The sequence below is a fragment of the Oncorhynchus nerka genome, linkage group LG20 (assembly GCF_034236695.1).
Source record: "Oncorhynchus nerka isolate Pitt River linkage group LG20, Oner_Uvic_2.0, whole genome shotgun sequence".
NCBI lineage: Eukaryota > Metazoa > Chordata > Actinopteri > Salmoniformes > Salmonidae > Oncorhynchus > Oncorhynchus nerka.
This window is the reverse complement of record NC_088415.1, coordinates 67,859,883-67,931,971: the sequence shown is the minus strand read 5'-3', so window position 1 is coordinate 67,931,971 and position 72,089 is coordinate 67,859,883. Positions and strand designations below refer to the sequence as shown.

At 42.4% G+C, this 72,089-nt stretch overlaps 2 protein-coding genes across 11 annotated transcripts; one reads left to right on the top strand and one right to left on the bottom strand.

The window, feature by feature from the left end:
• Window positions 1-29,917: 29,917 nt before the first annotated feature.
• LOC115103003 (protein SSXT) lies at window positions 29,918-54,824 on the bottom strand. 10 transcript variants are annotated; one of them, XM_029623533.2, is made up of 13 exons: window positions 54,614-54,824; window positions 53,873-53,949; window positions 53,635-53,719; window positions 51,349-51,387; window positions 49,863-50,022; window positions 40,301-40,537; window positions 39,955-40,125; window positions 39,527-39,604; window positions 37,847-37,894; window positions 37,442-37,561; window positions 36,005-36,141; window positions 35,459-35,521; window positions 29,918-34,663 (listed from the first exon to the last, which is right to left on the bottom strand). In XM_029623533.2, the coding sequence occupies exons 1-12, from the start codon at window positions 54,680-54,682 to the stop codon at window positions 35,504-35,506; spliced, it is 1,239 nt and encodes a 412-aa protein (XP_029479393.2). In that variant the 5' UTR covers window positions 54,683-54,824; the 3' UTR covers window positions 29,918-34,663; window positions 35,459-35,503. The 10 variants fall into 10 exon arrangements, with proteins under 10 accessions (XP_029479393.2, XP_029479390.2, XP_029479391.2 ...); XM_029623530.2 differs by lacking the exon at window positions 35,459-35,521; XM_029623531.2 differs by lacking the exon at window positions 35,459-35,521 and having other exon boundaries at window positions 51,349-51,384.
• A 481-nt stretch (window positions 54,825-55,305) lies between these two features.
• Window positions 55,306-66,869, top strand: LOC115103004 (proteasome subunit alpha type-7). Its single transcript, XM_029623541.2, has 7 exons — window positions 55,306-55,535; window positions 55,781-55,907; window positions 57,709-57,833; window positions 65,621-65,743; window positions 65,984-66,103; window positions 66,279-66,341; window positions 66,448-66,869. Exons 1-7 carry the CDS (start codon window positions 55,434-55,436, stop codon window positions 66,541-66,543), a joined length of 756 nt encoding a protein of 251 aa, XP_029479401.1. The 5' UTR covers window positions 55,306-55,433; the 3' UTR covers window positions 66,544-66,869.
• Window positions 66,870-72,089: the final 5,220 nt, after the last annotated feature.

The following is a 72,089-nucleotide window of genomic DNA, read 5'->3' as shown; positions in this document are numbered from 1 at the left end:
ACCTGATCTCGCAGGTATGGCTACTGGAGGGCTTCGAGAATGATGACAGCAACACTTGTTACATTTGGCATAGTCCTATAGGATATAGCCTACCTTTTAAGGAGGACGATTTGCAGGCAGAGACAAATAAATGGGCAATCCATACTTATTGAAAATGAAAAGGCGCAACGCTCGCTCGCCATAGTAGCCTAACCTACGTAGCCTAACTTATGTGCATGTTGTGCCTTTTCCTTTTCAATCACAATGACATTTTTTTTATTCCACCTCGACTCACGCTGGTTGAGCGCTCTCCACTTCTTTTCATTATCACTATTTATTTACAGACACTGTAGTAAACTACAGTCTATTCTATTACTCTATTTCAATGAGACCACACATACTAGCATCACATGAACTCTCATGGCCAACTAGGAGAGTTAGGCTACTGAAGGTGAAGTTGGAATTCTGAGTATGTTAATAATGCCAAAAATAGGTGCTTTTAATACAATGGGTAGGCTAACGCATACCAAGCAGATAGGGGACCGTTTCAAAATAATCTGTGGGACAACATAAATATTTTCATCCCAAAGTTGTCTGTCTGTCTGTCCGCCCGCCCGCTTCCGCTTGCAGCATAAAAAATGCAGACCGTAACAGCAATGATCATGCAGACCGTGCAGCAATGACCTCGCAGGCATCCAGCGAGAATGCAGCCCTCTAGTGCTCATCATGTCTTAGCAGGATCAGATGGTGACAGGGGTCCCAGCAGGGTCAGACAGCCAGAGAAGACCAGTCTACGGAGCTGAATTTTGCAGTATATTCAGTGATTGATGCAAAGTTCCGTATTGAATTAATGAGTAGACCTACAGTAGCTACAGTACAGCAGCTTATGTTTAAAGCTACAGTCTGGGATCTGGGAATCATGGTCATTTCAATTATTGAACCATTGATTCTATTCTTGGATAATATAATATAAAACGTACACCAAGGTCATTTTTTTTTTGTCATGCCTCATCTTAGGAGGATCAGGTGGTGACAGGGGTCTCTGCAGGGTCTGGCAGCCAGGGAAGACCAGTCTGTGATGGAGGTGAGTGGATTTCTTTGCAGATACAACACTTTATTCTCTCTGTCCAGCAAACACTGGACAAGCCAGATGCCATTTTAAGGCAGTCTGACAAACCTACAAAACTGATCTCAAAACTGTATCAAGGGTTGATAGAGCCTGTTCCCGATGACACAAAACATGTCAAAACAAAAATGTGTGGAAGACCTGGGAGACGCAATTGATGATGATGAATGGATGCATATATGTTAGAATGCCCAGTCATGTTCACATATTCTCAGACATAAATTACTGCAGTTTAAGACCATCCACAGAATGTACTATATGCCAGTGAAACTGAATATCATGCTATATCATGTTTTGTGGGTACTATTTAATGAAGCTGCCAGTTGAGGACTTTTGAGGCGTCTGCTGTCAAACTAGACACTCTAATGCACTTGTCCTCTTGCTCAGTTGTGCATCGGGGCCTCCCACTCCTCTTTCTATTCTGGTTAGAGCCAGTTTGCGCTGGGAGTAGTACACAGCATTGTACGAGATCTTCAGTTTCTTGGCAATTCCTCGCATGGAATAGCCTTCATTTCTCAGAATAAGAATAGACTGACGGGTTTCAGAAGAAAGTCTTTGTTTCTGTCCATTTTGAGCCTGTAATCGAACCCACGAATGCTGATGCCCCTCAACTAGTCTAAAGAAGGACCGTTTTATTGCTTCTTTAATCAGAACAACAGTTTTCAGCTGTGCTAACATAATTGCAAAAGGGTTTTCTAATGATCAATTAGCCTTTTAAAATGATCAACTTGGATTAGCTAACACAATGTGCCATTGGAACATAGGAGTGAATGTTGCTGATAATGGGCCCCTGTACGCCTATGTACAGTGCCTTGCGAAGGTATTCGGCTCCCTTGAACTTTGCGACCTTTTGCCACATTTCAGGCTTCAAACATAAAGATATAAAACTGTATTTTTTTGTGAAGAATCAACAACAAGTGGGACACAATCATGAAGTGGAACGACATTTATTGGATATTTCAAACTTTTTTAACAAATCAAAAACTGAAAAATTGGGCGTGCAAAATTATGTGGCAAAAGGTCGCAGAGTTCAAGGGGGCCGAATACTTTCGCAAGGCACTGTATATATTCCATAAGAAATCTGCCGTTTCCAGCTACAATATTAATTTACAACATTAACAATGTCTACACTGTTTTTTAAAATCAATTTGATGTTATTTTAATGGACAAAAAAATGTGGACAACAAGGACATTTCTAAGTGACCCCAAACTTTTGAGCGGTAGTTTATGTAGTAGGTATTAGCTGGAAGAAGAAGCCTAAGTTTGCCTAATGTTGTCCATTAGTTTACTCCAATTAGGAGATGGGATGGTAGGTTTAGGGGAAAATAATAAAGGAAAATATATTTTCGAAAATATATATTCACAAAAAAAGATATTGCAAATATTTTTGTTTGGTGTAGAGTAATTTATTTTTCTATATTGTGAAATTGGATATGTGCATGGGCTTTTAGTCAAATATTAGTGGTTTTACAGATACCAAGCATAACCTTAAATGGCCCTCAATGACTACAGGCCGAATTTCAAATACATGAATATCAATGACTACTAGACAATTACATTGATAGAAACCACAATCTATCTGCAATGTTAAAGCTGATCTTCCCCCAACCCCCCAAAAATAAAAATAATAATGTTATGTCCCCACCTCTAAAACCAAAGTTGCGCCCCTGGATTTGACCAAGTCTCCTCACTTGATGTGTTGTGTCCTTGTGTTATTCTGCAGGTCTGTTTAGTTTGCTGGTGCCTCTGGGCACATGGAGGGATGAGGCAGGGAGGGAGAGCAGCCTGGAGCCCCTGCATGCCAGGAGCTCCCCTGCCTGGCTCAGGGGAAGGTTGGGCTGGATTAGACGGCTGACAGCTGGGCCAGATCTCTGGAGGCGCCGGGTGGAAAGGCCCCCTGTCTGACTGCCGCTGCACCAAGTGTCAATTTGAGCATGAAGGAAGGTGCAGGGAGCAGGTGAAGAGAGGGATGGAGCGAGAGAACAGGGGCCACTGGTAGTCCTCTGTGGATTGACATCATTGGTGCATGGGCCGTGCACACCGTTAGGCATCGAGAAACACACTGTTTATTTAGGAGGAGCTTCCGACTTGGGAGCACAAACGTGCACACATGGATGGCAGACGCGCGTGCGTAGACACACATGGATAGACAGACAGAGACAAACGCCCACTTGCAAGCGTTGAGCTCTGCCCTCTTCTATATGTAAGTCTTGTTGTCGGTAGAAGTGAGTAGAGGAGAAAGTCTAACTTGCATAGTGACAGCATGTACTTACATTACCTTGTTGTTTAAGTAACACACCCACATATTTTAGATATCGGCAGGTAGCCTAGCCACTGGTTTGAATACCTGAGTCAACAAGTTGAAAAATCTTTCGATGTGCCCTTGAACAAGATAAATAACCATAATTTGGTCCAGGGGAACTGTACTACTATGGCTGACCCTGTAAAATAAAACATATCTTTATATTTAGGAAACAACAGCTTAAATAATGCCTGGAACTCTTCTTGGGAACCCACAGCTTTTCTATAATGGAAATATAACCCACCTCAGGCAGCATCCTATACAATTAAGTGCAATCAAGATTACAGACTACTTGAAATTAAACCGTTTCTTGTTTTTAATCAAGAAAATAATTCACTGAGGGGAAATCTAATCAATTTAACTTGCCAGCCATGGTGGATGCAACGTTATGTTACCTGATTTGACTTTTAACTTTTTTGCATTGTTAAGTTTCTTTGGGGATATTTGACTAGATACGACATATACTTACGCATATGAATAAAGACATGCACCAGTGACACAATTAAAGGGTCTTAAAATGTTAAAGAATAACGATGTACACAATAACATTTCCCCTAACGAGTCCATATTACTCCAATGAGGCTAACATGTATTTCCTGCTCTGAGACATTGACGTCCCTGTGATATGGGCTAGAGAAGTTTTTACCCAATGATGGTCTAATGCAATATTTTTTTTTATAAATGAGGGTGGGGTGTGGGTGTTGGGGTCAGGGGGCAGTATGCAAATGTGTCCCCTCATTAAACTGAACCACCAGACAACATTATCTGCAGCTGCTGTTAGGAGGATTGTTTGTGTGCATTAACGAGGTGAGACCATGTCCGCTAACTAATGGCATCCTAATGATCAGGAACTCGCAGGCCTTCTCTTTATGCTTAAGTTGTCAGACGGGTGTGACACGGCATGACAGACGGGCATGACTATATTGTCAGGAGCTGTAATAGAAATCAATTGTGGGCAACTCAAAATGTTTGACAATCATTTGTCACTCCTGTGAACATTTCTTAATTACGCCAAACTAAGTCATTAACAAATGATTCAGTCATTTGAACAAGGGATGAAAGTAACGGCCATTAGAATAATGTAAATACATATAAAAGACACCCATTATCACCCCTAAGAGCCCAAAGAGAGTACGATGAAGATGTACCCAGTGATGTACTGACTGACAGAGATGTATTGAGGGATGGAGTATTTGTCTTTCTGCAGCAAAACAATGGAAAACAAAAGTTAGCTTGTTACAATGACACGACATTGCAAACAAATGACAGTGTTGCATAGGTTATATAACAAGTTGCCAAAAAAAGTATGAAATATAGCCTACCCTTGAGTTAAATGACTATTACTCCTACTGATTAATGATGTTTAGCAGAAGTTCTCAGGAGACTTTATGAGACCATTTGTGTTTGAGATGCTTAATCTTTATGGTTTTTAGAGGAGTGAGGAGATTAACCCCATAACTAGCAGACATCTCAGCGTTGAGCTCAGCATCATTAGTCCACATTAATAACCCATGCAGAAGGAAATGGCTTTTTTATCATCATAATGACATGACATCTCAGCTCTCTATCGCAACGCAATGCTCCTCTGAGATGACTGGGTCTCTGACTCTTGACGACCTCTAGGAGTCTCTCCCTGTTTGTGTCTGTGTGCGCACATGATCACTGGCACCAAACGTGAGTGCTGCAGCTCTGTGCCAAAACATGGTTATTTACTAACATAACTGAAGCACACCTATTGTAACTGCCACCGGTAATGCAGTAAAGGTCAGATGATGTTTTGGACTCTTTTGGTACAGATGTGTCTTGTTCCAATGCTAAAATTGGCATTCAAACCAACCCTACTCAGTGGCTGAGTCTACCAGCAGCAATGGAGCATTCACAACCCATCCCCAGTTCAGCTGGTGGGTGAGGATAACCCGGGTGGATTTTTCCATGAACATCGACTGTCTCAACATGATTGGAAACAATTCCAGACTCATGAGAGAGCCTTCAGATGGTGGATTCAAATACAGTATTTAAAATGTGTGTGTCATACACACACACACACTAACAAACACACACGGGCTACCGCTACCCACACTGAAACTAAAAAAAGATGTCATTGCCCATTAGGGAGATAGATTGACAGCAACACAGAATAAATCTTTGTGGCAGACAGAACAGAAATAGAAATAGAGCGGTACTTCAGATAGATAGGTCTCTAGTGTTGATGAAGTTTACCTCCGGGGGAGAGAGTTACCTTTTTAGTAATGAGGACAAACAGGAAACACTTTGGTCTACTAATGAGGAATGATTGGTCTGTGTGTGATACACAAAATCACCATCGAAGAACAACAAAGTAAAACATTTAGGATACAGAGCCCCAACAGCACAACCACAGTAATATTCCCCCCGCAAAACCACCACTGTGTAGATCTTTTTATTGAAAGTATGAGCCCCATCTGGTGGCTTTAGCCTTAAAATACTGTATAGCCTATGTGCGGTTTGGTGCTGAGCCGTGGAACATTGCATGACATCTGTATTAATGCAGGACATACAGTAGCACCGTAACTGATGTGGCCAGAGCTGTAGCACTAACATGTCATTCTATCTGTAATTAACACTGGATCATATTACTGCCACATGAATCTTCATGTGGCCATCTTTGTTTTGGTATTTTAATCCCCCGTTAAACCTCCATTAAAAACTAAATTATGTTTAATTAGATCAATAAACGTTATGTAGAGTCAGGTAGGTAGGGAGGGAGGCAGGGAAAGAAACCAATTGTCTAGTTTCCATAACACAGTTTATCATCAAAGATTAGCTTGCGCTAATTATGCTAGCAGTGCTTAGTCAGACCAGTCCACCAGAGACTGATAACACAAGACTGCAGGGTTCCTTCTTCAACATCTCATTAGATACATGATGAAATGCAATCCTAGATGCATAGCTGGAATGTTGCTGCAGGATATGGCGGTTGTGTGTTGTGATTTTGAACCTGGTACAGCATTAGAGTGGTATTGCTAATCAATGCAATGTATTATTGGTTGTATTAATCATTCTCTGGCACCTGGTCTATAGGTCATTAACATAAAAGTCACCAAGGAGAGATGAGTGGCCAGACTGACACAGTCATATACTCTAGCAATATAATGTCTGCACCATATAGATTACATGGTAGAAATACAACACAGAAATTATTGTTATATGGAATGGGAAAGAAATGCCTGAAGTCGACTCTAGAGATAGATTCGTTTTTGATGATGTAGAACTTGAGATCAACAAATGTTGAGCTGCCACTCTTCTGCAATTCCTAATCAGTATTTGACTCAAAGACTACAATATCATTTCGTTTTCTAATGACATAATGTCATTAGAAAACTAAATGATATTGTGGTCTTGAGTGGCTCAAATGACAAACCAAAACACAAACATCGTCAGACCACCGGAGATGCTGCTAAAATATTTTGATGCAAAGAGAGAAGTTACTGTTCAGATTTTTAATTGAGCAGGCATTTATTCTGCCTGAAAAGGGGTCTTTCTGGGAAAGTGCACACGCAAGCATTTCTAACCTGAGCCCTGTTACAGAAGGGGGACCATCTGAAGACTCACAGGCCCTTTGATGTCTTTTGAAAAACAGCATAATGCATGTGTAATTAATAAACCATTTGCATATGATGAACTGGGGCACTTAGTCAATGTTCTCGGGATACAAATACCTGAGGAACACAATAACAACGGAAAACATTTTTAAAAAGGGAGTCTCCGCAAAAAAATACATATCTATGGCTCGCTTTGGAATTACAAATACATTAGCAGCTAATTATGTCTTAATTGCCAATATTTTAGCAGGTGTTTGTACTTAACCAGCGCTAATGCCCTGGTGTAACGAGCTCATCAGGGTTACTCTCAGGTGAATCTGCTCTGTGGTCTTCCGTCGATCAGATGGGATACAATGGAACAGTCATTTACATGCATTAAGAGACTACCGGTATTCACATTTGAGAATTGATGATGGAATGAGAGCATATGATAATGAAACAGTCATTAGTAATTTTACTACTACGACTACTGTGAACAGTGATTTCGATATTATTCTATCATTTTGTACTTACCTCTGACTCTCTGGTGTCTCTGTTGGAGTGGCCCGGGATCCTAGAATCTTTAAAGGGGAAGAAATAGGTTTAGTAACTATGACAGTTCCATATGACCTTTGCCACCATTCCTAAAATGTTGCTAGTTGTTTGGGAGAAAATTTTGATTAATTCTACTTAGATTCTCCCTCAATATCAAGAAGAGTAATGAAGAAGCTTTTGTAAAGAAAACTCACAGCAATTTAAAACTCTCTCTCTTTAAGAGGAAGCCAAGCCCGATCCCTTCACCTAATCAAACAGAAAAAGCAATCCAACCCAGAGCTTGATTAAATATTGAGCTTAGGAGTTTAAGATAACTTTTTTCTATTGGCCCCGCTGGCATTTGGCAGAAAGGGGTGCGTCAAACTCCCATAATTCCCCTGTGACGGTCCTCTCTGGAAGAAAGAGCTGAGCAAGCAGCTGCCTGAGCTGAACATTTCATGGAGGAGGAGAAAATGGACCACAAGCCAGACATCATTAGAGTATTTTTTTCTACTTTCTCTACTGCTAAGCTGAGTTCATTGGAGTGAATGGGGTCTTCAGACAGAGAGTTTGAAATGCAAGGCAGACAACACCTGGGGTTGGTTGAATTTGTTGCTTGCCAGACGCAGGGCAGGCAGACCATGATGCTGTTTTGTCTGCTACTCGTGTCAGCAGTGTGTCAGTACTAATATTACAGGATATCTATATCTATTGTTATGATTATCACTGGGACTGTTATCATGTCCACCATCTGTAATTACAGTGTAATAGTGATAGACAGGTGCCACTTGTCAGTATTTTCAGTGGCGCTGATATTTATCAGTTTCTCTAGAGACTCTTTGACATTTTACTTTCTGGTTTTAGGACAGAGTCTTAAAGTCTCTTCCTCCCAGTTGCTAAAACTGTCCCCAATGTTACATCAAATATCAGTTCAACTTTTCTCCACGTCCTTTTTTTTTTTTTGGTCTATCATTCCCCACACTCACCATTGTATTGTTCGACCTTGAATGAGATGCTGTCAGGCAGCTTTTTAGAACATAAGCGCTGCCGTTTCCCATAATCCTCTGGGAGTGTTGAGGTGAGAGCTGTGGCCCAGTAGCACTCCGAGTGGCTGGCAGCGGATCAAAAGCAAACGAGGTTCCCGAGCTCATTCCAATTATAACAGCACACACTATCAACTACAAATACAAACAGCACGTAAGTGATAGTGCTTGTGGCCTAGAGGAATGCTGCCAGAAAGCAGGCAGCATGCTAATCAGACTACCTCTTGCCATGGGCTATTTAGGGAATAGCCTCTCTCATCCCACCAATTCCCCATGCCAAAGCCAGGGAAAAAAAGAAAGAACAGGATAAAAGAGGGAAGTTAATTTCCTGTGGTACCTACACAATCCAAGGACAATATATTAGAAAATGAATCTTTATCTTTTGCTCTTGGCCAATATCCATATTAATTACTACAAATACACAAATCAATGTCTCCCCGGAAACCGATGTTTGGGTAGCACTTTGTAATAACTCCGGGTAATAAAGCATTTATAATGGATTAGAAAACAGTTTATTCATCATTTATTAATCATCACTCCCAAATGTGTAAATGTTAGTAAGCTAGTTATTCACACCTTTAAAAACAACTTTTAAGTGTTTAATAATGATTAATAAGCTCATTCATAAGATGTTTAATATAGGTACTTATAAACCATTGACTAGTTAAACCTCTACGGGATCAGTGTCCCCCATGCGGGACGGTTGAGCTAATGTAGGCTAATGTGATTAGCATGAGGTTGTAAGTAACAGACGCTTCGCAAGTCCTCAACAGGCAGCTTCATGAAATAGTAAACACCAGTCTCAACGTCAACATTGAAGAGGCGACTCCAGGATGCTGGCCTTCTAGGCAGAGTTGCAAAGAAAAAGCCATATCTCAGACTGGCCAATAAAAAGAAAAGATTAAGATGGGCAAAAGAACATAGACACTTGACAGTGGAACTCCAGCATCCCGGAGTCTCCCCTTCACTGTTGACGTTGAGACTGGTGTTTTGCGAGTACTATTTAATGAAGCTGCCAGTTGAGGACTTGTGAGGCGTCTGTTTCTCAAACTAGACACTCCAACGTACTTGTCCTCTTGCTCAGTAAAAAACACTTACAGACCTATATTAAACATCTTATGAATGGAGTAATAATGAGTAAATTATGAATAAACCATTTACTAATTAATTATCAATGCTTTATTACCTGCGGTTATTATAAAGCGCTTGATCTTATGTTATTCATTTGATGACTGTCTAAAGGTGATCCATGACAGAGGAAAATATACATGGGCTAGATGAAATATTCATTTGACAAATGACTTGCAGAACACAGGCCTTCATTCGATCCTGTGGCAAAATACAACATTTGGGAAAAGGGAGCTACTTATTCATTTACAGACCAGTAAACACTGTTTATTACTATATAGTTACTTATTAAAATAATTAGCTCGTAAGCATCATATTCCTTGTGTACAGTGCTGTGATTTATAGTTTGTTGTTTTGAAAAGGGAGAACGGGAGATAGAGATATAGGAGGATGTGTGGAGGAGAGGAGCTGTCTCTCGCGGACAACCCATCGGAGCTTGGCGTCTCTCCAGAGCCACGCAGGGGCGGCGGAGTACAGCGTGAGTCTGGGCGCGAAGCACACATTGTGCACCGCGGGACCCCACCAGCCCCGGCCCGAAGGCACAACTCTCAAGGACATGGAGAACTGGGGCAGAGAACCTCCTAGCTTCACACTGCTACAGTAGGGCAGGATGCGTTATGGAGAGAGAGCGAGCGAGAGAGTGAGAAAGAGAGAAAGAAAGAGAGAGAGAAAGAGAGCTAGAGTGAGAGAGAATTTCCAAACTGTTTTTCCTTTATTGATGATAGGAGATATGCATGGTTTCTGGATCTATTAACCAGTAACTCCTATCTGAGACATTGTCTCTTAGGGATCCGATCCCGTTACCGGGATCAAATTCGACAACATCCGGTGAAGTTGGAGTGCGCCAAATTCAAATAACAAAATCGTAATATTAAACATTCATGAACATACAACTGTCTTACATACTTTAAAAGCATGACCTCTTGTTAATCCAACCTCGTTGTCAGATTTCAAAAAGGCTTTACAGTGAAAGCATACCATGCTATTATCTGAGGACAGCGCCCCACATCAAAATACTTTTTCAAACCAGCACAGGCATCACAAAAATCACAAATAGAGATCAAATAAATAAACCTCTGAAGATCGTCCTCGGTTTGCAATCCCAAGGGTCCCAGCTACACAATGAATGGTCGTTTTGTTCGATAAAGTCCTTTATATCCAAAAAAGTCTGCTTAGTAGGTGCCATTGATTTCCGTAATCCACTCGTTCAACATGCATACAAACAAATCCAAAAAGTTACCGGTAAAGTTCGTCCAAATAAATTAAACAATGTTTCTAATTAATCCTCAGTTACTCTAATATCTAAATAAACGATTAAATTTAAGTTGGAGAATAATATGTTCAATAGGGAAGATAAATAACAAAGAGCACCTCATTCACACACGCATCAAAACTACTTTTCTAATGAGGGACACCTTGGATAACTTGTTATGGCTGCAATCCCATTAACGGGATTGATATGACAAGTACCAGTGAAAATAGAGGGCGCCAAAATCAAACCACAGAAATCTCATAATTACAATTCTTAAAACATACATGTGTCTTATATCATTTTAAATGTAATCTTCTTGTTAATCACACCAAAGTGTCCGATTTCAAATATGCTTTTCCGCAAAAGAACTACAAACGATTATGTTAGGTCTCCACCAAACCACAATAAGCACAGCCATTTTCCAGCGAAATATAGCATTCACAAAAAGCAGAAATAGAGATAAAATGAATCACTAACCTTGAATTATCTTCATCAGATGACACTCATAGGACTTCATGTTACACAATACATGCATGTTTTGTTTGATAAAGTTCATATTTATATAAAAAAATCTGAGTTTCCATTGGCGTATTAGATTCACTAGTTCCAAAAACATCAAGTGATTTTGCATAGCCACATCGTTTCTAGAGAAATACTCATCATAAATGTAGATGACAATACAAGTTATACACATGGAATTATAGATATACCTCTCCTTAATGCAACCGCTGTGTCAGATTTCAAAAAAAGTTTACGGAAAAAGCAACCCATGCAATAATCTGAGACGGAGCTCAGAACAGTAACGAAATTAGCCACCGTGTTGGAGTCAACAGAAACCAGAAAATACATGAACATTTTTCCTTAGCTTTAATGAACTTCATCAGAATGCACAATAAATGCTTGATTTGTTCGCAAATGTCCATTATTTATGTCCAATTAGCTACTTTGGTTAGCGCGTTTGGTAAACAATTCCAAAGTCACAAAGCGCGTCCACTATAACGTGACGAAATGTCCAAAAGGTCCGTAACAGTCAGTAGAAACATGTCAAACGATGTACTGAATCAATCTTTAGAATGTTTGTTTACATATATCTTGAATAACGTTCCAACCGGAGAATTAGAATGACTTCAGATGACCGGTGGAACGCAGGTCCTTCCCCTGTGAACGCGCATAGTGAATGCATGGTCAACTCGTGGCAGTGGTGACTATTTCCTGTGTCATTCAACCCCCCTTCACATTAGTCATCAGATAAAGTTCTATTGACTGTTGACATCTAGTGGAAGGCGTAGGAAGTGAAAACTCATCCATATCTCGCTGTAATTTCAATGAGAGCTTGGTTGAAAATCTGCCACCCCCAGAAAAAATCCAAACTTGAAGTGGAATTTATCAGGTTTTTGCCTGCAATATGAGTTCTGTTATACTCACAGACATAATTCAAACTGTTTTAGAAACTTCAGAGTATTTTCTATCCAATACTAATAATAGCAACTGAGACTAAGGAGCTGGCCATTTACAATGGGCACCTTTTCATCCAAGCTACTCAATACTGCCCCTGCAGCCATAAAAAGATAAACTACAACTACTTGTCCGTTTTTCAAGAAACAAGCCTAAAGACTGTTGACAACTGTCAACTGACATCATTTTAACAGTTTTAGAAACTTCAACGTGTTTTAAATCCAATGCTACAGATTATATGTATATCCTAGCTTCTGGGCCTGAGTAACAGACAGTTTACTTTGGGCACGTCAGTTATCCGAACTTCCAAACACTGCTTCCTAGCCCTAAGAGGTTTAATGACACTTGATGAAATAAATGTCTTGAATCTAATTTTGCCTTATAGACCATACAATAGTCCCCTAATTTCTTATTATTATGTAGTCTAGACACAAAGCTGTGTGTGTGTGTGTGTGCTTGCTTACCTGTGTGTATTTAACTAGGCTCTGAACTCAGTCATATCTAATAACGCATTTGTTGTATAATATCCCAATGAGTGGTTTAGTTTGGGATCAATTTCTCATCTTGTTTATGTAACGGCGTTCTTCGTTTGTTGAAAGAGGGTCGGACCGAAATGCAGCGTGGTGGTTACTCATGACTTTAATGGAAAAGTGACACATGAAATAACTAACAAATGCAAAACAACAAAACGGAACGTGAAACCTAATTACAGCCTATTTTTTTTTTTTTATAAAAATAGTTTATTATCTTCAATACCATTCATTCTTTACAACTCATAATTTACATACATACACAAATAATGGTATTTTAAATAAACTAATTAAACTAAAACATAAACCACAAACAAAACCTCAGGGGAGCATCTTCCCTCCCCGTTACCCTACAAAATACCTCTCCCTATCTCCCCGTCCCTAATCTATCCTCTTACAAATCTAAATGACACCCAGCAGAAACCTGTCCCTATCCGTCCCTCTCGCTCTCCCTACACCCCTCTCTAACCTGGCCCACGTCAATACAAAATCCCCCTTTACCAAACCTAACAACACCCGTGCCCTAGCCCATACTACTCCGGCAAAGGCACAGTCCCAAAAGACATGGCGCACAGTCTCCTCCCTGCCACAAGAGGATCTTAGACAGGTGGGGGATTGCACCAAATTATACCGGTACAAGATGGAACGTACCGGCAAACACTTATGAAGGCTCAACCAATTCAGGTCCTTGAGCCTGTTATCCAGACCCCGCGCCTGCACTCCCTCCCAGACCACTTCCGAGATGCCCACTACAGGCGCCGGACTCCCTGCCTTTCTGACCTCCTCGTACAGGTGCCTGTGATCTAAACCTACTCCCAAAGTGCCACGGCAGCTGTTCCGCCCGAGGACCCGTGTTAGACCACACCATTATGCTTCCCAAATCCTAATCGACCTAACACTCTGAATAAAAGGATCTATTCACGCGATCGAAGGCTTTCGCCTGATCTAGCGCTGCTACCATTAAAGGCAGACCTCTATCTTCAACCCAAGCGATGGAGTCCCTGATTAACTGTAGGTTCCATCTAATAGAGCGGCCCTCTACCCCGCACGTCTGATCCTCATGAACGACGTAGGGAAGGGCTGTGCGCAACCGGTCTGCTAAAACCTTTGCAATTAGCTTGTAATCTACACACAGCATGGTCAACGGCCGCCAGTTGCCAAGGTCTGTTACTTCCCCCTTCTTATATAAAAGTGACAGCACACCAACAGCCATTGATCCCCCCCGGGACCCCCGTCTCAAGGATGGCCTTCAAGACTTCGAGGACCACTGGTCCAAGTATACCCCAAAACTTGAGATAAAACTCAGCCGGCAGCCCATCTATCCCAGGCACCTTCCCTTTTCCCATCCTCCTAAGAGCGCTCTCAACCTCTTCTAGTGAGATCTGGGCCTCCATCACTTCTCTAATGTCCTCCGGCAACCGCCTGGACAAGTGTTCTAAAAACACATTTCCCTGCTCTACATCGATTTCCCTTTCCTTAAATAAACCTTGGAAATGATCAGTTGTCACCCTGACCATATCCTCTGGTTCTCTAACTATACTACCATTTTCTTCCCTAACACCATGCATTACCTTCCTACTCTGTCTTGCCCTAACCAACTTAAAGAACATAGCAGAACAAGTCTCATTATGTTCTAGAAAGCCACTATGCGCTCGCTCAAGGAAAGCTCGAGCCTTCCGCTCCTGCAACTCCCTGAGCTGCGCCTTTAGGGTTGCGGATCTCTCCCAGTCAAACGACCCGCCGAGGTTGCCTGCCTCGTATTCGAGTTCAATTAACCTCTGGATACGATCCACCTCCCTCCTCTCCTCCCTTTTTTTCCTCTTGCAATACCCTATTATAAAAGCCCTAATCCTCACCTTAACTAATTCCCACCACTCTAACACCCCCTCGCACATGGACCGGAGGCCCTCAAGCCTCCAAAAGAAACCATAAAACCCGTCAACAAAAGCCTGCTCCTCCAGCACATCCCGATCTAGCTTCCAGTACCCTCTACCAAAGAGGCAGACTGGCGACCCCACCTGCAGGAGCACCCCGTCGTGATCCGAAAAGAAAACAGGCAACAGCCGCCCAGACAACTTACCCAAAGACCTAGTAGTGTGCAGACCACCATCTACCAGACCATGGCAAGCCATTAGCCTGGCAATGGCGCCCGCACTGCTATCCCCCCCTCTTCCTAAATCTGTATTAAAATCCCCCCCTATCACTAATTTCCTATTTGTGACACACAGGGGCGTCAGACAGTCCACCATCTCCCTTCTGTCTGCCACCACCTGTGGCCCATACACCACCACTAATCTAAATTTACAATCCCTTATCGTGACATCCACCCCTATAATCCTCCCCTGCATTACCACAAAGGAATCCTCCACTTTTACCTCCCTGTGCCCACACAAAATCCCTACCCCCGATGAGTGCACCCCCCCAACACCCCAAACCGACTCCCCCTTGTCCCACTCCCTCTTAAACCTAATAACATCCCCTCCATCCCTCAGGTGAACCTCCTGTAAAAAACAAAAATCAAACCCCACACCCTCCAAATAACTAAAAACCGCCCTCCTCTTAACAAAATCCCTTAAACCCCTTACATTTAAACTAACAAAAGTAAAATTAGACTCCATGAAAAATAAATACATGTAATACACTCAAATTCTAAACCCAGACAGAAAAAAACATAAAACAGGAGACTCACCCGATGCTCCCCTGCTCCATATCTACCGGTGAGAACACCATCCGTAATCCCGACATCCCCCCCTCTTCCTCCATCACACCCTCCCAGGATGCAGGAATAGTGTTTGGCTCCGGAGTGCCCTGCACCCTGGGTCTACCACCACAATCCTCCCCCTCCCCAGTGTTGCAGCTGGTTTGGAAAAAAATTGGGGAGGCTGAGTCCCCAAACAAAAAACTCCCCACCTCCTCTTGTACCCAGTCCTGAGTCTTGTTATGTGTGTCCCCACCCAACAGAAGTTGAGGGCCTGGGGAAACCAGCAGCAACCCAGAGGTTTCTCCCGCCCCCATCACTCTCTTGGCCATCCCTTCCCCCTCACTGTCGGCCAATCGCCCCCTCCTCTTCATACTCTTCTTTGGTGATGGCGGCAGTGAAGAGATACCACCCTCCCCCCCGCCAGCTCCTCCACCATACCCCTCATCTCTTCCACCATGGCACTTTTCCCCAGTCCACTTTCTCTTCCACTGTCTCCTTCTCCACCACTCCTCCCTCGCTTTCTTCTCTCTCATGCTCCTCCACTCGGTTGCCTTCTTCCGCCGCTTTTTCTGGTTCTCCTACTCCCGTGCCTTCCGTTTCCTTCTCTCTTCCATCCGCCGCTTCTGGCTCCTCCTCCTTCCTTGTGACCTTCCCCTCTGGACCTGAACTCTGGTCATGAGGCGTGCTTCCTTCCCCTCCTCTTCTTCCCCCATCCCCCGCTCCTGCTCCCCCCCCAGCCGCAGACGCATATGACCTCTGACGGGCCGGGCACCCCCTCCACAGGTGTGCTGACGAGCCACACCCATGGCACGTCTTAGGCTTGTCACAATCCCTCGCCTCGTGATCCTCAGATGCACAAAATCTGCATTTTCTTGCACTGCATGAGGCGAATATGTGACCATAGGCCATACAGCGTCTGCAAAATGGGGGCTGACGTGCATAATACAACGTCCCCTGTCAGCCCCTAGGAGAACATAGCAGGAGGATGGAGGTAGCCACCATGTCCCTTTGGGTCCTCTCTGAGGAGGGCCTGGAAGCCTCTCCTCCCATTCCAAAACCCAAGGGAGTCTTTGAGGTGCCTTGCTGAGGAGACGTTATCCATGTATCTCCCCAGAAAAGCCCTCACCTCTTCGTCCTTAACGTAAGGGTTGTAAATGTTTACAGTTACAACCCTAAAGTTATTCTTTGCCAGGCTTGTTATTTCGTAGTGGCACATCGGCCTCTCACCTCCCACTGCTCTTGCCCTTCTCAGGATATCATCGTGTTTTTCCTCTGTATATAGTGCAACGTCGTATGCTCCCTCCAACGAGTTGCCTTGGAAACAAAACACGTCCTTCACCGTCAGCTTTAGAATCCCCATCAATATTATCCTTCCAAAGGATTCCCTTCCTAAAGGCTCAAACTCCTTTTCCTTTCAAGCAAACCGAATCGTGTTGGCCAGCCCAATCCCAGGGACCGACCGCGTTGATGTATTTAGCACCATCTCCGCAAGGAGAATGGCGCTCGTTCTCTTCTCTTCCAAAACAATTGAAAAGAAAAAAACCAAGTGACTGAGCCTATTCTGGTGAAACTACATAGAGACAGGAACAATCACCCACGAAATACAAAGTGAAACCCAGGCTACCTAAATACGGTTCCCCATCAGAGACAACAAGAATCACCTGACTCTGATTGAGAACCGCCTCATGCAGCCAAGCCTATACTAGACACACCCCTAATCAACCACAATCCCAATGCCTACAAAAACCCCAATACGACAATACAATAACCCCATGTCACACCCTGGCCTGAACAAATAATTAAAGAAAACACAAAATACTAAGACCAAGGCGTGACAGAACCCCCCCCCCCTAAGGTGCGGACTCCCGGACGCACCTCAAAACCATAGGGAGGGTCCGGGTGGGCGTTTGTCCATGGTGACGGTTCCGGCTCGGGACGTGGACCCCACTCCATTAATGTCCTAGTTCCTCCCCTTCGCGTCCTGGGATAATCCACCCTCGTCGCCGACCATGGCCTAATAGTCCTCACCCAGAACCCCACTGAACTGAGGGGCAGCTCGTGACTGAGGGGCAGCTCGGGACTGAGGGGCAGCTCGGGACAGAAGCAGCTCGGGACTGAGGGGAAGCTCGGGACTGAGGGGTAGCTCGGGACTGAGGGGCAGCTCGGGACTGAGGGGCAGCTCAGCACTGAGGGGAAGCCCAGCACTGAGAGGAAGCCCAGCACTGAGAGGAAGCCCAGCACTGAGAGGAAGCCCAGCACTGAGAGGAAGCTCAGGCAGGTAGTCGGCTCCGGTAGATCCTGGCTGGCTGGCGGATCTGGAAGATTCTGGTTGACTAGCAGATCTGGAAGATTCTGGTTGACTGGCAGATCTGGAAGAGACTGGTTGACTGGCAGATCTGGAAGAATCTGGTTGACTGGCAGATCTAGAAGATCATGGCTGACTGGCGGATCTAGCTGCTCTATGCAGACTGACAGCTCTGGCTGCTCCATGCAGACTGGCAGCTCCTTGCAGACTAGCAGCTCCTTGCAGACTGGCAGCTCCTTGCAGACTGGCAGCTCCTTGCAGACTGACAGCTCTGGCTGCTCCATGCAGGCTGACAGCTCCCTGCAGACTGACAGCTCCTTGCAGACTGACAGCTCCTTGCAGACTGGCAGCTCTTTGCAGACTGACAGCTCTGGCTGCTTCATGCAGACTGACAGCTCTGGCTGCTTCATGCAGACTGACAGCTCTGGCTGCTTCATGCAGAATGACAGCTCTGGCTGCTTCATGCAGGCTAACAGCACCCTGCAGACTGGCAGCTCCTTGCAGACTGACAGCTCCTTGCAGACTGACAGCTCCTTGCAGACTGGCAGCTCTTTGCAGACTGGCAGCTCTGGTTGCTTCATGCAGACTGACAGCACCTTGCAGACTGACAGCTCCCTGCAGACTGGCAGCTCAGGCTGCTTCGAACAGGCAGGAGACTCCGACAGCGCAGGAGGGAAGGAAGGCTCTGATAGCGCTGAACAGACAGGAGACTCCAGCAGCACTGTAGAGGAGGAAGGCTCTGGCTGTGCTGAACAGGCGAGGCGCACTGAAGGCCTGGTGCGTGGTGCTGGCTCTGGTGATACTGGAGCGAGGATACGCACAGGAAGCCTGGTGCGGGGAGCTGCTACCGGAGGACTGGTGTGTGGAGGTGGCTCTGGATAGACCGGACCGTGCAGGCGCACTGGAGCTCTTGAGCACAGAGCCTGCCCAAGCTTACCTGGCTCGATGCCCACTCTAGCCCGGCCAATACGAAGGGCTGGTATGAACCGCACCGGGCTATGCATCCGCACTGGAAACACCGTGCGCTCCATAGCATAACACGGTGCCTGCCCGGTCTCTCTAGCCCACCGGTAAGCACAGGGAGTTTGCGCAGGTCTCCTACCTGGCATAGCCATACTCCCTTTAAGCCCCCCCCCCAATAATTTTTTTGGGCTGCTTTTCGGGCTTCCTTGCCAACCGTGTTCCCTCGTATCGTCGGCTCCTATCTCCGGCTGCCTCTGCTCTCCTAAGTGCCTCCACCTGTTCCCATGGGAGGCGATCTCTTCCGGCCAGTATCTCCTCCCAAGTGTAACAACCTTTACCATCCAACACGTCTTCCCATGTCCATTCTCCGAATAATCCTGCTGTCGCTGCCTGTAACCACGCCACTCGGTCCGTGTGTGGTGGGTGATTCTGTAGCGGCGTTCTTCGTTTGTTGAAAGAGAGTCGGACCGAAATGCAGCGTGGTGGTTACATGACACATGAAATAACTAACAAATGCAAAACAACAAAACGGAACGTGAAACCTAATTACAGCCTATCTGGTGAAACTACACAGAGACAGGAACAATCACCCACGAAATACAAAGTGAAACCCAGGCTACCTAAATACGGTTCCCCATCAGAGACAACAAGAATCACCTGACTCTGATTGAGAACCGCCTCAGGCAGCCAAGCCTATACTAGACACACCCCTAATCAACCACAATCCCAATGCCTACAAAAACCCCAATACGACAATACAATAACCCCATGTCACACCCTGGCCTGAACAAATAATTAAAGAAAACACAAAATACTAAGACCAAGGCGTGACAGTTTATTCCTGATTTCCATGTATTTTACAGACAAATAAGAATATCATCTGAAAATGTAAATTACAGCTTAATGTTTTACTTACTTCTTAGCTAATGCATGACTATGGTTTTCACAACTCGACAACTTCCAAAAACATGAGTGTTAACGCACTAACATGTTTGTGTACTTCCATGGCTTTAAGAAGTTCGATTTGTCTCTCGAGTCCAGGATTCATGGCAACCTTCCAGAACACATATTACACCAGTTGAAGAAGTCATGCACACCTCTAGAATATTCTCCCTGTATGAAGACTTACTTGACCTATTACTTTGACTTTTTAGTTGACCAAAGGGCCTCAAAGGTGCATCTCCTGCGATCTCTGTTCTGGACGGTTTTCTTGACTTCAATCCAGGTGGTCATCGTAAGTGCTCTTCATAAGCAATTCTCTTCATCCCAGTATGAAGAGAGAGGCCTATTTGATGACATTTCAAATAGACACTACACTGAAAAAAGAGAAACAAGATCCAATGGTACAGAGGTGCTTTAATTCTAAAGGGCCCAGCCCAGCCATGGACGCCGTGTTCTCCCTCCTCCTCACTCCCTTTCCCCCTCCCCCCTTCCCCCTCTCAGGAGCACATTGTCAGTGGGTCAGCAGCCGCTCTCTCTCCTCATCACAGGGAGCTGAACACACTGTGCCGAGATGGAGTACCCCCAACCAGACAGAGTACCCCGACCAGACCTGGCCACATCGACCCATGCTACCAAACCGGCCCTCTAATGGAAGTCCTGGGCATCCAGATGCCTCTCCCCGTCCCTCTCGCCCTAACGGGGGCATCAAGTAGGGCTCTACTCATCATCCTGACCAGCGGGCCCCCTCTACCCTCCTCAACCCCCCTTCCTTCTCCCCAGGCAGGCCTTTTTGGGAACATTGTGGGCAGATGTGTCCAGATGAGTACGTTCTAATTTCTTAGCCAGGTTAATGCTCAGCCAGAGGCCCTGGAGGATCGATAGCTTTATTTCCCTAAAACACCGGCATGGCGAGAGGCGACTCACAGGGCGCTTTTAATATCGCCAGCGTCCCAGTGTGTCCCAGTGAGGAATGGGCCATATCGATCATGCCACACTGGAAATACGTGCGCCTTCTGGGGAAGGATCTATTTGTGTCACCCTGGGCTGAGATGGGGTCTCTGCTGGAGGAGGAGAGAGCCCAGCCAATGGAGGATGCCAAAAACATCAAAACAGCCATGTTTACAGATTACCCAAAGGGAAAGCAAATTACTGCAATTATGCAGGCTGTGGGAATACTGATATCAACGTACCTGCTATTCCTCCCAGAGACACAACTTTTATGAGAATAGAACACAAACAAAAACAGCACACTGTTCATTTGATTTGACGGCTAAACTGCAATAAACATTGGTGGTCGGTTTTAACTAAGTGAAGCCCCACACGTCATATGTGTTGAAATGAATCATTTGTTTTTTAGAGATCACACGGTTGTGCACACTAACTTCAATTCACTAACACACATTTCAGTTGATTGACTGGTAAACATCATTGTTATGCCGCCATGCATTTCGGTATATTGGATATGTTTTCTGATCATTTTCCAGGAATAATGATGTATATAGATACTTTATTTATTACCGCAATTCCTATCTTTTCCCAGGCAGTGCCAACTGATCACCAATGAAACACCCTAACATGCTTCCCAGAAAATGTGACAGATCTATCATTGTAATATTCATCTGTTCATACAGAATGCATTTCCACATGATGGGCGTTTTGTTGTGGGCTGTATGTGTGCCATATTCATGACACAGACCATAATAGTCTAAATCCTCTTCTGTTCCCCTGAGAGACCACAGAGGACAATGTCATGTCCAATTATCTGGCTACACTATAAAGATGAATCACAACTCATGTCAAGAGGCTACAATCTACGCTACACACATGCACACAAGCACACGTGCACTCTCACCAAGGCCAGGTTGTAGAGGACAACAGATATTAACATTGATAGAATACATTCTCCTGAGGTGCTCCCAGGTCATGTATGGATTGGACAGGCAGACTGAATTGGCCGTGCTTTTTTTTAAAGATAAATTGACATAGACGATTTCGAGGAGCTATACTGGTTAGAGAGATCGAAATTGTTTGAGCAAAATGTGTTATGTTTATCGATTTTGTGTTGGCATGTCGGTATTTCAATTTATGGCAGATCAGGCAACCAATTTCCTCCTAATTGTCAGAACAATCACTAGATGTGCTTCCAGGTCACCAAGTTCACCAACACCTGATATTCAGAGTCTAACAGCAATCCACTAAACTATCATAACAATACCTAGCCAACAAATCAATCAATGTTTCTCTCTCCTCGTCGTGCTGTTTGGTTTGTGATAGCTGCTCGTGGTTGGGTGGGTGGACTCTACCTTAGCCGGGCACAACCTAGTGCCATCTCACCCTGAAGTGGTGCAGAGCTCCGGCCCAATAAAGCAGGCTGCCTCCCCAGGGCCCCTCCCTCAAGCCTCCAGTCTCTCTCTCCCTCAAGCCTCCAGTTGTTTTTGCACCATTTATTTAGTGTGACACATCTCCAATTAAACTGTGGAGGCTGCTGCATTTCCTCCATAACTACCTCTTATTCCTCCCCATAGACTTTCTGTCACACTGAGAGAGGGATGGAAGGTGGGAGAGAGAGAGAGAGAGAGAGAGATGGAGAGAGAGGGGGATGGAGAGAGAGAGAGATCACATCTTGCCTGCCAGCTATATGATCAAATAGTCATTTTCCCCTCAGTGGTTAGAAGCCTCGCCTGAAAGGTGCCTTGAATTATAATTATCAAAATATTGAACAAGATAATCTTCTGAAATAATACTGTCAACATGACACCTGAGAAGACACTGCATATACACTGAACAACAAAATAAACGCAACATATAAAGTGTTGGTTCCATGTTTCATGAGCTGAAACAAAATATTCTAGAAAATGTCCATACGTACAAAAGACTATTTCTCTCAAATTTTGAGCACAAATTTGTTTACATCCCTGTTAGCATTTATCCTTTCCCAAGATAATCCATCCACCCAACAGGTGTGGCATATCAATAAGCTGGCATGCTGACTGCAGGAATGTCCATCAAAGATATTGCCAGAGAATTTAATGTTCAATTCTCTACCATAAGCCGCCTCCAACATTGTTTTAGGGAATTTGGCAGTACATCCTACTGGTCTCACAACCGCAGACCACATGTATGGTATTGTGTGAGCGAGCGGTTTGCTAATGTCAAAATTGTGAACAGAGAGCCCCATGGTGCCGGTGGAGTTATGATATGGGTAGGTATAAGCTACGGACAACGAACACAATTGCATTTTATTGATGGCAATTTGAATGCACAGCATTCAGCATTATTAATGCATGGCCACATGTCTCAATGATCTGTACACAATTCCTGGAAGCTTAAAATGTCCCAGTTCTTCCATGGCCTGCATACTTACCACACACGTCACCCATTGAGCATGTTTGGGATGCTCTGGATTAGGGCTGTGGTGGTCATGCAATTTTGTCAGCCGGTGATTGTCAAGCAAATAACTGCCAGTCTCACGGTAATTGACCATTAATTAACATAAGAACATTTAGCATCTCCTGGCTTCCACGCATAGCCTACATGCCACTGATGCAGACCTTTGGAACATCTACATTTTAAAAAGTGTAATAAATCTATGAAATATTACCTACACCATCACAATATATCCATTATTTATTTTAGACAGGTCTAAAGAAATATGACATGAAGAAAATGTAGTCTATTTCGGAAGAACAGAATAGCATATTCTATGTTGTCCTTATATTAGGTCCTGATCTGGCCATGCCATATGGCTGTGGGCTACACTAGTTAATTTAGCAGACAAGATTTGCTTAGAATTCCATGGCATTATTTTATAGTATGAAGAATACAATTGAACAAAGCTGAATAAAATAGAAAGGATATTTTCTCCAAATGATTTGAGAGAGTGAACACATGCTGCTATTCTGTGGTGAGTGGTTAACAAAGAAACAGGTACTCCTATATGCTTCATTTAGAGTTATTTATGTAACTTTAGTTGTGATACAAATGTTGGGCTATATATTTTACATTCTAAGGCTGCATGATGCGACTCTAATGATGATTTGAAAAAAGTTGCATGGAAGGCCTGAGCACTCTGTTAGCAGGTTGTACACACTTTATCAGTCTCTCATTCACAATTTGACAAGCACTTGACAATGCCTCAATGACTTGACAATGGCTGCTAAAGCTCCTCTCATGCACATGGCTCTCAGTCACGTGATTGGGTCTTTCTACAAGTGAAGACAGACACATCCGGGATGCATCTGTGTGTGTCCTTATCCAATTCAGAGGCGCATAGTGAAGATATTGGAAGAACTGTCCACATTTACTTTTCGGCAGCCAACAAAATGAGTAGACCTAACAAACAGCAACAGCACTAGCCTATGTCAATCTACTATCCCCCATAGTACAAAAGTTGACCTATTCTATTCTGTGCGATAAATAAATATTCCAAACATAGTCTGGGACAGTTGTGGGATGCGATAGATCCCAAATTAATACAACTACTAGCATAAAAAACAGTTTTAAGCAACGAGCCTGACGCAACAGATGAGAACGTTTAGCTTAAAATGTTGATAAACTATAAGGCTATTTTTTAAACATTATATATGTTATATATGCAGCATTGTGCACACGACAGTAGGCTATAGACATGAGTGTTCTATTAGCAGGAAAATGCCATTGTCAAAAGTTGCCATAAATGCGATTATGCACATAATGCTCTCATTATAAAGCTGTGTTTTTATGGTGAAAATTATCTTCCCCAAAACTTGAAACTCACGCGCTTCATATGTATGCCAGTTAGGCTCTCCACACGATGTAAAGTGGATTAAAGTGCTTAATTTTAAGAAGTTATTTGGCAAATTAGTAGTGAAACATATAGGCCTATGGGCTACATGAGGTGTGCAGCTATGATTTGAAAAGGTAAAACAAAGAAAAGTCATGCGCTGTTTGGCTTAAACTGGGCATCATTCACAAGGGCTAATATTGACACCCATCACATTATTCTTTATTTAATCTGGTCTTTACATATACTAAATAATATATGTGTGACATTTGTTTGATTTAAAATAGACCATTATCATGCACATGTCTCGAAACAGGGGAAACAGAAAAAAATATATCATATATGCACTTAAATGAAAAATGCTTTTCAGTGGTTCATTTTCATGCCAGCCAGGTAAGCTGTTGTAAAGAGAAGCAATGTGCTTAATATTAGGAAAGTTGAGAAATAAATATAGTCATGGGTGCCCAGACCAAAAATGTTCAGATAATTTGCATATTCTGTCAAAAGAAAATATATGCTATATTTTCCCTTATATAATGTGCAGCTTTTTTCCAAAGTACAATCCCCATTCGCAACAAAAAGCAGATTTACCATAATTTGATTGTAGTATCATTTAGTATTTTTTTCTTCATATTTATGTGGTAAAAGCGACTGCCATTTAAAGAGCCAGTTCACAAAATTTGAAATGCACAGTTGAAGTCGGAAGTTTACATACACTTAGGTTGGAGCCACTCAACAAACTATGATTTTGTCAAGTCGGTTAGGACATTTACTTTGTGCATGACACAAGTCATTTTGCCAACAATTGTTTACAGACAGATTATTTCACTGTATCACAATTCCAGTGGGTCAGAAGTTTACATACGCTAAGTTGACTGTGCCTTTAAACAGCTTGGAAAATTCAAGAAAATTATGTTATGGCTTTAGAAGCTTCTGATAGGCTAATTGACATAATTTGAGTCAATTGGAGTTGTACCTATGGATGTATTTCAAGGCCTACCTTCAAACTCAGTGCCCCGTTGCTTGACATCATGGGAAAATCAAAATAAATCAGCCAAGACCTATAATTGTAGGACTTTACAAGTCTGGTTCATGCAGTTTCCAAATGCCTCAAGGTACCACATTCATCTGTTCAAACAATAGTATGCAAGTAATAACACCATGGGAGCACGCAGCCATCATACCGCTCAGGAAGGAGACTCGTTCTGTCTCCTAGAGATGAACTTACCTTGGCGCGAAAAGTGCAAATCAATCCCAGAACAACAGCAAAGGACCTTGTGAAGACGCTGGAGGAAACAGGTACAAAGGTATTTATATCCACAGTAAAACTAGTCCTATATCGACATAAGCTGAAAGGCCGCTGAGCAAGGAAGAAGCCACTGCTCCAAAACCACCATAAAAAAGCCAGACTACAGTTTGCAAATGCACATGGGGACAAATATCATACTTTTTGGAGAAATGTCCTCTGGTCTGATGATTTAAAAAAAAACTGTTTGGCCATAATGACCATCGTTATGTTTGGAGGAAAAGGGGGAGGCTTGCAAGCCGAAGAACACCATCCCAAACGTGAAGCATGAGGGTGGCAGCATCATGTTGTGGGGGTGCTTTGCTGCAGGAGGAACTGGTGCACTTCACAAAATACTGTAGATGGCATCACCCTGACCTCAATCCTATAGAAACTTTGTGGACAGAACTGAAAAAGCATGTGCGAGGAAGTAGGCCTTACAATCCTGACTCAGTTACACCAGCTTTGTCAGGAGGAATGGGCCAAATTCACCCAACTTGTTGTGGGAAGCTTGCGGAGGGCTACCCGAAACGTTTGACCCAAGTTAAACAATTTAAGGGCAATGCTACCAAATACTAATTGAGTGTATGTAAACTTCTGACCCACCTGGAATGTGATGAAAGAAATAAAAGCTGAAATAAATAATTCCCTCTACTATTATTCTGACATTTCACATTCTTAAAATTGATTGATGATCCTAACTGACCTAAGACAGGGAATTTTTACTAGGATTAAATGTCAGGAATTGTGAAAAACTGAGTTAAAATGTATTTGGCTTAGGTGTATGTAAACTTCCGACTTCAACTGTACTTTTTAATTATTTTATTGAGGGTGGATCAGCTTAATATTGCGGAAAGAATGTTGCTTCCAATGTAATTGTCTGCATCATTTCCAATCCCCCATATTTTTTGGGTAAATACTGTATATATATCCATACACGCATGCATACATATACACATATATATACATACACATACCTATATAGACATTCATACTTAAAAAAAAATATTTACCTTTATTATTATTCCCCGCAAACCCTACCGCCGATCCCCCCAATTGGAGTAAACTAATAAACACTTCTGCTTTTATCTTATACACATTTTTATACACATTTTACAGACCCAGTCTACTTTACAATACTCTTGTTTGTTCTCAGTCCTTCCTCTATTTCTGATGTCCATCCAGTTTGATTTCTATTTGTAACTATGCTATTTCACAAAAGTTCCGAACCTATATACATTTTACAGATCCCGTATGTTTTACATTGTTTATCTTGTTATTAGTCCCACCCTTCAGCTCCACTTAACCCCTCCCATCTATCTTTCAACAACATCCATTTCGGATTTATTTTTGCCATATCTTTTTCAACTGTGCTGTGATGCTTCACAAAATAATTGAACCTTCCTATTCTCATAGATTCTACAGATTGTAAATTAAAAATAAACATTTTTGCTAAAATAATTATTATATTATTGATTGATTGACTATGGCTTTTCAAATCACCCAGTATTGCTATCTGCAGCGTTAGTTCTAGGCAAATGTTGCAATTCTTCAGCCATTTCTGGACCTGTGACCAAAAACGAGCTACATATGGACAATACCAAAATAAATGATCTAATGACTCTGACTTCAACTGTACTTAATTGTATTGCCAAAAAGTGATTCTCCATGAATCCTGAGAGACATTGACCAAAAATCCACCCTCAGATTATGTTTAACTAAATATTTTGTCTCCTGAGCAACTTTGACTCAAATAAATACTTTTTTAGATTTGCCCTAAAATAACCAATACACCTCTCTGTGTATTCAGATCATATTTGAGTTTTGTATTGCAGTTCTATCAAGTATGTCCCCATTGGCAAAAGTTTTATTTTTTGTTCTGTGCAGTCCTACGATATGGGTTATGTAAAAGTACAATCACTGGGAGCTATATCTCTGCACATGATCTATCTGTTCAAAACTACTGATACAGATCCCCATACACCCTCTGGTGGTATGGATAAATAGTTTATACACCTAATTTTGAGTTGCACCCCCTTTTGCCTTCAGAACAGCCTCAATTTGTCGGGGAATGGACAAGTTGTCGAAAGCGTTTCGCAAGGATTCTGGCCCATGTTGACTACAATGCGTCACAGTTGTGTCAAGTTGGCTGGAAACCCTTTGGGTGGTGGACCATTTTTGATACACACAGGAAACTGTTAGTGGTGAAAAACCCAGCAGCGTTGCAGTTCTTGACACACTCAAATCGGTGCACCTGGCACCTACTACCATACCCAATTCAAAGGCACTTAAATATTTTGTCTTGCCCATTCACCCTCTGAAGGTCACACACACACAATCCATGTCTTAATTGTCTCAAAGCTTAAAAATCCTTCTTTAACCCCCCCCATCTACACTGATTGAAGTGTTATAAAGAGACATCAATAAGGGATCATAGCTTTCACCTGGTCAGTCTATATCATGGAAAGAGCAGGTGTTCTTAATGTTTTGTACACTTAGTGTATGTCTCCAAAAAAAACACGATTCAAATAAAGGCCTTATCAAATTACTATAGTCGGAATTAGGCGTTTTTGTCTGGGGTCAAAATTATCATATTGATACAGAAACACTCAATAATGATTTAGATGTATTAAGAACAAGTTGAGTGACAAAGTCATGAGAAATTGGAAGAATTGAGTGAACCACCTTTGGACTATGATCAAAAATATGCCCCTGGGGTCAAAATGACCGATCGGTAGTTTGAGTATTTGTTTCTTTCAAATTTGGACTTGAACCACTATCACCACTCGCTCCTGTCCGCCCTTCTCATGGTTGTGAAATCTGCAGAATGACTCAAACACAAGGACGTTTATAGACAGCTCCATTGATAACATCACCCTCAATTCCAAATCCCTACACCTGGTGCTGAAAAAGAGTCCGCAATCAAAACATCCAACAATCCCACCCTGTTACATAAAGAGTCACGGGGTCATACTCATCAAAAACACAATGTAAATCAAATGTGGACTAGTGAGGGGTTGCTTTTACCCACTATCCTATTACGCTCAAGAATTAGCACAGTGACGTCTCCATCTTGCTGAATTGATGAGTGCCCAAAAGAGATCCCACAGTACAGGAGTATAAGGGAAGAGTCTTCCTCCAACCACATAACCCTCCTCCTCCCATCCCCTCACCCCCTCATCCTTGTGCACCCCGTGGCACCAGACAGTCACAGGAGGAGTGACTTTGTCCGACCCCATTCCCGTCTGCGAGGGTGGCAGCTGCCAGGGAGGGCTGGTGGGGGAGCGCCCAAAACGGTGTGTCTGCCAAGCCAAGGGGCCAGGGGGAGCCCCAGTGGCAGCTGGGAAGGGTGGGGCAGCCAGCTGTGGAGCAGCAGGATGGTGCTGGGGTGACTGGGAGATGCCACCATACCCTGAGCACTGCACATACATAAAGACACATAGGTTACATGCAGATCGTTATAAAGGAGTGCAAACTAACACAAACAGGATTTCTCTATTTTCTCTTAGTTTTTGAAACATCCATAAACATTTACATTTTAGTAGACACTCATCCAAAACAAGTCACAGGAGCACATGGGGTTAAGTGCATTGCTCAAGGGCACATAGGTGGATTTTTCACCAAGTCAGTCGGTGATTCGAACCAGCGACCTTTCAGTTACTGGCCCACCGCTTTTAACCGCTAGGTTATCTAACACACAAACACATTATCATCATCAGCAGCAGGGCAAGACATCTCCACACTCTGGTCACGTGTTCTGGCCACACATCTGGTGCACCATCTGTATCTCTCCCCCCTACGTGAGCTGAGAGGGAGAAGAAGGGGGAGGGGAGGTCATTTTGGGTGTAAATATGCCCTGGACCTTTCCAGACACATCTGGACCAGACAGACCGGGTATGCAGGGTGTGGTGGGAGCGTATTGAACCTATACTGCCAATACAGTAAATACACAGATATTCAGAACAGGGAACTCACAAAGCAATCTTACAATATTATCTGGCTATATCCATACATTTGGAGAAGAGACATTTGAAAGAAAGACACTGTATAAAAATTCTAGCAATTTATTGTTGCAGTTTTTCCAGTGACATACTGTACCATTTAACATGACAGTGACACTTACAGTAGCGACCCCATCATATTGGCTACAGGGTGCTGAATGAAAAACAAAACATTAATTACAAGATATGTACTACCGTATACCAAGGTTAGTATCTTTGAGGCCGACTGGAAATCAATGATATACTTCTCTTCTCTGTAACATGTGAATGGTGTGTCCATGTAGTAATAGTGTATCAAGCCCAAGGTTTAATAGAATAACACAACTAGTCTGTACAAGCGTAAGATGCTGCATGACATTAATGAAAATGTATCTCAAAGCCTCACAACACACTCCCTCTGAGTGTTTTATGTAATATTGTACCCAACTCACATTCGGTTGGTGGTAACGTACAACATGACACTTTGAATTACAGGTTTATTCTGGGGGGGAAAATGGCTTACGTCATTGTAAAGAAGACTCCATCAGACTGAAAGAAGCTTATGTGGGACTGATTATACTGAATGTACGAGTGAGTCTGATTGGACAGTCTGTGGTCAAAGCACTCCCCCAGACCCATAATGGGAATATTCAGTATGGACATAATGTTCATAAAGTTGCAAATACATTTTTTTATGTATCGAGCAGACACTATTCTCCATCACATGGAACAGAGATCTGTGTCGGATGTACATTAAGACATATGTTTGGAATTTCGCCCAACTGAATAAAGCTCTTAACCAGCTGTCCAATAACAGAGCACACTGAAGCACCAAGGCCATATTCTGACAACAGATAGTGTAGATGCTACTAACGTTAACCTTTAGGAGCAGCAGGGGGCATTGCAAGCATTCAGGTGCCCTATTCATAAAGTGTCTCAGAGTAGGAGTGATGATCTTGGGTCCATGTAGTCCTTCACACTGTGATCGCCAAGGAAAAACTGATCGCAAATCAGCTATCCTGATCAGACACTTTAGGAGTATGGGCTCAGCGCGGTTTTACACACATACAGTGCATTCGGAAAGTATTTACACACCTTCACTTTTTCCACATTTTGTAACATTACAGCCTTATTCTAAAATGGATTTAATAAAATAACAAAAACTCAATCTACACACAATACCCCATAATTAAAAAGAGAAAACATGTTTTTAATAAACATTTGCAAATTGATAAAAAAAATTTTTTTCCAGAAATACCCTATTTACATAACTACTCAGACCCTTTGCTACCTGACTCAAAATTGAGCTCAGGTGCATCCTGTTTCCATTGATCATCATTGAGATGTTTCTGCAACTTGATTGGAGTCCACTTGTGGTATATTCAATTGATTGGACATGATTTGGAAAGGCACACACCTGTCTAAATAAGGTCCCACAGTTGACAGTGCATGTCAGAGCAAAAACCAAGGTAGAAGCAATTGTCCATAGAGCTCTGAGACATTTCTGCATCATTGAAGGTCCCCAAGACCACAGTGGCCTCCATTCTTAAATGGAAGTTTGGAACCACCAAGACTCTTCATAGAGCTGAGCAATCTGGAGAGGACCTTGGTCAGGGAGAAGAACCCAATGGTCATTCTGACAGAGCTCCAGAGTTCCTCTGTGGAGATGGTTGTCCTCCTGGAACATTCTCCCATCTCTGTAGCTCTCCACCGAGCAGGCCTTTATGGTAGTGGTCAGAAGGAAGCCACTCCTCAGTAAAAGGAGTTTGGAGTTTGCCTGGCGTCACGTCTGGAGGAAACCTGGCAACATCACGTTGGGATGTTTTTCAGCAGCAGGGACAGGGAATGGAGCAAAGTACAGAGATCCTTGATGAAAACCTGCTCCAGAGCGCTCAGGACCTCAATACTGGGGCGAAGGTTCACCTTCCAATAGGACAACGACCCTAAGCACAAGGACAAGACAGGAGTGGATTCTGGACAGGTCTCAAAGTCATTGAGTGGCTCAGCCAGAGCCTGGAGTTGAACCCGATCGAACATCTCTGGAGAGACCTGAAAATAGCTGTGCTGCGACGCTCCCCATCCAACCTGACAGAGCATGAGAGGATCTGCAAAGAAGAACCGGATAAACTCCCCAAATACAGTGGGGCAAAAAAGTATTTAGTCAGCCACCAATTGTGCAAGTTCTCCCACTTAAAAAGATGAGAGGCCTGTACACTTCAACTATGACAAAATTAGATTTTTTTCTCTCCAGAAAATGACATTGTAGGATTTTTAATGAATTTATTTGCAAATTATAGTGGACAATAAGTATTTGGTCAATAACAAAAGTTTATCTTAATACTTTGTTATATACCCTTTGTTGGCAATGACAGAGGTCAAACGTTTTCTGTAAGTCTTCACAAGGTTTTCACATACTGTTGCTGGTATTTTGGCCCATTTCCTCCATGCAGATCTCCTCTAGAGCAGTGATGTTTTGGGGCTGTTGCTGGGCAACACGGTCTTTCAACTCCCTCAAGATTTTCTATGGGGTTGAGATCTGGAGACTGGTTAGGCCACTCCAGGACCTTGAAATGCTTCTTACGAAGCCACTCCTTCGTTGCCCGGGTGGTGTGTTTGGGATCATTGTCATGTTGAAAGACCCATCCACGTTTCATCTTCAATGCCCTTGCTGATGGAAGGTTTTCACTCAAAATCTCACAATACATAGCCCCATTCATTCTTTCCTTTACACGGATCAGTCGTCCTGGTCCCTTTGCAGAAAAACAGCCCCAAAGCATGACGTTTCCACCCCCATGCTTCACAGTAGGTATGGTGTTCTTTGGATGCAACTCAGCATTCTTTGTCCTCCAAACACGACGAGTTGAGTTTTTACCAAAAAGTTATATTTTGGTTTCATCAGACCATATGACATTCTCCCAATCTTCTTCTGGATCATCCAAATGCTCTCTAGCAAACTTCAGACGGGCCTGGGCATGTACTGGCTTAAGCAGGGAGACACGTCTGGCACTGCAGGATTTGAGTCCCTGGCGGCGTAGTGTTACACTGATGGTAGGCTTTGTTACTTTGGTCCCAGCTCTCTGCAGGTCATTCACTAGGTCCCCCCGTGTGGTTCTGGGATTTTTGCTCACCGTTCTTGAGATCATTTTGACCCCACCGGGTGAGATCTTGAGTGGAGCCCCAGATCGAGGGAGATTATCAGTGATCTTGTATGTCTTCCATTTCCTAATAATTGCTCCCACAGTTGATTTCTTCAAACCAAGCTGCTTACCTATTGCAGATTCAGTCTTCCCAGCCTGGTGCAGGTCTACAATTTTGTTTCTGGTGTCCTTTGACAGCTCTTTGTTCTTGGCCATAGTGGAGTTTGGAGTGTGACTGAGGTTGTGGACAGGTGTCTTTTATACTGATAACAAGTTCAAACAGGTGCCATTAATACAGGTAACGAGTGGAGGACAGAGGAGCCTCTTAAAGAAGTTACAGGTCTGTGAGAGCCAGAAATCTTGCTTGTTTGTAGGTGACCAAATACTTATTTTCCACCATCATTTGCAAATAAATTCATTAAAAATCCTACAATGTGATTGTTGGATTTTTTTCTCTCATTTTGTCTGTCATAGTTGAAGTGTACATATGATGAAAATTAAAGGCCTCATCTTTTTAAGTGGGAGAACTTGCACAATTGGTGGCTGACAATACTTTTTTGCCCCACTGTACATAACCAAGAAGACTCGAGGCTGTAATCGCTGCCAAAGATGCTTCAAAGTACTGAGTAAAGGGTCTGAATACTTATGGTAATGTGATATCTCCATTGTGTAGATTGATGAGGGGGAAAAAACTATTTATGTTTTAGAATGAGGCTGTAATGTAACAAGATGTGGGAAAAGTCAAGGGGTCTAATAACATCCCTGAATGCACTGTATATCTCAAGTAAGAATTCAGCCCCACTCACAGGTCATGTTCTGCTTCTGCTGCCCAAAGACATGTTTCAGCACTGATGCTTCAATGCAGATGGATGTTCTCTGTTTGTTTTTGAGGGCTTTCTATGTACAATCCATTCATAAAACCAAGGCATCCGATTTGCTCACCCCAAGGACATATTCTTTTTACAAGTCACTGAAGAAGCAAAGAGAATTCAGGGGGAACAAATAAAAGAACAAACAAAATGGGGGATGAATACAATGTCATCACAACAAAAAATGACACCAAGAGAAAAAAACGTTTAAAAAACAATATTCAACGATACGTCTCCAAATTCTTATACAAAGTTAGCTTAATCTAAAAAGCATAAAATATATTTTTTACATCACACATGTTGACCTTGACATGTACCATGGCCTAACAGAATTTTGTTTCAGATGCAAGATCTCCTCACGCCGCCTCTGTCCCACCCCCTCCCATTATTGCTTCTTATGAACGGGGGGCTATTGGATGGAGAAACATTGCACTACATGAGTGTGAAGTTCATTTCTGTACAATTCTGTCCTGTTATATCCCAAAAATGAATGTAACTTGTTATTTTTGCCCATTTCACCATCTGCAAGGCTCTGTATAAGGCAGCTCTGTTTCCTTTTAAGGCATCGCTGCTTTGAGACTAACACAGACCAGAAGCGAAGTGATGGAAGTGGACAAAATCATCTCATTATCGACATTAACAAAAATGACACTTTTCACATAAGGACCACAAAGTGTGTGCGTGTGTGTGCGTGTGTGAGAGAGAGGGTGTCTCAGTGAGCTGCAGCCGAGTTTAGAGGTTAGAGGTCAGAGCAGGGCTCTTGTTGACTGCCATGACCATCTCTCATTGCTGGTAATTTCCATATTGACCCTGTGGAGGAAGGAAGAATGTACTGTAAATGGACACATCTTAATGACTTCTCATTCTGAACAAACAGGCATTTACTTGAGAAAAGCTCACATTTATATATCTAAATAGGATGCAAACAAGCACATCTGTGGTAGCTATCAACCTTATGTCACAGATGCAGACTATTCCTGTCTGGCTGCATTAGCTGGATTTAACCAGCAGGTGGCAGCATGGCCTCAGAAAAGCTCATGAAAGGAGGGACGCAACTGCTTATTAGTATTCTGCAGCATTAAGCAAAATGCTGCTCTGTGACTTGTGCATTTAATATGATAGGAGGGATGTTTTTTGTTTGCTGGTATTTTAAAGGTTAATTTCTAAACAGGGGTCGAAAGTGGCTGCTCTTTAGGAACAATTGTCATTAGTCACATATTTAAGATTTTCAGTTTCAATTTGACTATTACTTTGATCAGATACTATTTCTACACAGTGCACAATTATTAATAAATGACACAACATTTAAATGCAGTTAATTGCATGAAAAAAATATGAATATTAACCAAAGTATGGCGAGTTGTATTTTTGATTTTGTCAATTCCAAAAACATCTACATTTTCTCAAGTTCCCCTACAGATTGTGCTTGTTATATTTGAAGACCTCAAGCATAAAGTTCGACCCCTGGTTACAAAAAGACGTAAAGAAATCAGATGTTTAAACAGAAGACAGGAGGAGAAACATAACAAATGCAGATTAAGGCTAGGCGAACAGGTCAAACGTCCAGATTTGACGTTGAGGTGACGTCTTCACAGCAACCATTACCTTTGCTTCTTACAGAGCTAGTCAGGGGTTCAAATCCCCGGGTCTTTATTTCCTCATGTGTCCCTGAATATTCAAAGATAAAGAATCAAAGTGTAGCTGTGGCCTCCGCAAAGGACCACAGAAAATACAGGGCAACACGTAGCTCTCCCCTCCCTGTCAACACTACCAAAGGTCTATGTTACATTTGGGGAGGAGAGATTCTACATTACCCTGCTCTGCTCTGACTTGCTGTATTATTCAAGGCAATATATCATAAACTCTTTTCCACTCACAACTCAACTGTGAAGGCAGGTTTCTCTTAACAGAGGAGAACCATACTAAGCTGTAAGCTGGCTAAACACATCAAACCGTTTAAGGAATTATATATTAACCTCCCCATACAACGTCAGCATGCACAAGACACCCACTCCTCCCTGGTCTCTTGCTTATGGACACTCCCTGAACCCTGGATAAACTAAATGTTATATCTCATCTTTAACTTCTATCCATCTTTAGCCAACATACAAGGACACAGTAAGACCTGCCTACTCATGGGCTCATGCTCACCTGGTCGTAGCCTGGGTATGGGCGTTGTTGCTGGGCCTGAGGTGGGCCGGGCTGGGGGCCCCGGTAGGCCCCGTACTGCTGCCCCTGGCCCTGGGGGTAACCCTGAGGGTACTGGCCTGGAGCTCCCTGGGATGGACCTGGTGGACACACAGAGATCAAAGGTCATGGACGTCTGACTGAAATATTACATGAAGATACTGTTCTTCACAACGACATTATTTTTAGACATTGTCTGTTCAATCATCAAACGTACAGTGTCTGGGAGCGTAAACAGCATGCTAGATTCCCAGATTTTGCTGTTCGATGTCAATCATTATGACACGTCGTATTCTTGCACAATTGAGCGCTTCAGGGGAACTCACTTAGAGTCAATCCACCTCTATCTACCCATGAACACAGGTCCACTGACAGGCAGACCGACAGAGGCATGGCAGAGAGAGAGACTAGTGGGTCGTATTAGTTGGGCCCTGGGCCATTTGTTGAAGTTTGGCTCCACACTAACACTGGCCTACTCTTCTCTGTAATGAGAGTCAGAGAGTCTGACTAACTGCAGCCAGAGCTGTAGCCAGCACCAGGGACAGGGCTGGGTGTTAAGTCATCTAATGCAAGGAGACATCAAGGAGATTCCGTGGGCCTTCATTAGAGAAGCAGAGCCTCATTAAAACCCATTTCATCGGACAGCCTCTGAATACTACCGTTGCACTGGTGTTACCGTACCGCCGCATAGCGCCGTGCTATCAGGCATTCCAACGGCTGATCAGTGATAGGATGCCTGACTGACTAGGGCCAAAAGAGAGTCAAAAGAGAGCCACGCAACATCGTTAGGGCGCTCGTAATGCCAACGCCGCAAAGCTTAACTTAGAGGGGGCCCGCCTGCGAGAGTGAACGAGCGTGTGGCAGATGGAGCCTACCTCACAGCTTCTGCCTCTCTCCACCAGCTCATTACTGACATGAGAGAAATGCCTCTGGCTCAGAGAGAGAGAGCGAAAGCAGGAGAAGAAGAGCTGACACGATTTTAAAAACGAAGGGGAGAAGGCCCACTCGCACACACTGCCATGGGCGATTACCCATAAGCCTGACCTTTCCTTTCACTCACTCACTCTCTCACTTTCTGTAACACAGGCCTGTACAGTGACCCACTGTAGTACTAGAGGGACACCTAACACAGCACATTGTCTGCCAGCTCCCTCTTCTGATCAACGTGCCAGTGTCTGTAGCCTTGACTGTGCTGCTGCGACATTGAAAGTACACAATGTCAATTAGGAAACCAGTGGCGTGGTACAGTAAACATACAGGAGGCGCTGGGTTGGTGCCATTTGGAATCAAGGACTGATGTTTCAAGACAACTAAATCAAAAGCAAATGGTGCCTCCTACAGGATGAGTGTGGACTGACAGAGAAAGAGGAAGTCAAAGGGAGACTGAGTATTTCCACCCACCATAACCCTGTTGCTGTCCAGGATAGCCCTGCTGTCCGGGGTACTGCTGCTGTGGGGGGTAGCCCTGCTGTTGAGGACCCTGCTGGTAGGCCTCCTGCTGCTGGCCATACTGGGCGTTTCCTATAGGGGGGACAACAGAGACGTTACAGTACCTGTGACATTACAGTATCTGAACCAGGCTCGACGACATAACAGCAGACAGCACAGCAGTGCTTAGTGTGGCCAGAATCAGGGTTGGGGTCCATTCCATTTCGATTCAGTCAACTCCGGAGGTAAACAGAAATTCCAATTCAAAATGTTGTTTGGAATTTCAGTTTACTTCCTGAGTTGACTAAACTGAACAGGAAATTGACCCCAACCCTGATCCAAATGTTTTGAAAACACTAATTTAGGCTGTTAACAAACCATGATCTTTTTCATAGGGGGACTGTTGGTTGGCTGCTGGGTCTCGCTCTGGCAACAAGACAAGAACCACAGGAGAAAAAGAACCAACACTGTGAGCACGCCCATTGAAACATTAAGTTTTGTTTTTAATATACAGAATTGTTATAGTGACACCTTTTCAGCATCCTTACCTGACACCTGCTATGAGCCGTAAAATAAAATAAAAGCTTGAACGACAACATTTATGAGAAATGAAATATTTGTGAGTGAGAAATCAAGAATGATAAAAAGGTTTTAAGGAAGGCAGAAAACAGAGCAGGCTCGGGAAGCTTCAGCCGCTCAACTCAACCTCCCTTAACCTGAACTGAGCTGGCCAGGGAAGGCGAATTGGGAGAAATAATACAAAAAAAAACTAGCATTTAGGCTACGGCAGTTATTGAACAAAATAGCCTTAGCAACAAAAAAAGTTGCATTAGTTATATGGCTTTAGCGTAGCTTCCTTTTTCCCTACGTACATTTCTGTGAAACTACAACGATACCTCCATGGTAGTATTGTTCTGAGAAATCAAAGCGTTGATCAGGAAACGGTGGCTAAAGCAAACCGTTTCTCACCATCACCTATAGCATTACTTCACAGGGAGATAGGAGACATGTTATTTCATGTCCATTTTGGAGGAGGTAGAAGTCAATGGGGGGAAAATTTGGGGGATTAAGATATTGTTATATACGCGTAAACATTTATTGGGCTTCACACAGTGTCTCTGTGCATTGAAATGTTCAGAAATATAGTTTTGCAAAAGTTTAAAGTAATCATGGGAGAAAATAAACTACTTTCTTTTGAGAATATACATATTTTTCCAAAACAATATTTAAAATCCTGTAATTCCCAGACTACAACCTAGCTATTGGAGACTGCTGTGTCAACGTTTCAAATGGAGTAGAATGTAGAAAAAGGTGTAAAAAGGTGATTGACACATGCAAGAGAAAATTATTCATTTGAGAATACTTGTTTATGTTGATGCTATGACACAAAATCACTATGAAGGGGTTGGAAATCACTGGGGAAATCATCCCAGTCCAACTAATCTCATTTTCCGCCATGAGACTTTAACACAACATCTGTCAAGTCTGCTAACTCGTGTGTGTGTGTGTGTGTGTGTGTGTGTGTGTGGGGGGGGCTTCTGCTAAAGTAGGACCTCTGCTTCCGCTAAAAGCACGACCGGAGATCAACTTCCAGGATTGAATCGCTGTCCCACCATGACAAGATCAGGGTTCGACAGAATAACTAGCCGACTAGCTATTTGTTTATCGACGACGCACAGTCCTAAATGGGACGGTGGGTGGGAAAACCGAACATCAGAGCTTCCTTCAGGCCAGACTTACAGAGCACAGTGACTAATGTCCAACTGAAGTTAGATGACTTTCATTCTCTACTTCCACAAATGTTCTAGATAACCGCGTAGGAACCGAAATACACCGTTGACGCTCAGTATAAGGCTTGGGTATGAGGTGGTGCTGAACGATCCACTCCCTTAGCTGATGGACAGGGTCACCATCTGTCACACAATGTTGTTTTGCTTTGTTACGCTCTCCATCCTCTGTCCTTCTCCGTGCCTCAACACAGCTCCTCTAAGTGAACCTTAGACAGGCAGAGGTTTGGTTGGTTCTACGAGCGAGCAAGCGGTTGGTTGGATCTCCTACCTTCTGAAGCTCCCTGTCCTGCGTGACTGTACTGGTCCCCATAGTAGTCTTCCTGCCCTGGGTACTGCTGAGGGGGTCCTACACACACATACGGCAAACACACACACAGGTAGATTCAAGGTGTTGTTGGGGGGTAATTTCGGCGAGGAAGTTGTAATTTTGGTCGCTTATTTGCTAGAGAGCTCCTGTGTGAGTCTCGTTGGTCACCAAACTACAGTTTAGTAGTGCTGGGACTGACAACCTTCAGGGCGCCTGGGTGAGTGTTCCTTCTATGGTTATGGGACTACCTGCGTCTGTGAGCCACGACAGTGGAAGTGAAAGATAGCTCCACTTAAAGACAAAGAGGAGAGGAGGTGGCAGCCCTGTGTAAAGTCAAACCAAGCACCTTGCTCTTGGCCCAGTGGTCCACTCTGTGGAGCGGAGCATACCTTGCTGTGGGGGTCTGTAAGGGGGCATGGGCCTCTGCCCCATGACATGGTTGCCCGGGTTGACCTGACCCATCATGCCCATGGGATTCTGCTGGCCCTGGTAGTGCTGCCCGCCACCCCCAGGGGGCATGTTGTACTGCTGGGAGGGAGGCTGCTGGTGCATCATGGGGCCTGGGGTGGGAACAACACAAATACACACAATATTTAATTACAGAACCCAATTAGAAAAATTATAATAATAAAATGCTCCATGGGTGGATGTAATCATCAATAGAAGGACAACTGAAGGTCCAGTGTGAGAGGTGATAAGGCCTATCAATTATACACCCCCCCCCCTTTCCTGTACCTTGGTTAGGCTGCATGTTCATGTTGGGCCGGGGGCCGTAGTTGCCCATGGGTCCCTGTCCCTGGGTCATGTTCATCTGGCCCTGGGCAGGCATGCCCTGAGACGAGGGCACAGCGTGGTTATAGCCACCCATGGAACCGTGACTGCTGGGGGGCATGTTCATGGCGCCACTACCGGGCATGTTGGAAGGCTGGTTGGGGCCAGGCCCGGGGCCCTGCATGGGCATGTGATTGGGCCCTGGGAAAAAAGGACAGACCATTTAACCTTCAGGATGATACAGTGCCTTGCAAAAGTATTCACCACGCTGGCGTTTTTACTATTTTGTTGCATGACAACCTGTACATTTTTTTGTTTGTATTTTTCTCCCCAATTTCATGGTATCTAATTGGTAGTAGTTACAGTCTTGTCTCGTCGCTGCAACTCCCGTACGGACTCGGGAGAGGCGAAGGTCGAGAGCCAGTCTCCCTCACTCCGGAACACAACCCAACCAAGCCGCACTGCTTCTTGAAACAATGCCCATCCAACCCGGAAGCCAGCCGCACCAATGTGTCGGAGGAAACACCGTACACCTGGCGACCGTGTCAGCGTGCACTGTGCCCGGCCCGCCACAGGAGTCGCTAGTGTGCGATGAGACAAGGATATCTCTGCCGGCCAAACCCTCCCCTAACCCGAACGACGCTGGGCCAATTGTGCGCCGCCCCATGGGCCTCCCAGTCCGTGGCTGGCTGTGACAGAGCTTGGGCTCAAACCCAGAATCTCTAGTGGCACAGCTAGCACTGCGATGCAGTGCCCTAGACCACTGCACCATTCGGGAGGTGACAACCTGTAATTTAAATGGATTTTTATCTGGATTTCATGTAATGGACATACACAAAATAGTGAAATGAAAAACAATTACTTGTTTCAAAAAATTTAAAAAAAATCAAAAACGGAAAAGTGATGTGTGCATATGTATTCATACCCTTTGCTATGAAGCCCCGAAATAAGATCTGGTGCGACCAATTAGTTAAATAAAAGTTCAAATAAAAATAAAATCAGGGTTGGGTTATAAAATATAAAAAAATCTGAAACTTTGAACATCCCTCAGAGCACCATTAAATCAGAGGCAACAAAGAGACCAAAGATAACCCTGAAGGAGATGCAAAGCTCCAAAGTATCTGTCCATAGGACCACCTTAAGCCGTACACTCCACAGAGCTGGGCTTTACGGAAGAGTGGCCAGAAAAAAGCCATTTCTAAAATAAAAAAATAAGCGAACACATTTGGTGTTCGCCAAACGGCATGTGGGAGACTCCCCAAACATATGGAAGAAGGTACTCTGGTCAGATGAGACTAAAATTGATATTTTTTGGCCATCAAGGAAAACGCTATGTCTGGCGCAAACCCAACACCTCGCATCACCCCGAGAACACCATCCCCACAGTGAAGCATGGTGGTGGTAGCATCATGCTGTGGGATGTTTTTCATCTTCAGGGACTGGGAAACTGGTCAGAATTGAAGGATGACGCTAAATACAGGGAAATTCTTGAGGGAAACCTGTTTCAGTCTTCCAGAGATTTGAGACTGGGATGGAGGTTCACCTTCCAGCAGGACAATGACCCTAAGCATACTGCGAAAGCAACACTTGATTGGTTTAAGGGGAAACATTTAAATGACTTGGAATGGCCTAGTCAAAGCCCAGACCTCAATCCAATTGAGAATCTGTGGTATGACTTACAGATTGCTGTACACCAGCAGAACCCATCCAACTTTAAGGACCTGGAGCAGTTTTGCCTTGAATGGGCAAAAATCCCAGTGGCTAGATGTGCCCGAACTTATAGACACATACCCCAAGAGACTTGCAGCTGTAAATGCTGCAAAAGGTGCCTCTACAAAGTATTGACTTAGGGGGGTGAATAGTCTTGAACTGCACTGTTGGTTAAGGGCTTGTAAGTAAGCATTTCACGGTCAAGTCTACACTTGTTGTATTCGGCACATGTGACAACGTTTGGTTTGATTTAGTTATGCACACTCAAGTTGTTTTTTGTGTGTCTTATTTCTCGTTTCACAATAAAACATATTTTGCATCTTCAAAGTGGTAGGCATGTTGTGTAAATCAGATGATCCAAACCCCCAGAAATCAATTTTAATTCCAGGTTGTAAAGCAACAAAATAAGAAAAATGCCAAGGGGGGTGAATATGTTCGCAAGCCACTGTATATTACCATACATTACAGAGATTAAGATGGAACTGTTAAATTAAAAGATTCTCTCCCGAGAAAGTATTTTCTCCCTATACTAATATTTACAACCATGTGTGCTGTATAGAGCCTTGACAACTGGTAATAATTGGCATAACAAAGTAGACTAAATGCTCACAGTCTCCCTCACTCAAACGAACACGTATATAAAACACAACCACAGTGAAGTGGAGTCCAAGACCACCTAGGAACATAAAGCGAAGAAACAGTCAGATGCACAATTATACCCCTGAACTAGCTGCACTGGGAGCCACATTTGAAATGGAATTACAAAGAAAACACTACAAAAATGTATGTGGTCACCATTCATGTAATCCATTAAATATATACATCATTGGGGAACCATTTCATAGTCATCACAGGTACATTGTTTCCCCCATTTGAATCTTACAGCAACTCCAACTTACAGCTTTTCATGACTTATGGGCAGGGCAGACCATATGATAAGCTATTAAATATTTTGAAGTGCAACCTGGAATGAAAATGTAAGAGGACCAGTGCTTCTATAGTGAAATAAATCTCACATCTGTGCCGTTTGCGAGCGATGTTGTTAGGCTACATTGTATCGTTGCTTCTTCTTCAGAGCGCTCTAGTGAGAAACATACTTTTACTTCGCAGAGAAAACCAGAAGATCTTCATGTTTAGCATCCACACATTTTTGAATGATGATGTTTGTGGTGAAGGGGGTGATTAAATGTACATTATACAACGGGCGAGTCTAGTCCTGAATGGTGATTGGTTAAAACCGCATTCCAGCCAGTGTCTATTCCACAAGTTACCAGCGGCTCACATTTTCTTTGTTCCATCTGACTGTGCAATCCAGTCTCATCAGCCCAGCCAGGCAATTATAAACTTGATCTCCACTATAAAAAGCAGATAGACATTACCTCACATTTCTTTTAGACTAACATGTAGTTTAACAGCAGAGACTTGTATAAACCTTGCTGTCTGTCTCTCCGACCTTTTCAATTGTGTTTCAATATGGAATTGCGATCTCCATCGTCCCATATAAAGTGACCGTGTCCGAATGAGCCTTACAGCAAATTGAGCTGGTTGTCATAGCAACATCAAGTTGACTGGCTAAATCGATACTTTGTTGCCAAAACTAAAACGGATGAGTGGAATATTTCTTTAGATTTTTTTCAGCAGCATGACTATGGATGAATGGGAAAAAGAGATGGCAATAATACCCAGGCATGCAGATTTGGAGGATACTGCATTGAATGACCTAGAGAAAAGCAGCGATGAAAGAAAACAGAGTTAAGAATACAAACTGGGCTGTGTGTTGCTTTGGGGGCTGGCTAGCAGAGAAGAAGAAAAGGTTGTTGACTTCAAACCTGTCACTAAGAGTTTAACATCCTTCACCTATAGTTTTATGGAGATGTACAAAATGGGAAGGGGGAGCACAACAGCATAAGTAGATACCTGGCACTCCGGGGTGGGCTCAACTGGTTTGGAAATGACCCACCCATCGGTCGCAGCTGGTGCCTTATGAAGGACACCAGATTTACCACCCAGAATCATGTATTTCTGGGAAACATTAAACAGCTAAGGCAGCAAGGAAAATCTTTCACAAACAGACACCCTCCCATCACCAATAAGGACATGGCCCAGCTCCAAAACGCCCAGGCTCTGAATCCCGGTACACCAAGGGGTCTGGTCCAGAAAGTGTGGTTCAACCTCCAGTTACATCAGGGTCGAAGAGGAAAAGAGAGGGACAACTAAAGCCCAACTCATTCCTCGTAAAAACAGACGAGAACCGTCTAAGGTATGTTATGCATAGCCTGTTTGTTTTATTTCTAAGTTGCACTCGTAATTAGGCTATTGGAAAACAATATTATAACAACGCATTCTCTCTCAGATACGCCACTCTCACATATAACGAGGCAACAAAGAATCCACTGGACCCAAGGGAGAGGGGCAGGGAGTCCAAGACGGGATTCATGTTCGAGCAGCCAGGGAACCAACTATGCCCAGTGGCATCACTGGAAAAATATCTATGGAAATGCCCAGAGAAAGCCCTTCAATTTTATCTCCGCCCAAGGAGAGGAGTGTGTATCGGGGACTCGATCTGGTACACATCCGAGCCGATGGGTGTGAACTATCTGGCAGCACTTCTACCCAAGATCTGCAGGGCAGCGGGAACAACTACATACACAAATCACAGCATCAGGACCATGACAGTCCAGAAACTGGCCAATGCCGGTTTAGAAGCGAGGGAGAATATGTTAGTGAGTGGGCATCAGTGAAAATATATCTACAACACAAAATCCTTGTCTATGTGTGTGTATAGTTCATATGTTATGTGTTTGTGCCTGTGTTGCTTCACAGTCCCCACTGTTCCATAAAAGGTATATTTTTAATATATTTTGTAATCTTAAAAAAAAAGAAAATCTGATTCTACTGCTTGCATCAGTTACCTGAAGTGGAATATAGTTCCATGTAGTCATGGCTCTATGTAGTACTGTGCACCTCCCATAGTCTGTTCTGGACTTGGGGACTGAAGAGACCTCTGGTGGCATGTCTTGTGGGGTATGCATGGGGGACCGAGCTGTGTGCTAGTCATTTAAACATATAGCTCAGTGCTTAGTTTCAACATGTAAATACCTCTCACAAATACAAGTAGTGATGAAGTTAATCTCTCCTCCACTTTGAGCCAGGAGAGATTGACATGCATATTATTAATGTTTGCGCTCTGTGTACATCCAAGGGCAACCCGTGCTGCCCTGTTCTGAGCCAATTGCAATTTTCCCTCTTTGTGGCAACTGTTAAGGTTGAGCAGTGCTTTATTATGGACAGACTTCTCCCCATCTTAGCTACTGTTGTATCAATATGTTTTGACCATGACAGTTTACAATCCAGGGTAACTCCAAGCAGTTTAGTCACCTCAACTTCCACATTATTAATTGCAAGGTTTAGTGAATGATTTGTCCCAAATACAATGCTTTCCCCCTGAAATACTTAGGACCAACTTATTCCATGCCACCTATTCTGAAACCAACTGCATTTCAAATGCTTGGTAGCTGACGTGTAGTGTTGAGTCATCCGCATACATAGACACTCAAAGCCAGTGGCGTGTCGTTAGTAAAGATTTTTAAAAGTAAGGGACCTAAACAGCTGCCCTATGTTCTGTTAGACAGGTAACTATCTATCCACAATATAGCAGGAGATGTAAAGCCATAACAAGTTTTTACAGCAGCAGACTATGATCGATGTCAAAAGCTGCACTGAAACACCCCCCCCCCAATCTTTTTATCATCAATTTCTCTCAGTCATTTGCGTAAGTGCTGTGCTTGTTGAATGTCCTTCCCTATAAGCATGCCGTTAGTCTGTTGTCAATTTATTTAAATGTAAAATAGCATTGTACATAGGTGGGCTATTTGAGCCAGTAAAGGGGGCTTTACTATTCTTAGGTAGCAGAATGACTTTAGCATCCCTCCAGGCCTGAGGGCACACACTCTCTCTAGTAGGCTTAAATTGAAGATGTGGCAAATAGCAGCGGCAATATCGTCCACTATTATCCTCAGTCATTTTCCATCCAAGTTGTCAGACCTCGGTGGCTTGTCATTGTTGATAGACAATTATTTTTCACCTCTTCCACACTTACTTTATAATTCTTGCCTTTCACAATTTGGTCAGATATACTTGGATGTGTAGTGTCAGTGTTTGTTGCTGGCACGTCATGCCTACGTTTGCTAATCTTGCCAATGAAAAAGTAATTAAAGTTGTTGCCAATTTCAGTTGTTTTGGAATGAATGGAGCCGAGTTTGCCTTTTTTCTCCAACATTTATTTGAAGGTACACCAAAGCCTTTTACTATCATTATTCAAGTTATCTAGAAGGGTGAGTGACTAACTGTGTATTGTTTTGGCAGAGTGAAAGTACAAGCGCTTCCCACGTTCGAACACACACACCCCACATCAAAGCACGCCTCCAAGACCCAAATTTCGTTCTGTTGAATTTCCTAATAAGGAGAATTAAAACCGAGGCTAAATCGAGTTCAGGCCCTGTTTAATGATGCTATTATTTTCTCCTTCATGGCATGCAGAGTGCGAAAGCTCATAAACTAGAGAGAGCTTCTACGATAACATTGAATTGGCTTCTTTCTCTCATCGATATGTTTTACACCTTTCCAATCCAGAACCAAGCACACACACGAGTTACAAACACACACGAGGAATTCATTTTCATAATGTTGGATGTGATGGGTATATAACACACACAAGGAATTCATTTTCATAATGTGGGATGTGATGGGTATATAGTCTTCTCTATTCGCTACAGAAAATTGCAAAGGAGTAACGTTAGGAAACCGTAATCTCAACCTACAGCTGTCAAATGATTTGGCATAAATAGAAACAATCAGCAACAGCTTGATAAAAAGTGTAAAACATGCGAATGATAATTACACAAATGTAAATGGGACAATATTTTCATGTTGTAAACCAAATAACAATTGCAATTTTAGTTGTCTCATTAAAATGGTTTCAATATCTGTATGAATTTCTACAATTTATATTTGGTTTGAGGTTAAGTCCTTGAAATTTGGAGCCATTAACATTTTGAAATATTGCCCCATGTACATTGTGTAATTTACCGATGGTCCGTCACTATTCCCGTGGGGATATCGAATGTCAAACCAAATTGACCATGGACATTACGATCCGGTGGCGTGCAGCTGCGCTCCAAATTGCTGCCAGCTGTGGGCATGATTGAATTAAACCCAAGGAAAACTGTTTTGGTATCTTTCATCCCGTGACATACTATTTTTTCCTAATTAACTCGCAAATCTCAGATTTGGATGAGACTGACTTTATGACCATGGGTATCATATTTACACTTCGTAGTCAATTTTAACACTAGAATAAATGTTTGACTAACGTCAACGCCACATAGGATGTTTTCTACCAGAGAAGATGTTTGCCTTCAGTTGCCCTTTAAACTTTGATTAATTGATTGAATGAAACTATAGCAGTGCATTTGAATCATGACGGTGATGAAGGAAAAGCGAAATACAATTCCGATTCACGTTTATTGACTGACCTAAGAGGGAATCTTAGCACAGCTCACAAAACATATAGAAGACACAGCAGGACACAAACAGAAAAAGTCAGACAAATATCTTACCAACCTTTCTGTCCCACACCTGCCCATATGGGGAGTTGTTCAGAATAGTAAGGCCCTATAAAATATGCGTTGTGGAGAACACAGACGGAATCACCGAATCCAGACATTAAAACAGAATTCAACAACATTCCCCCAAAAAGGTGTACTTAGTAGAGAATTAACTTAAATCATTTTCTAATTTTCCAAAGTTAATCATAAGACATGAACAAATGCCTGTGTGTGTGTGCCGTGCGCGCGTACACTTTGTGTAGCCATTAGCAATGATGCTAAACGATAACCAGCTTCTTGTAGAGATGGAAACGATTTCCCAAAAACCTTCTCAATTCACCCCTAATCATTTTAAGATGGTCACACCATGATCATTTAGCTATTAGATGTATTGACTCAGGGGTGTTGTCAATAAATTGGCAAAAAAATTCTAAAAACATGTTGTCACGTTGAAAGCCAAATCATTCGGACACTACAGACGTTTGTGGAAAGACTGATTTTCGGGATGTCTCGTGGTCTGACAAAACAACGTTGTAACTTGGCCCCCTTCCACCGCAGATGTGGAAAGACCGATTTTCGGGATGTCTCGTGGTCTGACAAAACAACGTTGTAACTTGGCCCCCTTCCACCTCAGATGTGGAAAGACCGATTTTCGGGATGTCTCGTGGTCTGACAAAACAACGTTGTAACTTGGCCACCTTCCACCTCAGATGTGGAAAGCCGCCATTGGCAGATGCGGTGAATTCAGACACAGCAAAACATATCTATAGCTTAAGACAGATCTTGATGAGGATTTTTTTATGTTGACTGTAAGGGGTTAAACATTAACTAGTTAGCCTATGCCTACCTGGCAGAAAGATATGATTATTTGCATCAATCCAAGTGGCCATTTGTTTTGCAAAGATGCATCAGATGACCTGGCCTCCACAATCGCCAGACCTCAACCCAATTGAGAGGGTTTGGGATGAGTTGGACCGTAGGGTGAAGGAAAAGCAGCCAACAAGTTCTCAGCATATGTGGGAACTACTTCAAGACTGTTGGAAAAGCATTCCTCATGAAGCTGGTTGAGAGTGCGCAAAGCTGTCACCAAAGCAAAGGGTGGCTACTTTGAAGAATTTGTTTTTTGGTTACTACATAATTCCATGTGTGTTATTTCATAGTTCCATATGTTTTATTTCATAGTTTTGATGTCTTCACTATTATTCTACAATGTAAAACCCTGGAACGAGTAGGTGTCCGGTTTGACTGGTTTGTATATATATATATATATATATTATTTTTTTTGTACACATATTTAACCCTTTTTAGGGTAGGCACAAAAACTAGCTTCGTCCTTTCATAAGATTTTTTTTTTTTTTAACGGTACGGGTTACCTTCAGACGAGTTCCATGACACTTGTGAGGTCACATTAGTTTGTAGCCCAAATGGGCTGTAGATCCGGTGGCAGGTTATGTGCTGGATAGCGCGTTAGTTCAGAAGGGAGAGTTTTAGAGGGGGACCCAATCCCTATAGTAGGCCTATAGGCTACCCCAACACTTTATTTTTATACAAACCTTCAGAAAAAAACAGTGCCAAACTTGTCCTTCTCATGGTCACGTGAAATTATACAATGTATCAATTTTAGACCAGTACGCTCTAAAGAGTAAATAACGATACAATGTAGCCAAACAACCTCGCTTGCAAACAGCAGAGATGTGAGATTTATGTCACTCTAGAAGCACTGAACAAAATATTTAGGGGCATATGACGGTCTGCTCTGCCCTTCCTCTCAGTCACACCAGGGCTGTGAAGCATATAGGGTTGCTATATGATTGAACCGGGAAAATAATGTAACCGGGGAAAAAATATATATATGAAATAGCTCCCCAATACTGTTTGATGTTAATATTTTATGTATTACATGAATGGTGACCACAGGCCTCCCAAAAATACATTTAAATCATGTTTTAATAAGATCATTTTTCACCCAGCTCCATTGTTTTGGTAATTGCGTTTCAAATTTGGGTCCCAGTGTGGCTAGTTCCGGTGGCACCATGACACATCTGACTGTTCCTTCTCTTAGAAGACCACCAGAGCTCACAGACCGACGAGTGACATCATCATTTAGCAGAGCACCATCCCATCCCATCCCAGATCTGTGGTGTTGCTAGGCAACCCTCGTGAGTGAGAAAGGGACAGAGGGAGGTGGTGGTGACGGAGAGGTCATTTACCAGGCATCTGTCCGTTCATCTGGTTCTGCATGTGTGGGGCAGTGGGGCCGCCGCTGACCATGCCCTCCGGGGGCATGTTGTGTCCGTGGGGGGGCTGGGGGCCAGGCGCTCCACTCGGGTTCATCCCACCAGGGCCCATGGGCATGTTCTGAGTGGGTGGCTAGACAGACAACACAGAGACAAAGGGAGAGAAACACCATCTGTGTTAAGGTACATATCTGAGCCACGTATGAGAAAGAAAGCAAATGATGTTGAAGGTACAGAATTAAAAAGGCTTCATCTAACTGTGGACACAATCTCTGGCTATACAGTGCATTAGTAAAGTATTCAGACCCCTTCACCCTTTCAAAATTTTGTTAAGTTACAGTCTTATTCTAAAATTGATTATGTAGTTTTTTCCCCCTCGTCAATCTACACACAATACCCCATAATGACAAAGCAAGATCCAGTTTTTTTTTTTTTTGAAATGTTTGCAAATGTATTAAAAACTAAAAAAAACATATTTACACAAGTATTCAGACACCTTGCTATGACACTCGAAATTGAGCACAGGTGCATCCTATTTCCATTGACCATCCTTGAGATGTGGACTCCAAGTTGTAGGAACCTGTGGTAAATTCAATTGATTGGAAATTATTTGGAAAGGCTATATAAAGGTCCCACAGTTGACAGTGCATGTCAGAGCAAAAACCAAGCCATGATGTCGAAGGAATTGTCCATAGAGCTCCGAGACAGGATTGTGTCAAGGCACAAATCTGGGAAAGGGTACCAAAAAATGTTTGCAACATTGAAAGTCCCCAAGAACACAGTGGCCTCCCATCATTCTTAAGTTTGGAACCACCAAGACTCTTCCTAGAAGAATGGGAGAAACTCCCCAAATACAGGCGTGCAAAGCTTGTAGCGTAATACCCAAGAAGACTCAAGGATGTAATCGCTGTGAAAGGTGCTTCAAAAAACTATTAAGTGAAGGGTCTGAATACTTATGTAAATGTTATATTTCATTTATTTTTTTATATACATTTGCAAACATTTCTAAAAACCTGTTTTTGCTTTGTCATTGTGGAGTAATGTGTGTACAATCATGATGAAAAATAAAAATTTAATCAAATTCAGAATAAGGCTGTAACGTAACAGAATTTGGAAAATTGAAGGGGTCTGAATACTTTCCGAATGCACTGTATAATCTCTGGATTTTTGTTATTCTATCCTCTATTTCACAGCGCCAGATTGAAGCAACAAGCAATCTTATATAATAAAGGATGGCCTATCAACAGAGTATACCATTACATTATCTCATACTATTGTAAAGGCCATCAACTGGCCTATCACCAGCAGTGTGTCCCAGAGGTGTGACGTGTCACAATAAAATACCCTGTTTGAATATCTATGGGAAAAAGCCTGCAATACACAGTATGAATATTGTGTGAACCAAGACACCTTAGACACCCTATCATAATTCAAACACCACTTCTCCATCCATACTCACTTCAAGCTTTACCTCTGGAGGAGTAGGGGAGTCACACTTCTGAAATCAAGTACAGAGCATCTAGGTGAACATTATACACCTCCCCTTTGTCCAACAACAGGGGAGACCGAGCAAGCTTGCATTTGGGTGGCATATGAGGCATATCAAATGATTGCTTTCAATCTCACATGAACCACAAAAATCTATCGTCAGAGCTTGACAGCGGTAGATATACAAGCAAAAGGGAAGGGGTAACACGTATTATGGCCTCATTTCCTTGACGAATCTAGTGGAATTTCTGACCAGCAGTGTAATGTACAGTACCAGTCAAACGTTTGGACACACCTACTCATTCAAGGTTTTTTCTTCCGTTTGACTATTTTCTACATTGTAGAATAATAGTGATAATAACACATATGGAATAATGTCGTAAAACCCAAAAAAGTGTTATGTCAACAAACAAAAAAAGATTCTTCAAAGTAGCCACCCTTGCCTTGACAGCTTTACACACTCTTGGCATTCTCTCAATCAGCTTCACCTGGAATGCTATTCCAACAGTCTTGAAGGAGTCCCCACATTGGCCGCTATTCCTTCACTCTGCGGTCCAAATCATCCCAAACCATCTCAATTGGGTTGAGGGCAGGTGACTGTGGAGGCCAGGTCATCTGATGCAGCACTACATCACTCTCCTTCTTGGTCAAATAGTCCTTACACAGCCTGTAGGTATGTTGGGTCATTGTCCTGTTGAAAAACAAACTATAGTCCCACTAAGCGCAAACCAGATGTGATGGCGTATCGCTGCAGAATGCTGTGGTAGCCATGGTGGTGAAGTGTGCCTTGAATCCTAAATAAGTTAACAACATTATCACCAGCAAAGCATCCCCACACCACCTCCTCCATGCTTCACAGTGGGAAACACACATGCAGAGATCGTCCGTTCACCTACTCTGTCTCACAAAGACACAGCGGTTAGACAAAAAAAAAAAAAAGAAATTGGGACTCATCAGACCAATGGACAGATTTTCACCGTCTAAGGTCCATTGCTCATGTTTCTTGGCCCAAGCATGTCTCTTCTTCTCATTGGTGTCCTTGAGTAGTGGTTTCTTTGCAGCAAGTCGACCATAAAGGCCTGATTCACGCAGTCTCCTCTGAACAGTTGAGATGTGTCTGTTACTTGAACTCCGTGAAGCATTTTTTTGGCTGCAATTTCTGAGGCTGGTAACTCTGATGAACTTATTCCCTGCAGCAGTGGTAACTCCGGGTCTTCCTTTCCTGTGGTGGTCCTCATGAGACAGTATTATCACAGAGCTGGATGGTTTTTGCGACTGCACTTGAAGTCCTTGAAATTTCCCAGATTGACTGACCTTCATGTCTTAAATTAATGATGGACTGTTGTTTCTATTTTCTTTTTTTGAGCTGTTCTTGCCATAATATGAACTTGGCCTTTTACCAAATAGGGCTATATTCTGTATACCACCCCTACCTTGTCACAACACAACTGATTGATTCAAACTCATTAAGGGACGAAATTCCACAAATTAACTTAAGGCACACCTGTTAATTTAAATACATTACAGGTGACTACCTCATGCAGCTGGTTGAGAGAATGCCAAGAGTGTACAAAGCTGTCAATGCTACTTTGAATACTTACAAATAAAATATATTTTGATTTGCTTAACACTTGTCTTAATACATGATTCCATATGTGTTATTTCATAGTTTTAATGTCTTCACTATTATTCTAGAAAATAATAAAAATAAAGAAAATCCCATACTTTGACTGGTACTGTATATGTAGAGGGTATTCTTTAATTGCACAATAGCTCTGTGGTTGCCTGTCTATGCCCTTATATTTGGAGCGGCAAAGAAGCCTAGTGGTTAGAGTGTTTGGCCAGTAACCGAAAGTTTGCTAAATCGAATCCCGAGCTGACAAGGTAAAAATCTGTCTTTCTACCCCTGAACAAGGCAGTTAACCCACTGTTCCTAGGTTGTCATTGTAAATAAGAATTTGTTCTTAACTGACTTGCCTAGTTGAATAAAAAAAATGTCAAGTTGTGATCTAGGCCTTTATATTATATCAGTTGGTGAAGGGAATATTATGGAGAGGGTATTTTTTTTATTGCCATGTTTGGGGCAATATAAAAATATATACTAGGCTACTAGCCAAGAACAACACCTTATTTGAAATTGTACAATATCTGTACAACTTCATGAATTCTAGTACGCTTCATGTTTTCTCTCTGGCAGAAATGTGTCAGAGTGAATCAGCACCTACGTCACTGCCCTTCGCCCTGGACCCATACTCACAGCAGGGAGCAGAGACTGCATGTTCTGATTGGAGTCTGCTATCGTGGCCAGGTAAACCAAATTTCTGTGGAGCATTTGTTGGTACCTTTTGACAGAATGAACATAAAACACATTTTAACATTTAAAAGACAGGGAGATGGGCTGTCAATACACTGCAAAAACGTACATGCATGACAGTGTGGAACCTGAAAGCACATCAGGTATGGGACTTTTGTATAGTACATAAATGATAACTTACTGTGAACATTCTGCGGTCTTTCCTTTGCTCTGGAAATCCATTATACATTGAATCAGCTGATTGTTCTCATCCAGTAACTGAAACATGACAGAGCAAAAAGGAAAGAAAACTGAAAAAAAATGTGGATAGACCTGTAGAAGACAACGGCATCTTCCTATCCAGTAATGTTCGCATTCGGACCTGTTACATATGAGAGAATACAGTAGCCTAAATACAATTTTAAGGGGATTGGAAACAATGTTGCTTGTTGGTTGAACTTCAGCAGGACAAACGGCTGTCCCATTCCAATGCAGACTACTCATGAAATCATATGTTCTTTGGTAGTACATGACGTTAATGGCAACATCGTAGTTAGCTGGTCAACCGGCCTTTTTCTCCAAACGTTAGCTAGCTATAATCAATGTCATTTATACTAGTCCTGTTCTGTGCGTGCCTGGCTAACAAAAGACGCTAACAATCCAACTAGCTAAGAAAACCTTAGCCTATGCTTCCATTTATATCAGAAACTAATTCAATGTTAGTCCATCGAATCGACTAAACATGTTTGTTATTTTTCAGATTATTTGCCCACTACCGCGAAGTTCATATTGACCGCGCTTTACCCTAGCAACATTGTTACCATCTATTTCCCTCTTTACAGCTCGACCTGGCCGCTGGCTAGGCTAGTTAGCTAGCAACAGCAGCTGGTGCTGTATCCGCCTCCATTCCGTTGCGGTGCGTGATAAAAAATGAATTAGCTACCTTTTGAATTCCAGCGGGTGTTATATCACCCTTTCCACGTTGTCTGTGAGGTGCAAACGCCACCGACATGGTGTTTTCATATAAAGCTAAATAAACTAAAACATACAACTAACAAATCTGTAGAACTCAAAGCAGACAGTTTAGATTAGCAACATCTGATGTTATTCTGGTGATGTAGTCCATGGCCGTGTTCGAGAGGATCAAATCCGCAATGTATCATGGGTAAATTGTGACTGATTGACTGATCTACAAATAACAATGAGTCATTATTTATGAATCACCTTGATTTGTAGATCAGTAAATCGGCAGTGGCCTGCAGTCGTTCTGATGCTCTCGAACACGGCCAACTAAAGGGCTGAACGATAATGCCCTTGAAATGTAATATATCTTCATGATATATATATATCAAAATTATAAAAACATGTCAATGCATTGTATTGTTGTTTTGTGGGGTACAATTAAGACTTTTATAAAAACAAAACAATGTTTTCAACCCCTGTCGAAAGGTAGAATAATCTAAACTCAACCCAAAGGCCACAGGGGAATGGAAAATAGTATCCCCCGGAAAGGGTCCAAACAGCGCTGAAAACGTCTGTATTAAACCCTTATTATAGTCCCGGAACCACATGATAACAATGAAATGCTGTTGAGTAAAAAAAAATGTTGCAGAGGCATCTGTGAATTTATGCTCAAAATTGAAAGAGTTCAAGCGCATGCGCCCTGTGATTACTCTCACTCAAAACTAGCTGGCAAACATTCGCTAGCGGAGTAGCTAGCTACACGTTTTAAACATTTCAGTACATCTGTTTCGAGAAACACAATGGCAGCAAGATATGACAGGGCGATCACTGTGTTTTCTCCCGACGGTCACCTTTTTCAGGTGGAATATGCACAAGAGGCTGTGAAGAAAGGCTCCACTGCTGTAAGTTTATGAAGCTAAGCTAACGTAAGCTGTGTCATTTAGCTACTATGTAGCTATAAATGTATGAAAAGATAGCTAGCTAGCTAACGTAACATTGTGATGCTGTTTGAGAAAATTGCTAACTTAACTGAATTTAGCTAGCTATCATGTTCTGTTGTTGAACGCAATATTTACTTGAATTTCGGTGAAATTACTTAGCTAGTGTCGAACTACTAAACTGTTTCATTTCCCCATTCCTAATTTAGGTGGGCATCAGGGGCAAAGACATTGTTGTCCTTGGAGTTGAGAAGAAGTCTGTCGCCAAACTACAGGAGGAAAGAACAGTCCGCAAGATCTGCGCCCTAGACGAACATGTTTGCATGGCATTCGCAGGTATCTAACTAGCTAACTACATATTCATTCATTTGTATGTTATCTTGATCATCAGACGACATGCCAAAGTAAGTACGGTTGAAGTCGGAAGTTTAAATGTATTTGGCTAAGGTGTATGTAAACTCAGTTTTTCACAATTCCTGACATTTAATCCTTGTAAAAAAATCCCTGTTTTAGGTCAGTTAGGATCACCACTTTACTTTAAGAATGTGAAATGTCAGAATAATAGTAGATAATTATTTGAGCTTTTATTTATTTCGTCACATTTCTAGTGGGTAAGAAGTTTACATACACTCAATTAGTATTTGGTAGCAATGCCTTCGGGTAACCTTCCAACGGCTTCCCACAATAAATTGGGTGAATTTTGGCCCATTCCTCCTGACAGAGCTGGTGTAACTGAGTCAGGTTTGTAGGCCTCCTTGCTCGCACATGCTTTTTCAGTTCTGCCCACAAATTTTCTATAGGATTGAGGTCAGGGCTTTGTGATGGCCACTCCAATAACTTGACTTTGTTGTCCTTAAGCCAGTTTACCACAACTTTGGAAGTATGCTTGGTGTCATTGTCCATTTGGAAGACAAATTTGCGATGACAAAGCTTTAACTTCCTGACTGATGTCTTGAGATGTTGCTTCAATATATCCACAATTTTCCTTCCTCATGATGCCATCTATTTTGTGAAGTGCACCAGTCCCTCCTGAAGCAAAGCATCCCCACAACATGATGCTACCACCCCCGTGTTTCAAGGTTGGGATGGTGTTCTTCGGCTTACAAGCGTTCCCCTTTTTCCTCCAAACATAACGATGGTCATTATGGCCAAAAAGTTATATTTGTGTTTCATCAGACCAGAGGACATTTTTCCAAAAAGTACAATCGTTGTCCCCATGTGCAGTTGCAAACCTTAGTCTTGCTTTTTTATGGCACTTTTGGAGCAGTGGCTTCTTCCTTGCTGAGCGGCCTTTCAGGTTATGACGATATCGGACTCGTTTTACTGTGGATAGATACTTTTGTACCTGTTTCCTGAAGCATCTTCACAAGGTCCTTTGCTTTTGTTCTGGGATTGATTTGCACTTTTGCACAAAAGTACGTTCATCTCTAGGAGACAGAATGCACCTCCTTCCTGAGCGGTATGATGGCTGCGTGGTCCCATGGTGTTTATTCTTGCGTACTGTCGTTTGTACAGATGAACGTGCTACCGTCAGGCATTTGGACATTTCTCCCAAGGATGAACCAGACTTGTGGATGTCTACAATTTGCTTTCTGAGGTTTTGGCTAATTTCTTTTGATTTTTCTCATGATGTCAAGCAACGAGGCACTGAGTTTGAAGGTAGACCTTGCAATACATCCACAGGTACACCTCCAATTGACTCAAATGATGTCAATTAGCCTATCAGAAGCTTCGAAAGCCATGACATAATTTTCTGGAATTTTCCAATCTGTTTAAAGGCACAGTCAACTTAGTTTATGTAAACTTCTGACCCACTGGACTTGTGACACAATTAATTATAAGTGAAGTAATCTGTCTGTAAACAAGACAGTTTGTTAACAAGAAATTTGTGGAGTGGTTGAAAAACGAGTTGTTATGACTCCAACCTAAGTGTATGTAAACTTCCGACTTCAACTGTAGCTAACATTGCCTAGCAAGAACAATTTGTGTAATGGCTGTTTCCAGAGGTAAAACTTTGTCTAGGGAGTTTTTTTCCGTCTGGTTTCAATATTGTTTGGTTTGCTGTGGCTCATAACCAAACCAGCTGAACGTTTCGCTCTTATTGTCTCTTATTTAACCAGTTGTCTGCCTCTGTCAGGTCTGACAGCAGATGCCCGCATTGTGATCAACAGAGCTCGGGTGGAGTGCCAGAGTCACAGGCTCACAGTGGAGGACCCAGTTACCGTTGAGTACATCACACGGCACATCGCCACCCTGAAACAGGTACAATACACACCACCTCCAACTAACAGCCCCTAACGACTTGCTATTGCCATCCGTGACAGACACCACTCAGCAATTAGATTTCACTAAAACAGGAAGTCACAGCTCTCCAATAGTCTCTCTCATATGTGCACAAGCAAGAGATGGCTTGTGTAAGACTTTTATTTTAATGTGAGGGGAAGCAATTTGTCAGGAACCTGTAGCAGACCCACGTTTAAAAAGTCTGTTTAATAAGACTTCACTGTGTTTATTTTGTCAACGTCATAAAGACCAACCACCTGGACAACTGTCAGTGGAAGTTCAAGTTTATTCAACATTAGTGACACAGAGGCGACTTTTTGTGTTGGGTCAATGTGGTGATGTTGTCCAAGAGTGACAGCATCGGCACATGCTACCAGGTTTGGGTAGGTTACATTCAGAATGTAATCCTTTACAGTTACTATTGTTAGGTTCTAATTCTCAGAATAAAAAACTCTAAGGACACTATGAAAGCTGAACCAAGTTTAATTCTTCCCAGAGGATCAATACAGCTGCATTGGACAAAACATGTTTCCACCACCACAAGTATATATACTCCAATTTAGATGCACTCCTCCTTCTCTCCAACCCTTCCATCTTTTATGGTTCTACAGGAAGACGAAGTGATGGTATAATAAACCGTTCCTTCTCCCTTAAGGTGACCTGACTTTAACCCCCTTGTTTCCCAATCCAAAGCTCTCCACCAGTATCACCTATAGCAATCATGTGACTGCCTCCCCTCTACCCAGCACATTCCAAAGCCATCTGGCTCCTACAGATAACCATTAACTTCTGATGTAAAAACCAGTCTCTATCACTCCTCCGATACTATACTATTACTTCTGATGTGTCTTGTGTCTCTAGAATAATAATGTTCCAACTTTAACCCAGAATCTAACAGTCCCCTGTTTTGAACATTTAACTCCATACTGTTCAACATTACATACACTTGGAAATTACTTTTCAATGGACAAACAATCATTAGTAAAACATGAACAAAAACTAAACATAATTAACATTCACAGTGAGGGTTACAAACTCTGAGACTTATGGCCTCTGTTCTATGATCACACCATACACAATCTTATTTCCATTCCTCATAGAACACTGATTATAACGTGTCCCCTGGGTCTGTTGACTTCTCCCAGTTCAATGTTCTCCTTCTGGTTCCCAAGAGTGATAGCGCAAAACTTGCAAAGCAACGAGAAACACTAAACATAACAGTATTAATGTGGTAAGCTATGCATAATTATATATGCATGAAAACCAAAGTCTGAGACCATGACACTTCCCACTCTCTTCGACTCTATGACTCCAGGATACTTTTCTGCTGGATTCCACATAAATGAAAGCCCTAAAAGCCTCTTAATGCTTTCGCCCAGTCTTCCCCTTTCCGGCCCCAGGTTCTGAGAGGTGTTCCCAAGCCATGTCATTTTCACTTTGTTCCCAATTCTCCTCCATTGCCACCTGTTGGGCACCTCACCTGATAGGCAAGTGCGTATCCCTAATCAACGCTACATCTTCTTGAGGTAACTCAGCAATGTATAGACTTTCATATCAATGCCTCCAAAATGTTGTTTAGAGTACAATTATCCCACATCTATCCTTTTATATGATGCATTAACCTGCCTGGAACACTGGGTTTACTGTCCCTCTCTCTTTCCCCCTCCCTCTCCCTCCCTCCACCCCCATGGGAAATTCTACCCACTGCCCTCTCTCCCATGCAGTCACTTCAACACAGATGGACACACTGGAAACATGACAACAAATAGGATTTGCTAGTGTCCCACCTCAACAACAGCCAGTGAAATTGCAGGGGGCCAAATTCAAAACAGAAATCCCATAATTAAAATTCCTCAAACATACAGGTATTATCCACCATTTTAAAGATAAACTTCTTGTAAATCCAGCCACAGTGGCCGATTTCAAATAAGCCTTACGGCGAAAGCACACCAAACAATTATGTTTGGTTTTCTGTGACTAGGTGCTGACCTTACAGCCATTTTCCAGCCACAGAGAGGGCTCACACAAGTCAGAAATAGCGATTAAATGAAACACTAACCTTTGATCTTCATCAGATGACACTCACAGGACTTCATGTTACACAATGTGTGTTTTGTTCGATAAAGTTCATCATTATGTCCAAAAACCTAATTTGAAATTGGTGTGTTATGTTCAGAAATGCATTGTCTCAAACAAACATCCTGTGAAAGTGCAGACAGATCAAATAACAGTAATACTCATCATAAACATTGATAAAAGATACAAGTGTTAAACATACGAATACAGATAAAGTTATCCTTAATGCAACCGCTGTGTCAGATTTCAAAAAGGCTTTATGGCAAAAGCCCACTTTGCGATTATGTTAGGTCAGCGCCTATACACAGAAACCCATACAGCCATTTTCCAACCAAGGAGAGTGTCACAAAAGTCAGAAATAGCATTACAATTAATCACTTTCCTTTGCTCTTCATCTGGTGGCACTCCCAGGTCTCCATGTTAGACAACAAATGTTCGATAAAGTTAATCTTTATGACCAAATACCTACATTTTGTTGGTGAGTTTAATCCAGAAATCCAAAGGCACCATGCGCGCTCTCAACGCGAAGATGAAAAGTTTAAAATAAAAAAAAGTACAAATAAAGATAGTAGAAACATGTCAAACGATGTTTAAAATCAATCCTCAGGTTGTTTTTGTCATAAATAATCAATATTATTTCAACCGGACAAAAGCTTCGTCAATGGAAAAGGCAAACAAGAAATGCGCTCTCCCGATCACGTGCTTGGTTCATGTCTGGAAATTTCCACTGTCCTCTCATTGAAAGCGGTGTATCTTCCTCATTTGTCAGAGTAAAAGCCTGAAACAATGCCTAAAGACTGATCACATGTTGAGGAAGCCATAGAGATCATGAACTGGGTCCTAAGTCTTTGTATGGTGGATAGGCTTTCAATGGAAAAACAGCCTTTCAAAATAATAGTACTTCCTGGTTGGATTTTCCTCAGGTTTTCGCCTGCCATATCAGTTCTGTTATACTCAGACATTATTTTAACAGTTTTGGAAACTTTTGAGTTTTCTATCCAAATCTACTAATTATATGCATATACTAGCTTATGGGCCTGAGTAGCAGGCAGTTTAATTTGGGCACGCTTTTCAACCAAAATTACGAATGCTGCCCCCTACCCTAGTGAAGTTAACCAATAAAGCAGCTAACCCAACTATGTTTAAAGTAGCTCCCAGACCCAACCAATTTGCATGTCTACGGTGGAATCTAGTCTCTCTCTCTTTAGCTCCACTTCCTTTGTCATGGCGTCTTCAAGCTCACCCATTATGCAGCTGGACCTCACTTCCTGTGAGAACTATGCGCCCACCGAGGAGAGACATGACGATCTTCACCGCTGCAGGTGCTGTAAGGAGTACTGTGTGTAGACCAGAACATTGCTGTCCCAACATCCCTGCCTGGTGTATCTTGATGTACACTCAATCTCCAGAATTCAACCCGTGCCTAGGTTATCTCCTGCTCCTCATGTGCTGCTTTCACCTGAGGATATACACACTGCAACGCATGGGTCATTTCCTGACAACATACACTCCCCCCTTATGGGCAGATCACTAATTTGTGGCATTTGAATAACAGCCCCCGGCACTCCCATCAGTCTCCCAGCTACCCAGCCATTTGGCATGAGTCCTCAAACTGATAACCCAACAATGCTACTAAAGTAACCCCTGCTACTCCTAACATGGCCCACGACTATAGCCTCCTTCAATTACTGTCCCTACAAATCAAATCAGACTTTATTTGCGACATGCGCCGAATACAACAAGTGTAGGCTTTACTGTGAAATGCTTACTTACAAGCCCTTAATCAACAGTGCAGTTTAAGAAGAAGAAAGTATTTACCAAGTAGGCTATAATAAAAAGTAACACAATAATAAAAGCAATAACAAGGCTATATACAGGGGGCACTGGTGCCGAGTCAGTGTGCAGGGGTACAGGCGACTGCTGTGAGAATAACTACTGCATGTAATCTGTCAAGTGTTTTCCGGCGGTTAGAAATTGGGAACGAGATTAATGAGTTGGAAGAATATCCAACCTAACACCATGATCTGGGTTTGTGTAATGTTCAATTTAACTTCATAATAGTCCCTATATTGTGCACAGTTAGCGGTCCTCCCTCTCCTCCTGTAACAATATACATAGTCTCTGGGAATGATACCCCTCTATCACCACAACCTTAATTTATGAGCCCCCACAGATCTCCCCCGCAGTCACATTCCATCCCACTTAACAGCCCTATATAAACATTCTGTCTCAAACACAGGCCTCGTTTACTTCACCTCCTGCTGCAGATACATTTGCAAATATCATTCCATCTAACCCATAAAACACTAGTCACTACTCCTAATGCACTTCTACAGTTATAAGCATACTAAAACATTCTCAAATCAATTAGTCAATATACATCAGCCCCTCTGGAACAAGGATCACTCTTATGTTCCACGAAACCTAAAAACATATTGACTTGAAAAGGAAAGGGAAGAAAAGTACATGTTTAGTAACTTCACACCACCCTTGATGCGACTAAAACTGTGGAAAGAACTGTCCATCCGTAACGTTCTATACCCATATGATGCTGGTCTCCATGCCTTTTCCTTCATTTTCATCCTTGGGTGTTATTGCAAAACACAGACTATGAGCCTTTTATGCAATTAATTGTGCCGTATCTTCCAGCCATCTATATGTATTGTGATTTAACATAAAAATGACCTGGTAAAACCAAAAAAAGCCTTAATGGTTGGCCCAAGCTATCATCCAGTGAGTTCTCTAACAACCTCCCTGTCGGAGGATACTTAGAGATAAGGTTTCTAGAGCCTCCCTAGGCCTAATACATTTTTGCAGTGCCCTCACTGTTTTAGAGCCTCCCCCCTTTCTCTGAATCATAACTAAAACATTTTATAAATTATCCAACTCAAATTCAGAATGACAGTCCTTAGTGCTTACTTTGAGTCTACGACTCGAATTAAAGTCTCTCAACCTAGCACACATCATCCCTGTTAGAATGTATGTTTGTTAACTGAACCTTTTTATTACCGGTAAAAGCTCTTCTCATTACAGCCCCCATTTGTCCCTGTTTTCCTGTCACCTGGTAATGAAAGAGCGATATCTCAATGCGTACTTAGTCGAAATTGTTCGCAGTGTAGACCCCCCCCCCCTCCCGGCACTTATCATTCTAGCATGTCTTCTTCAGATAGCGTTACAGTTCATCTTCCCAACGGCACATGTAACTCGTGCCTGTCACATTTGATGGCCCTTGATCATGTCCCGATTTTCAATATCCAAATGGATACATCCGTTTCTCCCACGAACACGAGTCTCTCACCTGAGCCGTTATCTCTCTCCACACGCGCGGTCTCAGCACTCCTTCCGCCCGTTCCCAGGTTTGGCTCGGACTCAGAAGTGTTAAAAGTCACTGTCGCATTGAACGCCTTTGTCGCTCTTTCTTCAGCCGGTTAGGGAGCGTTTTGAGGTTCACACACTGTTTGTGGTCAAATTATTCCTACCATGTCTTAGGACATGATCCGATTTCACGTTCCATGGTAACCTCAAGAGAGGAAAGAGCATAATAACATACTGTTACTGATGAAACCATTTTCAAAATGAGTTCATACTCCTGTATTTTCCCTTCGAACACATGATTCACATTGTGATTCAAAAACATGTTAAATCAAAAATGCGAATAACCAATCAACTTAGAATTACAACTCTTGATAACTCCGTAAGAAAATAATAGTATCTCAGAAAGCAATGGTAAAATAGAAAAGACACGGTGTTTCTCTTTCATTTTATAGTTTAATCTGACTCCTACAGATAACAATTAACTTATGGTGTAAAAATCAGTCTCTCACTCCTCAGATACTATAGTATTACTTCTAATGTATCATGTCTCTAGTATAATACTGTTCTGATTTTAACCCAGAATCTAACCACTATACTGAACAAAAATATAAATGCAAACAATTTAAAATATTTCACTGAGTCACAGTTAATGTAAGGAAATCAGTCAATTGAAATAAATTAATTGGGCCCTACTCTATGGATATCACATGACTGTGAATACAGATAACCATCTGTTGGTCACAGATACCTTTTTTTTTTTTTATGTTGTGGCATGGATCAGTCTATCTGGTGTGACCATTTGCCTCATGCATAGTGACACACATCCTCCGCATAGAGTTGATCAGGCTGTTGATTGTGGCCTGTAGAATGTTGTCCCACTCCTCTTCAATGGCTGTGCGAAGTTGCTTGATATTGGAGGGATCTGGAACACGCTGTCGTACACATCGTTCCAGAGCATCCCAAACATGCTTAATGGGTGACATGTCTGGTTAGCATGGAGGCCATGGAAGAACTGGGACATTTTCAGCATTCAGGAATTGTATACAGATCTTTGCGACATGGGGCTGTGCATTTCCATGCTGAAACATGAGGTGATGGCAGCGGATTAATGGCATGACAATGGGTCTCAGGATCTCGTCATGGTATCTCTGTGCATTCAAATTGCCACCGATAAAATGTGTTCATTGTCCGTAGCTAATGCCTGACAACCATAATCCCACTGCTACCATGGGGCACTCTGTTCACAAAGTTGCACACCGATCGTCCACACGACACCATACTCGCGGTTGTGAGGCCGGTTGGACGTACTGCCAAATTCTCTAAAACGACGTTGGAGGTGGGTTATGGTAGTGAAATTATCATTAAATTCCATAGCAACAACTCTGGTGGACATCCCTACAGTCAGCATGCTAATTGCCCCCTCCCTCAACTTGAGACATCTGTGGTGTTGTGACAAAACTGCACATTTTAGTGGCTTTTTGTCCCCAGCACAAGTTGCACCTGTGTAAAGATCATGCTGTTTCATCAGCTTCTTGATATGCCACATCTGCCAGGTGGATGGATTATCTTGGCTAAGGAGAAATGCTCACTAACAGGGATGTAAACAAATTTGTGCACAAAATTTAAGGGAAGCTTTTTGTGTGTAACGTGTGGGATATTTAATTTCAGCTCATGAAACATGGCTTATTATATTTCTCTTCAGTGTAGTTACCTGTCCAAAATTGTAATCACAAATGTAACTTTTGGATTACCCAAACGAAATAACGTAATCTGATTACATTCCATTTTTTGTTATTTAACTAGGCTAGTCAGTTAAGAACAAATTCTTATTTACAATGACAGTCTACCCCGGCCAAACCCGTACAATGCTGGCCCAATTGTGCGCCGCCCTATGGGACTCCCAATCACAGCCGGTTGTGATACAGCCTGGAATTTAACCAGGGTCTGTTGTGATGCCTCTAGCACTGAGATGCAGTGCCTTAGACCGCTGCGCCACTCTATCCATCAGACACATTTGGTGTGTCATCATATTAGTCTCTGATTTGTGGTCTTTCAGACATGACAAACTTAAACTTGCGCCTTTTTTCAATGCTGATTTTGAATGTCATTAGGAAAATAAATGTACCCCCAAAACATTTTTTTTTTTTTTTAAGTAACCCTAGAAGTAATCATCCAGATTTTCAAAAGTATATCTAATCTGATTACAACATTTTTGCTGGTCATGGACTACAGTTAGTTGTTTTGTAATCCGTTACTCCCCAAGCCTGCATGCAAGGCTACCTTGTACCCAGTTTGGTAGAGTAAACTAGAGTCCATATGATACTTGACTGTTTGTTTATTTTCATATGAAGCCAGCTTTTTATCTTTTTCTATAGCGTTACACTCAGAGTAATGGACGAAGACCGTTTGGCATCTCGGCGTTGATCGTGGGTTTTGACTACGATGGGACCCCCAGGCTTTATCAGACTGACCCCTCAGGAACATACCATGCATGGAAGGTCAGCCAATCCACAAAAATATCTCACCTTTCTCAACAGATAAATATGTTTTAATGTTTTTCATAGCCACAATGATTATCTAAAGTGTATCATTGCAAAAGTTTGATTGTCTTGTCTTAATTGTGCGGTCTGTTTTTGAAAATAAACATTAGGTATTGAGCTGGATTTAAACCACACTATTGGTATTTTAATGTTTTAAAAATACTCAGTTACTGATTTGTTACCCATCTCTTTATTCAGGCAAATGCAATTGGCCGCAGTGCTAAGACAGTGAGGGAATTCCTGGAGAAGAACTACACAGATGAAGCCATCGCCACTGACAACGAGGCGATTAAGCTGGCAATCAAAGCCTTGCTTGAGGTGAGGTCAACCACTGTCATTTTTATGCTAAACTCCAAACCGACGCCTACTTCCTACTCCCCTAGGCACTTCTGTAGGTCTGAGACAGTTATATTTGGGTATTCAATATGGCCAAAAATGTGGCTGTTAGCATAAATCCATTGTGTACATTTGACCTTTTGAACTATGTTTACAGGTGGTTCAGTCTGGTGGGAAGAACATTGATCTCGCTGTGATCAGAAGAAACCAGCCACTGAAGGTAACCTCACCAAAGAGTTTGGTGGTCTGATCCCAGTATTTGCTGCTTTACACATGTCCTTGTCTATGAGTTAATTGCTTCTTTCTTTTGTTGGTGCTCCATGTAGTTATTGGAGTCCAAAGAAATTGAGACCCTGGTGGCTGAGATCGAGAAAGAGAAAGAAGATGAGGCAGAGAAGAAAAAACAGAAGAAATCTACTTGAAGTTGTTACTCAACCACTGGCTTTCATTTAGCCCTTGGGTAAAGGCAGTGTATTTGGTCGGTAAATATAGAAAAGTGTCAAGGTTTATAGGCCCAAATATAGCTTTCATGTCACACACTAAGGTTCGTATGTTGAATTTTCACAAATATCCCACCGGCATTGCCATCAATGCATGGTTTATGTGGAAGTTGAGCTGTGTGGATCTCAAGTTAGGATTCAGAACTTGGAGATCTCACCTCTGCCCTCTTTTAAGAACAGTATGATATTTTTATTTGAAGTGAATGTTAATAGACCGACATACTTAATAAAGTCAACTTGTTTATGTACCTTAGTTTTTATTCATTCATCGGGTTATAGGGAGAGTTTATTTTCGTTCATGTTATCTTTGTTGTGTGTGTTGATGCTAGAATTTGTCTGTAGTGAAGTCGAGCACCCAATCCCAGCTAATAATTTAAGAAAATACTGTAATAAAATGGAATCAGAACAGCGTTATACCAACTATGTCAAGAATCAACAATGAAACAGTAAATATCAGTCGGTTAGGACATCTACTTTGTGCATGACGCAAGTAATTTTTTCAAAAAATTGTTTAGACAGATTATTTCACTTATAATTCATTGTATCACAATTCCAGTGGGTCAGAAGTTTACATACACTAAGTTGACTGCCATTAAACAGCTTGGAAAATTCCAGAAAATGATGTCATGGCTTTAGAAGCTTCTGATGGGATAATTGACATCATTTGAGTCAATTGGTGGTGTACCTATGAATGTATTTCAAGGCCTACCTTCAAACTCAGTGCTTCTTTGCTTGACATGGGAAAATCCAAAGAAATTAACCAAGCTCTCAAAAATTGTAGACCTCCACAAGTCTGGTTCATACAACCACGTTCATCTGTACAAACAATAGTACGTAAGTATAAACACCATGGGACCCCGCAACCGTCATACTATTCAGGAAGGAGATGCGTTCTGTCTCCTAGAGATGAACGTACTTTGGTGTGGAAAGTGCAAATCAATCCCGCAACAACAGCAAAGGACCTTGTGAAGATGCTGGAGGAAACGGGTACAAAAGTATCTATTTCCACAGTAAAACAAGTCCTCTATATCGACATGACCTGAAAGGTCGCTCAGCAAGGAAGAAGCCAATGCTCCAAAAGCGCCATAAAAAAGCCAGACTACAGTTTGCAACTGCACATGGGGACAAAGATTGTACTTTTTGGAGAAATGTCCTCTGGTCTGATGAAACTAAATTAGAACTTTTTGGCCATAATTACCATCGTTATGTTTGGAGGAAAAAGGGGGAGGCTTTTTCCTTCACCAACTGTGAAGCACGGGGGTGGCAGCATCATGTTGTGGGGTTGCTTTGCTGCAGGAGAGACTGGTGCACTTCACCAAATAGATGGCATCATGAGGAGGGGAAAGTTATGTGGATATATTGAAGCAACATCTCAAGACATCATTCAGGAAGTTAAAGCTTGGTCAGAAATGGGTCTTCCAAATGGACAATGACCCCAAGCATACAGCCAAAGTTGTGACAAAATGGTTTAAAGACAACAAAGTCAAGGTATTGGAGTGTCCATCACAACGCCCTGACCTCAATCCCATAGAAAATGTGTGGGCAGAATTTAAAAAACATGTTCGAGCAAGGAGGCCTACAAACCTGACTCAGTTACACCAGCTCTGTCAGGAGGAATGGGCAAAAATTCACCCAACTTATTGTGGGAAGCTTGTGGAAGGCTACCTGAAACGTTTGACCCAAGTTAAACAATTTAAAGGCAATGCTACCAAATATTAATTCAGTGTATGTAAACTTCTGACCCACTGGGAATGTGTTGAATGAAGTAAAAGCTAAATATATCATTATCTCTACTATTATTCTGACATTTCACATTCTTAAAATAAAGTGGTTATCCTAACTGACCTAAGACAGGGAATTATTACTTAGATTAAATGTCAATTGTGAAAAACTGAGTTTAAATGTATTTGGCTGAGGTGTATGTAAACTTCCGACTTCAACTGTACATGTGATTTTCCTGCTATGACGTCAAAATAGTCCGTCTGTATTGGAACGTTGTGCCTAGAAGAAGACCAACAGCACAAACAAACAGGCTATACAGCTACAAGTAGTGAGTGGAGTTACTAACAGACTATACAGCTACAAGTAGTGAGTGGAGTTACCAACAGACTATACAGCTACAAGTAGTGAGTGGAGTTACTAACAGACTATACAGCTACAAGTAGTGAGTGGAGTTACTAACAGACTATACAGCTACAAGTAGTGAGTGGAGTTAACGACCTATACAGCTACAAGTAGTGAGTGGAGTTACCAACCGACTATACAGCTACAAGTAGTGAGTGGAGTTACTAACAGACTATACAGCTACAAGTAGTGAGTGGAGTTACTAACAGACTATACAGCTACAAGTAGTGAGTGGAGTTACCAACAGACTATACAGCTACAAGTAGTGAGTGGAGTTACCAACAGACTATACAGCTACAAGTAGTGAGTGGAGTTACCAACAGACTATACAGCTACAAGTAGTGAGTGGAGTTACTAACAGACTATACAGCTACAAGTAGTGAGTGGAGTTACTAACAGACTATACAGCTACAAGTAGTGAGTGGAGTTACTAACAGACTATACAGCTACAAGTAGTGAGTGGAGTTAACGGGCTATACAGCTACAAGTAGTGAGTGGAGTTACCAACAGACTATACAGCTACAAGTAGTGAGTGGAGTTAATGGGCTATACAGCTACAAGTAGTGAGTGGAGTTACTAACAGACTATACAGCTACAAGTAGTGAGTGGAGTTAACAACCTATACAGCTACAAGTAGTGAGTGGAGTTACTAACAGACTATACAGCTACAAGTAGTGAGTGGAGTTAACGGGCTATACAGCTACAAGTAGTGAGTGGAGTTACCAACAGACTATACAGCTACAAGTAGTGAGTGGAGTTACCAACAGACTATACAGCTACAAGTAGTGAGTGGAGTTACTAACAGACTATACAGCTACAAGTAGTGAGTGGAGTTACCAACAGACTATACAGCTACAAGTAGTGAGTGGAGTTACTAACAGACTATACAGCTACAAGTAGTGAGTGGAGTTACTAACAGACTATACAGCTACAAGTAGTGAGTGGAGTTAACGACCTATACAGCTACAAGTAGTGAGTGGAGTTACCAACAGACTATACAGCTACAAGTAGTGAGTGGAGTTACTAACAGACTATACAGCTACAAGTAGTGAGTGGAGTTAACGACCTATACAGCTACAAGTAGTGAGTGGAGTTACCAACAGACTATACAGCTACAAGTAGTGAGTGGAGTTACTAACAGACTATACAGCTACAAGTAGTGAGTGGAGGTACTAACAGACTATACAGCTACAAGTAGTGAGTGGAGTTACTAACAGACTATACAGCTACAAGTAGTGAGTGGAGTTAACGGGCTATACAGCTACAAGTAGTGAGTGGAGTTACCAACAGACTATACAGCTACAAGTAGTGAGTGGAGTTAATGGGCTATACAGCTACAAGTAGTGAGTGGAGTTACTAACAGACTATACAGCTACAAGTAGTGAGTGGAGTTAATGGGCTATACAGCTACAAGTAGTGAGTGGAGTTACTAACAGACTATACAGCTACAAGTAGTGAGTGGAGTTAACGACCTATACAGCTACAAGTAGTGAGTGGAGTTAACGGGCTATACAGCTACAAGTAGTGAGTGGAGTTACCAACAGACTATACAGCTACAAGTAGTGAGTGGAGTTACCAACAGACTATACAGCTACAAGTAGTGAGTGGAGTTACTAACAGACTATACAGCTACAAGTAGTGAGTGGAGTTACTAACAGACTATACAGCTACAAGTAGTGAGTGGAGTTACAAATGGTCTAAAGTAACAAGTTAAATGTCTTACCTGTGATAAATATTTTCCACGAATATAGCTAGCTAGACGTAGCCTACTTGGACCCCGGGTCGCCACATTTCCCACTCCAAATAGCCTGAAGCCACAGGGCTGTTTTCGCGGCCTTTATTTCCCTACATGGGAGCATGTACATTGAACAACACAGCAGCTTTTCAGATTTTTTTATTTCTGTATAACAAAAAATCTACAGCTTCCCATTGTCAATGGGAAATAATTCATTTTTTGTTTTCCCCAATTTGTGGGTGTGGTTGAGGAGAATTCCTTTTTATGACGTAAATATAGACTCGGAGTATAACGCTCTGAAATTGTGAAAATTATGATTTTTTTTTGTGTGTAAGAGCTGTTTGATAGACATTCCTGGAATTTCAGCATGTTCAGGTGGGATGGAACTTTTCACAAAAAAGTTTCACATTTGTTTCCTAACGCCCACAAGATCAAGACAGCATTTCAAGGGTCAAAGGAGGCCCAGGGAAATAAATACATGTTTTTATTTTGTAGTTATTTTCATTAAATAAACACACACATTGGTGTATTAGACATACAGTGATGATTTAAAATAAAATGACAAACGACTGCATGAGGGCTTTACAACAAATTAGTGATGGACCAAGGGAAGTGTCCGTATGTCTCTTCCCTCCTTTCTTGCCTCACCCCCTTCTTTTATTTCACCCTAAATTTGCTTATCAAGCAACCGCTGCTCTGAATTCTCAAAGACACAATTATGGCCGCCGGTGTAGTAGGCCTGCTTAATGGGATCCTGGCCTCAGACCCCAGTGGGAAACTTCAGTGACTTTAATCTGGAGCCCTTTGAAAAGTTGTGCTGCCGAGCGTTGCTGAGGAGCCCCGGGGGGTCCCTGTGACTCTCACCAAAGACATAATGGTGAATGGTAAAGTCCTTCATTTAGAGTCATCTCCCCCAGACAGGATTTCCTGAGTGGGTGCCATGACTGCCATGGCAAGAGAAACTGCTATTTGTCTGCAATTTGTCTTGTTTGTGTGGGTTATAGATGTGTGGGTATGAATCCGTTAATTTCATTAGAATACTTTATAACCCTACTATAAATGTATAGGTTGTTCAATTATTTATCAAACTCAGTTCTTCAATGTTTTAAGGACAATGGTAGTGCAGATGTGTGCTAATCAAGAATGAGCGTTCCATTTTAAAAAAATCCAAACACCACACACATTTTGTATTTCAATCAGTTGTATGTTGAAGATCAGCTCTCAGTATGTCAGAAGCGCTTGCAAAATTCTTATTCTGACAGAAACAGACAGACAAACACTGCTTTTCTGATTCTTGTGGTAGTGGTTGAAAGGGAAGACAAATTACAAAGGAGCAACAAAATAAGCTACTTCCTTAACTTTCTCCAAGTTCACTAAGGGTAATCCCTTCAGACACAGAGGTTATCTAGATCCATCTTGTCAATAGACCGAGAACAGCTTATGTTTCTAATGCCAAAGCTGGCTGCTGCTCCTAGATCTGTTTCAACTTCTTGTGGGAAGAGTTTCTCTTTGTTTTTCACTGCCTACCGTTGTTGTTGCCCATAATCAGAACGAGCTACTTTGCCTGGGGACTAAGCCCATCACTGGCTGACTGCTGTTCGTCATTAAT

What these genes read in the sequence shown, in the direction of transcription:
- LOC115103003 (XM_029623530.2), bottom strand. Translation starts at nt 54,682, where the DNA reads ATGTCGGTGGCGTTTGCACCTCACAGACAACGTGGAAAGGGTGATATA. An exon ending in GATGAACGGACAGATGCCTG is followed by an intron (nt 40,538 to 49,862) that starts GTAAATGACCTC and finishes CTTTTTTCCCAG; the next exon opens with GGCCCAATCACATGCCCATG. An exon ending in CATACCCAGGCTACGACCAG is followed by an intron (nt 34,664 to 36,004) that starts GTGAGCATGAGC and finishes CTTCCTCCACAG; the next exon opens with GGTCAATATGGAAATTACCA.
- LOC115103004 (XM_029623541.2), top strand. Translation starts at nt 55,434, where the DNA reads ATGGCAGCAAGATATGACAGGGCGATCACTGTGTTTTCTCCCGACGGT. An exon ending in TGAAGAAAGGCTCCACTGCT is followed by an intron (nt 55,536 to 55,780) that starts GTAAGTTTATGA and finishes TTCCTAATTTAG; the next exon opens with GTGGGCATCAGGGGCAAAGA. An exon ending in GAACATACCATGCATGGAAG is followed by an intron (nt 65,744 to 65,983) that starts GTCAGCCAATCC and finishes CTCTTTATTCAG; the next exon opens with GCAAATGCAATTGGCCGCAG.